Raw genomic sequence first — 72,089 nt, 5'->3', positions numbered from 1 at the left:
TGTTCTGGAAGTCATGTTACTTGACCATGATGAACCTACGAACTATGAGGAAGCGAGATGATCCCAGATTCGACAAAATGGCTTGAGTCCATGAAATCTGAGATGGGATTCATGTATGAGAACAAAGTATGTACTTTGGTTGACTTACCCGATGATCGACAAGCCATAGAGAATAAATGGATCTTCAAGAAGAAGACTGACGCTGACGGCAATGTTACTGTCTACAAAGCTCGACTTGTTGCAAAAGGTTTTCGACAAGTTCAAGGAATTGACTATGATGAGACATTCTCACCCGTAGTGATGCTTAAGTCGGTCCGAATCATGTTAGCAATTGCCGCATTTTATGATTATGAAATTTGGCAAATGGATGTCAAAACTGCATTCCTTAATGGATATCTTAAAAAAGAGTTGTATATGATGCAACCAGAAGGTTTTGTCGATCCAAAAAGGTGATAACAAAGTGTGTAAGCTCTAGCGATCTATCTATGGACTGGTGCAAGCATGTCGGAGTTGGAATATAGCTTTGATAGTGTGATCAAAGCATATGGTTTTATACAGACTTTTGGAGAAGCCTGTATTTTCAAGAAAGTGAGTGGGAGCTCTGTAGCATTTCTAATATTATATGTGGATGACATAATGTTAATCGGAAATGATACTGAATTTCTGAATAGCATAAAAGGATACTTGAATAAGAAGTTTTCAATGAAAGACCTCGGTGAAGCTGCTTATATATTGGGCGTCAAGATCTATAGAGATAGATTAATATGCTTAATTGGACTTTCATAAAGCACATACGTTGATAAAGTTTTCAAGAAGTTCAAAATGGATCAAGCAAAGAAAGGGTTCTTGCCTGTGTTACAAGGTGTTAAGTTGAGTCAGACGCAATGTCCGACTACTACAGAAGATAGAGAGAAAATGGAAGTCATTCCCTATGCTTCAACCATAGGTTCTATCATGTATGCAATGCGGTGTACCAGACCTGATGTGTGCCTTGCTATTAGTTTAGCAGGGAGGTACCAAAGTAATCCAGGAGTGGATCACTAGGCGGTGGTCAAGAACATCCTGAAATATCTGAAAATGACTAAGGATATGTTTCTCGTTTATGGAGGTGACAAAGAGCTCGTCGTAAACGGTTACGTCGATGCAAGCTTTAACACTGATCCGGATGACTCTAAGTCACAAACCGGATACATATTTTTATTGAATGGTGGAGCTGTCAGTGTGTGCAGTTCCAAGCAGAGCGTCATGGAGGGATCTACATGCGAAATGGAATACATAGCTGCTTCGGAAGCAGCAAATGAAGGAGTCTGGATGAAGGAGTTCATATCCGATCTAGGTGTCATACCTAGTGCATCGGGTCCAATGAAAATATTTTGTGACAATACTGGTGCAATTTCCTTGGCAAAAGAATCCATATTTCACAAGAGAACCAAGCACATTAAAAGACGCTTCAATTCCATCCGCGATCAAGTCAAGGAGGGAGACATAGAGATTTCCAAGATACATACGGATCTGAATGTTGCAGACCATTGACTAAGCCTCTCTCACGAGCAAAACATGATCAGCACCAAAACTCCATGGGTGTTAGTATCATTACTTTGTAATCTAGATTATTGACTATAGTGCAAGTGGGAGACTGAAGGAAATATGCCCTAGAGGCAATAATAGAGTTGTTATTTATATTTCCTTATATCATGATAAATGTTTATTATTCATGCTAGAATTGTATTAATTGGAAACTTAGTACATGTGTGAATACATACAGAAACAGAGTGTCACTAGTATGCCTCTACTTGACTAGCTCGTTAATCAAAGATGGTTAAGTTTCCAAACCATAGACATGAGTTGTCATTTGATGAACGGGATCACATCATTAGAGAATGATGTGATTGACTTGGCCCATCCGTTAGCTTAGCACTATGATCGTTTAGTTTATTTCTATTGCTTTCTTCATGACTTATACATGTTCCTATGACTATGAGATTATGCAACTCCCGAATACCGGAGGAACACTTAGTGTGCTATCAAACGTCACAACGTAACTGGGTTACTATATAGATGCTCTACAGGTGTCTCCAATGGTGTTTGTTGAGTTGGCATAGATCGAGATTAGGATTTGTCACTCCGTGTATCGGAGAGGTATCTCTAGGCCCTCTCGGTAATGCACATCACTATAAGCCTTGCAAGCAATGTGACTAATGAGTTAGTTGTGGGATGTTGCATTACGGAACGAGTAAAGAGACTTGCTGGTAACGAGATTGAACTAGGTATTGAGATACCGACGGTCGAATCTTAGGCAAGTAACATACCGATGACAAAGGGAACAATGTATGTTGTTGTGCGGTTTGACCGATAAAGATCTTCATAGAATATGTAGGAACCAATATGAGCATCCAGGTTCGGTTATTGGTTATTGACCGGAGATGAGTCTCCGTCATGTATACATAGTTCTTGAACCCGTAGGGTCCGCACGCTTAACGTTCGATGATGATCGGTATTATGAGTTTATGTGTTTTGATGTACCAAAGGTAGTTCGAAGTCCCAGATGTGATCACGGACATGAAGAGGAGTCTCGAAATGGCCGAGACATAAATATTGATATATTTGATGATGTTATCCGGACATCGGATGAGTTAAGGGGTCACCGGATAAATATCGGAGTGTCGGGGGTTATCGGAAACCCCGTGGGGAATTAATGGGCCAACATGAGCCTTGTGTGAGAGAGAGGAGAGGGCCCTAGGGCTGGCCGCACCCCCCTTGAGGAGTCCGAATTGGACTAGGAGGGGGGGGGCGCCCCCTCCCTTTCCTTCTCCCTCTCTCCCTCTCCTCCCCCCCTCTCTTCCCTTGCTGGAAACCTACTAGGAATAGGATTCCTATTCCTAGTAGGAATCCTACTTGGGGCGCGCCCTATAAGGGTCGGCCGGCCTCCCCCCGTCGGTGTCAAAACCGACGGATCTCGGGTAGGGGGTCCCGAACTGTGCGTCTAAGGTCGATGGTAACAGGAAACAAGGAACATGGTGTTTACCCAGGTTCGGGCCCTCTCTATGGAGGTAATACCCTACGTCCTGCTTGATTAATACTGATGAATATGAGTATTACAAGAGTTGATCTACCTCGAGATCGTAATGGCTAAACCCTAGAGGTCTAGCTTGTATGGCTATGATGATGAGGTCTCCCCTCTCCGGACTAAGTCCTCCGGTTTATATAGACACCGGGAGGATCTAGGGTTACACAAGGTCAGTTACAAAGAAAGGAATCTACATATCCGGTCGTCAAGCTTGCCTTCCACGCCAAGGAGCGTCCCATCCGGGCACGGGTGCCGTCTTCGGTCTTCATATCTTCACAACCCATCAGTCCGGCCCATGTCTAACAGGCCGGACGCCCGAGGACCCCTTAGTCCAGGACTCCCTCAGTAGCCCCTGAACCTGGCTTCAATGACAAGGTATCCGGCGCATAGTGCTGTCTTCGGCATTGCAAGGCGGCTTCCTCCTTCCGAACTTCAAAATAGTCTTCGGACGAATTGATCGTGTCCGTACCTGTAACATACAACCGTAGAGAGTATAGTATTCTACGAATCCAATCTGCTGACAATTTTTAGTAATGTGATGTCATGCTTCTCGGTCATTATTTCGAACCGTTTCCCATCCCGTCGTTCCATGTTTCGGGGCGTGGTAGTCATTGACACGTCTTGTCGAAGCAGAGATCATGTCCCCTAATTGCGGGATTTTCATCAATACGAGCGTGGGTAACCCAACCGTCCTACAGGAAAGATTCCTTAGGAATAGGCAGGTTCTTAGGCTTAGGAGGAGGCGTTCAATACCCGCTGCCTTTATAAAGGAACCAATGGCCGTCTTTTATGCCAATCCTCTCCTCAGCCTTCCCAACCTCGAGTTCTAGCACCCAAGGTTCGACTTCATCCTTTCAAGCCTCCCCATCATTTCCAGACCCAGCTCCCAAGGCCGATGGCTTCCTCCTTTACGGAGGAGGATATCGCAAAGCTTCGGGCGGCCAGATATTTGACTGCGGAGGTCCACCATAGGCTTCCTGCTCAAGGACAGGTTATTCCGACCCCCAGATCTGGCGAGAGGGTCGTATTCATCTCCCACTTCCTCTGGGGGCTAGGGTTCGCTCTTCACCCCTTCGTCCGGGGGCTAATGTTTTATTACGGACTAGATTTTCATGACCTAGCTCTAGACTCTATCCTTCACGTCTCGGTGTTTATCATTACATGCAAGGCCTTCCTCCGAATCCCCCCACACTTCGGCTTATGGATCAAGACCTTTGATGACCCACAAGTATAGGGGATCTATCATAGTCCTTTTGATAAGTAAGAGTGTCGAATCCAACGAGGAGCAGAAGGAAATGATAAGCGGTTTTCAGCAAGGTATTCTCTGCAAGTACTGAAATAAGTGGTAACAGATAGTTTTGTGATAAGGTAAATTGTAACGAGCAACAAGTAACAAAAGTAAATAAGGTGCAGCAAGGTGGCCCAATCCTTTTTGTAGCAAAGGACAAGCCGGACAAATTCTTATATAAGGAAAAGAGCTCCCGAGGACACATGGGAATATCGTCAAGCTAGTTTTCATCACGCTCATATGATTCACGTTCGATACTTTGATACTTTGATATGTGGGTGGACCGGTGCTTGGGTGCTGTTCTTACTTGAACAAGCATCCCACTTATGATTAACCTCTATTGCAAGCATCCGCAACTACAACAAAAGTATTAAGGTAAACCTAACCATAGCATGAAACATATGGATCCAAATCAGCCCCTTACGAAGCAATGCATAAACTAGGGTTTAAGCTTCTGTCACTCTAGCAACCCATCATCTACTTATTACTTCCCAATGCCTTCCTCTAGGCCCAAATAATGGTGAAGTGTTATGTAGTCGACGTTCACATAACACCACTAGAGGTTAGACAACATACATCTCATCAAAATATCGAACGAATACCAAATTCACATGACTACTAATAGCAAGACTTCTCCTGTGTCCTCAGGAACAAACGTAACTACTCACAAAGCATATTCATGTTCATAATCAGAGGGGTAATAGTATGCATAAAGGACCTGAACATATGATCTTCCACCAAGTAAACCAACTAGCATCAACTACAAGGAGCAATCAACACTACTAGCAACCTACTAGCACCAATCCCGGACTTAGAGACAAGAATTGGATACAAGAGATGAACTCGGGTTTGGAGATGAGATGGTGCTGGTGAAGATGTTGATGGAGATTGCCCTCTCCCGATGAGAGGAGCGTTGGTGATGACGATGGTGATGATTTCCCCCTCCCGGAGGGAAGTGTCCCCGGCAGAACAGCTCTGCCGGAGCCCTAGATTGGTTCCGCCAAGGTTCCGCCTCGTGGCGGCGGAGTCTCGTCCCGAAAGGTTGCTTATGATTTTTTTCTCATCGAAAGACTTCATATAGGAGAAGATGGGCATCGGAGAGCCACCAGGGGGCCCACGAGGTAGGGGGCGCGCCCAGGGGGGAGGGGCGCGCCCCCCACCCTCGTGAGCAGGGTGTGGGCCCCCTGGCCTTCATCTTTGGCGACGATTTTTCTTTATTTATTTTAAGATATTCCGTGGAGTTTCAGGACTTTTGGAGTTGCGCAGAATAGGTCTCCAATATTTGCTCCTTTTCCAGCCAGAATTCCAGCTGCCGGCATGCCCCCTCTTCATTGTAAACCTTGTAAAATAAGAGAGAATAGCCATAAGTATTGTGACATAACGTGAAATAACAGCCCATAATGCAATAAATATTAATATAAAAGCATGACGCAAAATGGATGTATCAACCTTCAGTGTGAAGCCGAAATTAGTCGACGGGGAACAACTGGAGTGCGGCGGTGCTACGATCAGCCAACTCACCAGCACTCCTTGGCCAGAATGTTCTTTTAGCGAAACTTCCAATCACTGGTAGCGGTAGTGGTTTTATGTTATGGAGCCCGCAACACCAAGTGGGTAGCGCACCCACATTCCGTCCTAGCCCACCGTTACAGCTTGCATCATGGGTCAACAAGGGGCTGGACTGGGGATCAGTTGATGAAGTGCAGACTATACAGAGCCGCATTCAAACCCTCCTCGAGAGAGACATCGATCTTGTCAACGTGATCCAAGTGATGTTAGTTCGCCGAATCCTGCCATGCCAGCGCAGGTCTCGCCGCATGTGGGAGCTTACAGAAGGACCACAAACCCTCCAACACTTCTTCGGCACCACACACAAAGGGATGTGTAAGTTATTTTTCGGGAAGCGGAAACATTGGCCAGACACTACCGAAGATGATGGCCTTAGCTGCAACTGTCCGGATACCTCGGTAAGCACTTGGCTCCCGAACACTTTGTAATTATGCATACCGTAATATGGTACTGAGCAGGCTATCTTCTTCCAGGGCTGGACAAAGAAGGCGGAACTAATTATGTGTTCGGCCCCTCTGCCCGAGGGCCCAGCGAATCCTGTTCTAACAAGGATGCTGGCCCCGGCACCATACCAGATGCTTGTGAAGGAGGGCGAGGCGGAGAATGAGCGGACCAAAGATGGTTCCTATTCCTAGGGTGCATTGGACATTGTGTCCGGAGGAATCAAAATCCCCTCATCCGAAGACAAAAGTGAAGGGGGGCCACTGTCTCCTTTCCTCCTAGGAAGAGAAGGTCCGCCTCTGAATATTGGGAGAAGCAGGCTCCTAAGCGAGGGAAGATGCCTTAGGTGGCTGGCTCGGGCTTGGAGGACGTCGAAGCGCAGTCTCATGACGAGGACAGGCCTCAGGCCAAATCGTAAGTGAATCAAGGCTGTTTTAAACATGTCCCGTTCTTTTCTTATAATGCCTGGAATATATATTTTTTGTTTTTGTAGCTCAGCATGCAGTCTTCCTCAACAATCCTCTTCCTCGGGGGACCTTCTCCTAGAGATGATGGAAAGCGAGACGCCCCCCACCAGCCTCTCCGTCCAATAGGGCGGACGACTTAGAGGTGTCGTCATGGAGGGTCTCCCCCGACCAACAAGTGGTGCAAGGGATGATGAAGACATTACCCGAAGGTGATACTTCGGTGGCCCAGGGTCCGGGGAGGAACAATGAGGGCCCCGGCAATCCGATATACAGCCGGATACGAATGAACGGATCCCTTCAAAGGGTGGCCGTACTCCTACGGCAGCCTCCAGAGACCCAGAGGCGTCGGATATCTTGACGAACATGTTGTGGCAGGCGTCCGTCTCATAGGAACATCGTGCCTTAATGGGCACGGTGGTTGAAAAGGTCCAGTCCACGAAGAGCGGATTGGATGAGGCCTTTGCGAGCCTACTAAGAGGCTTCGAGGTTTGTACTATAATATGTGCAATTGTGTTTTATTCGCAAAATACACATGTGTATAGATAGTAGCCCCTGTGTAGGATCGGAAGTATGTCTAGAGGGGGGTGATTAGACTACTTGACCAAATAAAAAATCTAGCCTTTTCCCAATTTTAGTTGTTGGCAGATTTTAGCTATTTTAGGACAAGTCAAGCAACCATCACGTAATTCAAGCAAGCATGCAAAGAGTATATTGGCAGCGGAAAGTAAAGCATGCAACTTGCAAGAATGTAAAGGGAAGGGTTTGGAGAATTCAAACGCAATTGGAGACATGGATGTTTTTCCCGTGGTTCGGATAGGTGGTGCTATCCTACATCCACGTTGATGGAGACTTCAACCCACAAAGGGTAACGGTTGCGCGAGTCCACACAGGGCTCCACCCAAGGGTAACGGTTGCGCGAGTCCACACAGGGCTCCACCCACGAAGGGTCCACGAAGAAGAAACCACCCACAAAGGGTCCACGAAGAAGCAACCTTGTCTATCCCACCATGGCCATCGCCCACACAGGACTTGCCTCACTAGCGGTAGATCTTCACGAAGTAGGCGATCTCCTTGCCCTTCCAAACTCCTTGGTTCAACTCCACAATCTTGTCGGAGGCTCCCAAGTGACACCTAGCCAATCTAGGAGACACCACTCTCCAAGAAGTAACAAATGGTGTGTAGGTAATGAACTCCTTGCTCTTGTGCTTCAAATGATAGTCTCCCCAACACTCAACTCTCTCTCATAGGATTTGGATTTGGTGGAAAGAAGATTTGAGTGGAAAGCAACTTGGGAAGGCTAGAGATCAAGATTCATATGGTAGGAATGGAATGTCTTGGTCTCAACACATGAGTAGGTGGTTCTCTCTCAGAACATATGAGTAGGAATGGTGTGTGCGTTCTGATAGCTCTCTCTTCAAATGAAGAGGAGGTGGAGGGGTATATATAGCCTCCACACAAAATCCAACCGTTACACAGTTTTCCAATCTCGGTGGGACCGAATCACAAACTCGGTCGGACCGAAAATGTAAAACTAGTGACCGTTAGAGATTTTCGGTGGGACTGACATGCAACTCGGTAGGACCGATATGGTTAGGGTTTGGGCATAACGTAATCTCGGTGAGACCGATTACTCAAACTCGGTGAGACCGAATTTGGTAATTAGCTAACCAGAGAGTTGGTCAGGCAAACTTGGTGGGACCGATTTGCTATTTCGGTGAGACCGAGTGGAACTCGGTGAGACCGAAAAGTTACAAAGGGGAAACACTGAGTTTACATTACAATCTCGGTGGGACCGATTCGCTCTTACGGTGAGACCGAAAAGTTACGAAAGGGAAACAGAGAGTTTGCAATCCCATCTCGGTGAGACCGAGATCCTTATCGATAGAACCGAATTGCTAGGGTTTGGCAGTGGATAATGACAAGTGAAACTCGATGGCGCCGGATAGGAAAAATCGGTAGGACCGAGTTTGGCTTAGGGTTTAGGTCATATGTGGATATGGGAAAGTAGTTGAGGGTTTTGGAGCATATCACTAAGCACAAGAAGAAAGAGGCTCATTAAGCAACACCTCATCCCTCCTTGATAGTATTGGCTTTTCCTAAAGACTCAATGTGATCTTGGATCACTAAAATATAAAATGAAGAGTCTTGAGCTTTTGAGCTTGAGCCAATCCTTTGTCCTTAGCATCTTGAGGGTTACACTTTCACATCCATGCCATGCCAATCATTGAGCTTTACTGAAATAATCATCTTGGAATAGCATTAGCTCAATGAGCTATATGTTGTTATGAATTACCAAAACCACCTAGGGATAGTTGCACTTTCAATCTCCCCCTTTTTGGTAATTGATGACAACATATAGATCAAAGCTTCGACAAATGATAATAAGCATGAAATATATCATCGCTTTGAGAAGTATGTGATAAGTAAGAGCTCCCCCTAAATTTGTGCATATTTAAAATTTGCTTTGGACTGCAAATGCACAAGGAGTTAGAGTCATGGGTTACTCTTCCATGTCACATACATCTTGGTGGAGCGCTTAAAATGATAAGAATGAAATACATGCACTCATTACCAAGAATAGTGAATGATCGCATAAGATAGATAAGATAATAGCATTAAGCAAGCATTAAGTGTAGCTTATGATCAAACACATGATCATCAATGTCTCACAAATAATGATGTAGCACTCAAAAGCAAACAAGTTTGAAAAACCACAAAATAAAGCAAGAGAGAAAAGCAACACTCTCTCTCTCTCGAAGCCTATGATCTATACATCTTCTCCCCCTTTGGCAACAAGTTACCAAAAAGTTCCTAGAAAATGCATAGTGCTAGATCGACGCTCAGGCTTGATCTTCTGGTGGTGGTGGAGTCCGGATCACTCCAAGGACGAAGGCTTCGGTAGATGCTGAAGTAGACGCTGGAGTTGGAACTGAAGTAGATGCTGGAGCTGGTGGAACTGAGGCTGTAGCTAGTGCTGAAGTGGTGGCTCTGGTGTCAGCAACTGGCACGGCAGATGACCTCGGGCCTCGTGGCACTCTGGCAAAGGCATGAGTGGTAGTCCTGCCTCTCCTCTCCTGCATGTCCTCCTGGAGCTGCTCCACTGCAGACTGAACTTCCGTTACTTTGACATCCAAGTCATAGAACTTCTGTTCCATGATTCTCTCTAGGCTCTGCTGATTCTGAGTGAGGGTGGCCAGACTTTGCTCAATCCTCAGCGTGGATGCAATCAAGTAACCAAGCTGCTCTTGTTTAGTCTTCAAGAAATACTCAGATGCCTCCTCTTGAGTTGGCATCTTGGCAGCTTTCTCCTTTCTTGCCTTCTCCTTCTTTTCTTGTGCTTGAACTGATGATGGCTCATTCTCAGTCATGACCACTTGGTTATCCTCAAAATCTGGATGGATGGGCAGGTGTTCCTTGTCCAATAGATATATGCCCATGCCCATCTTGGAGTTAATGAGCTCCTGGATCTGAGGGGCATATCCGCAACTCCTCTTCTGATCTGCTGGAGTCCGTTTAATAGTTTCCACTATGAGGCTCATCACCTTGAACTTCTGAGGCACATCAAATACATGTAGCAAGTTGATCGCATGGCCTCTGATCATCTTGTGATCACCTGACTTGGGCAACAAGGTGTGCCTCAAGATCCAATTGATGGTTGGCAGTCCTGACAGAAGATAGTGCACTGAGCCAAATTTGAAAGTGTCAAGTGCTTCATTCGGGATTTCCTTGTACATATTGGACATGGAATTGTGGTCCATTTTCTTCTTGGCATATATGTCCAAGTCATCATCATGCTCCTCTGGGGCATTAATGAGCTGTGCCCACTCAGCCACTGTAGATTGGTACCTTGTACCCTCAGACATCCATGTGATCTTTCCATCTGGGTAAAAGTGTGCCGTGGAGTAGAATTGCATGATCAGTTCCTCGTTCCACTTTGTGAGCTTCTGCCCAACAAAGTCAGCAACTCCACAAGCACTAAAGCTGTCATATACTCCCGGGTAGTGTTCCTCCTTCTCCCTCATGTAGGTCCAGTCGACCCATCTCATGTCACAGACAATGGGCTTCTTATCTAGCAGCACTGTCTCATAGAAGTCCTGCTATTCCTTGGTGTGAAATCTGTAATCCACAGCAGTCCTTCTCCTTGAAGCATATGGGTCTGCTTCTCTCCACTTCCTCAGCCCTGAATCTCTCCTGAGCTTCATGTCCTCAGCCACAGGATGAGCATCGTTGTGGTCTAGGATCTTGGGCTTTAGCTTTCTCAGAACATTCTCTTCCTCTTCTTCTGCAACTTCAGGCACTGGGGCCTTGTTCTTTTCAGCAGCTGGGATGCTCCTTGTATTTCTCTTAGGTGCTGTCTTGACCTTTGATGCAGCCTTGGGCTTAGATGCAGTAGCCCCTGATTTGATAGCATCACCCATCAGCTTGGGTGCCTTGGGTGCTGGTGCAGCTACCTCTTCTTCCTCTTCCTCTTCCATGATGGAAGCCTTTCCAAGCACTCTGGCTACGGTCTTCTTGACCCTTTCCTTCCTCTTCTTTCCCTCAGCAGCAACTGGCTCCTTAGGTGCAGCTGGCTCCTTGGGTGCAGGCTTCTCAGTTGAAGCTCTTGCCTTAGACATGGGCTGCCTGCCTGCTAGCCTTTTGATTTTCAGCCCTGGCTTTGTCCCTTGAGCTGGCTCAACTCTTTTGGAAGTGGCCTCTTCCTCTGCCACATAATCTTCATCTTCGGAGTCTGAAGTTCTCTTCTTCCTCTGTCTCGTGGCAGCTTTTGGCAAGTTTCTAGGGGTGCTCCTGCTGCCCTCATCTGAAGAGCTGGAGGGACTAGTGCCCTCACTCATCACCACTTGCTGTTCTGACACATTCTGGCTGTCACTCTGATCAGACATGCTGCAAGCTGACTGCTGACCCTGTGAACAGATTATAGATGAGGTAGAAAGGATGAGCATCACAAAATGCAGAGATTTTTGCAAAAGAATGATCCAAAAACTTAGTTTTAGTTTCCCACTGAAATCATCTCGGATCTACCGAGTTTCAAACTCGGTGATACCGAAGCAGTTTTGGAACCTAAACTAGTGAACTCGGTTGGACCGAGTCACAGTTCGGTGGCACCGAGACTGCTAGGGTTTCACAGAGTTCCAAAATTGGTCACACCGATAAGTAATTCTCGGTCAGACCGAGTCTCACTTGTGCAATGGCATAAGCCAAATCGGTGGGACCGAGTTTTTCAACTCGGTGGGTCCGAGATGGTTTCGGCGGAAACCTAACCCTAAAATTTTCGAATCAAAGCTAATCTACGGGCGTATTGACTGGATAGGAGTGTTTCAATCGTGGCAAGAATCATGATGATCACAATGTGCTAGGAATCAGATTGGAGAATAGCACAAAGATCAAGTCCATACCCTAGTTTGGCGGGGACTTGCTACGGCGGCAACGGCAGGGCAGAATTCCCATTGACGGCGACGGAGACCAGCGACTGGAGGCGGCTGGCAGCGAGAAGACGATCCGGAGACCAAGTTTGCAGAGCAGGCTATCGCGCGGGCGAAGGGGTTCGGAGAAATTTCCAAAATTTTGCCCGTGACTATATATAGCCCGACCCTGTCGGTGTGACCAAGTGGAACAACTCGGTGGCATCGAGATTCATAACTGCAGGCAGTTACTGAAACTCGATGGGACCGAAATGTTCAAATTGGTTGCACCGAGATCGAAAACCTAGATCAACTTAATGATCTCGGTAGGACCGAAAGTGGGGTATCGGTCAGACCGAGAATCATAAAGAGGTTTTGGAAGTTTAAGTCTATGACGAATCGGGGACTCCGAGCGCTCCTCACACAGAGTGGTTCGAATCTGACTCGATCAAATTTTGTGATGCAACATGAATAGAGTTTGAGACGAGAAAAGCATAGATAGCTAGAGAAGGTACTTAGGCATTCTTGTCCATCCACTTGGCAAAAGAAAATAAAACCAAACAATCAAAACAACAAGTGGATGTCCTCGAATGAGTAAAATATGCAACCAGCATGCTCACACAATATGATGGCAAATGAAATATATGACAAGGCATGCACAACCAATTCTAGCATCTATCAAGCAATTTGCGATGACTAGGTCATCTATATATGAGTATATTGACTTAGGAGTCAAGTGAGATCACTTGATCATAGGTCATACTCATCGTTTAAGCTCAAGTGGGGTTACCACTTTTACATAAAGCATTGTTGTGTTCACATCTTTAGAGTTGCTTTAGCTCAAGTCTTAGAGTAAAGCTCCCCCTAGATGTGATATCCCCCCTAAGAGGGATGAACTAACCTTGGGTTTTGTCGATGATGACTTCATGTAGATATTGAAGATGTGGACGCTCAATGTTGATGTAGATCACTTGGAGCTATCCATTTGAGTGAATTGCACTTTCAATACCTACATGGGTTAGTCCCACAAGGAACAAACAAGGATATCCATAGACATAGAGTGATGCACACAAAAGATGATGTCCATGAAAACTTTTAGGTTACCTTGTCCCTTGTCTTACCAACAAGAGGGTTTGTGACTCCTTGAACTAGTGCAAGATGTGGAAGTTGATTGCACTTGTTCTTGCCAAAATGATAAGAGTGAAGTATGTTGGCGGAGTCACCCTCAAGAACTCTTTAGTTCTTCTTCTTTTGGATCCACATCATCTTGATGGGAATCCTTGGAGTTGTAGTCGTACTTGATGAAGTGGAACTTGAAGTAGTCTTGGGAATCCACTTGACTAAAGTCTTAGGAGCTTCTTCAAATGCGTCAATTTCCTCTTGAAGCTTGTCCTTGCCTTTTTGCTTGTAGTCTTGTGGTGGAAGATCATCTTGAGCTTGTGTCCCCTTGAAAGAAGTATCATACTTCTCTTGTTGAGGAACAAACTTTGTCTTGGGGTATTGATCTTCTTCCCACTCAACTCCATTGGCATTGAACTTTCGTTCAAAACCAACACCTTGATTCTTCCGTGCATTCCTTGCTTGCGCACAATTTCCTCGAATTGCTTACTCCCGGCAAGGCTTTTGTACACTCCTTTCTCTATAATTCCCTTCAATAAACTATTTTCTTTCTCAAGTGTAACTTGGCTAAGAGAATCATTAGTGGAATCAAGAGAACTACTAGAAGCAACAATATTGGATTTAGCATGATCATTGTTACTGCTAGAGGAAGAATCTTTCTTGTTCTTGTTACTAGACTTGACTTGAGGCATGTAAGTGGATAAGAGTAAACGCTTGGCAATGTAAGAAGAGCTTTTCTTGCGGAGATCATCATTGATTGCTTTTAAGAACTCATGCTCTTGCTCAAGATTGAGCTTTTCAAAGCGTAATTTCTCATGAGCTCTTAAAAGTTCTCGATGATCTTCGAAGATAGTTTCATGAGCTAACTTAAGAGTGTTTAGTTCTTTAGTTAGAGCCTCAATCTTCTTCTTATCATTGTCATTCGTTTTATCTTGATTTGCATGTTTAATTGATGTTTCATCATAGTATTCATCACTAGAGTTGTCAACAAGCAAATCATCACCTAACAAGTCATCTTCATCACTATTGAAATCAACATACTCGGGGTGTGTTACCTTAGGACCTTTGGTCATTAAGCATCTTCCAATTCCTTCATTTGGTGAGTCAAATATGTCGTAGGAGTTGGTTGACACAAGTGCTAGACCGGCAACACCTTCATCTTGAGTATCTTCGGAGTCGGAGTGATAACTTCTCTCGGTGTGGCTGTCGGAGTCGGATCCGGATACCCATTCACCAACATGAGCTTGATGTCTTCGTCTTGTGTAGCTCCTTGATGATTTTTCCTTCCTTTTCGAATCCTTGCTTCTCCGTGAGTATCTTCATTCGTAACGATCATCTCTACTCCTCCTCTCTCTTGGTGGTGATTCTTTGCTTCTTCTTTTTGGAGAATCTTCTCTTCTCTTGTAGGGAGCCGTACACTCATTGGAATAGTGTCCGGGTCTTCCACAACTGTAGCAGTTTCGCTCTCGACTAGAAGATCTTTTGTCATTGTAGGACCTTGACTTGAAGCTTCTATCTTTGCTTCTACTCTTGTAGAACTTGTTGAAGTTCTTCACCATTAAGCTCAATTCTTCATTGAAGTCTTGTTTCTCACTTGATGATGTAGGGGCTTCACATGAGGCTTTATAGGCACCACTTGATTTGTTGTGAAGTTCCTCTTTATCCTTAAGTGACATCTCATGAGCAACAATTCTTCCAATCACCTCCGTTGGCTTGAGATCTTTGTAATTGGGCATCATTTGGATCAATGTGCACACGGTATCATATTTTCCATCCAAGGCTCTTAGAATCTTCTTGATGATGAATCTGTCGGTCATCTCTTCACTTCCAAAGCCGGCAATCTCATTTGTGATGAGAGCAAGCCTAGAGTACATTTCAGCGACACCTTCACCATCCTTCATCTTGAACTTGTCAAGTTGGCTTTGAAGCACATCCAACTTGGATTCCTTGACGGAGTCGGTACCTTCGTGCATATCAATCAAGGTGTCCCAAATTTCCTTCGCATTCTCAAGACGGCTGATTTTGTTGAATTCTTCGAGGCACAATCCGTTGAAGAGAATATCACAAGCCTGAGCATTGTATTGCAACATCTTCAACTCTTCCGCGGTAGCTTCACGGTTTGGTCCTCTCCCATCAAAGAAGTCACCTTGCAAACCAACACACACAATAGCCCAAACGGCGGGGTTATGTCCAAGAATATGCATTTTCATTTTATGCTTCCAACTAGCAAAATTAGTACCATCAAAGTAGGGACCTCTACGGTGGTAATTTCCCTTGCTAGACGCCATACTCTCCTAGGTTGTGAAACCAAGGCTATGATCACCAAAAGCTATGGCGATCAAAGCAAATGGAGACCAAAGCTCTGATACCACTTGTAGGATCGGAAGTATTCTAGAGGGGGCTGATTAGACTACTTGACCAAATAAAAAATCTAGCCTTTTCCCAATTTTAGTTGTTGGCAGATTTTAGCTATTTTAGGACAAGTCAAGCAATCATCATGTAATTCAAGCAAGCATGAAAAGAGTATATTGGCAGCGGAAAGTAAAGCATGCAACTTGCAAGAATGTAAAGGGAAGGGTTTGGAGAATTCAAACGCAATTGGAGACACGGATGTTTTTCCCGTGGTTCGGATAGGTGGTGCTATCCTACATTCACGTTGATGGAGACTTCAACCCACAAAGGGTAACGGTTGCGCGAGTCCACACAGGGCTCCACCCACGAAGGGTCCACGAAGAAGCAACCACCCACAAAGGGTCCACGAAGAAGCAACCTTGTCTATCCCACCATGGCCATCGCCCACACAGGACTTGCCTCACTAGCGGTAGATCTTCACGAAGTAGGCGATCTCCTTGCCCTTACAAACTCCTTGGTTCAACTCCACAATCTTGTCGGAGGCTCCCAAGTGACACCTAGCCAATCTAGGAGACACCACTCTCCAAGAAGTAACAAATGGTGTGTAGGTAATGAACTCCTTGCTCTTGTGCTTCAAATGATAGTCTCCCCAACACTCAACTCTCTCTCATAGGATTTGGATTTGGTGTAAAGAAGATTTGAGTGGAAAGCAACTTGGGAAGGCTAGAGATCAAGATTCATATGGTAGGAATGGAATGTCTTGGTCTCAACACATGAGTAGGTGGTTCTCTCTCAGAACATATGAGTAGGAATGGTGTGTGTGTTCTGATAGCTCTCTCTTCGAATGAAGAGGAGGTGGAGGGGTATATATAGCCTCCACACAAAATCCAACCGTCACACAGTTTTCCAATCTCGGTGGGACCGAATCACAAACTCGGTCGGACCGAAAATGTAAACCTAGTGACCGTTAGAGATTTTCGGTGGGACTGACATGCAACTCGGTAGGACCGATATGGTTAGGGTTTGGGCATAACGTAATCTCGGTGAGACCGATTACACAAACTCGGTGAGACCGAATTTGGTAATTAGCTAACTAGAGAGTTGGTCAGGCAAACTCGGTGGGACCGATTTGCTCTTTCGGTGAGACCGAGTGGAACTCGGTGAGACCGAAAAGTTACAAAGGGGAAACATTGAGTTTACATTGCAATCTCGGTGGGACCGATTCGCTCTTTCGGTGAGACCGAAAAGTTACGAAAGGGAAACAGAGAGTTTGCAATCCCATCTCGGTGAGATCGAGATCCTTATTGGTAGAACCGAATTACTAGGGTTTGGCAGTGGCTAATGACAAGTGAAACTCGGTGGCGCCGGATAGGAAGAATCGGTAGGACCGAGTTTGGCTTAGGGTTTAGGTCATATGTGGATATGGGAAAGTAGTTGAGGGTTTTGGAGCATATCACTAAGCACATGAAGCAAGAGGCTCATTAAGCAACACCTCATCCCTCCTTGATAGTATTGGCTTTTCCTAAAGACTCAATGTGATCTTGGATCACTAAAATATAAAATGAAGAGTCTTGAGCTTTTGAGCTTGAGCCAATCCTTTGTCCTTAGCATCTTGAGGGTTCCACTTTCACATCCATGCCATGCCAATCATTGAGCTTTCCTAAAATAATCATCTTGGAATAGCATTAGCTCAATGAGCTATATGTTGTTATGAATTACCAAAACCACCTAGGGATAGTTGCACTTTCACCCTGAGACTCGGGTTGGCTTCCCATGGGAGGCGAACGGAGGATCAAGAAGAAATATTCAAGGACTAATCTAATTAACTTGAACATAGGCTGCTTCCCCCCTGGCTACTTCCCAGACTACGGATATTGCCGAGCTGCAACGGAAGCTTGATATGGCCGGGATGACATTGCGTTAATCAATATGCGTCTTGACGAATCGCAAGGTATGTATTCGGGGTAGTCCCTTCACGGACATTGTTGTGATATAAGCATGATGCTGAAATTTATATACTGTAATATGCATGGCTGCAGATGGTGCTCCCGCCATTGAAATTCTTCGGGCGGAGCTAGCCCGGGGCAAGGAGCAGGCCCGGTGTAGTAATGCGGCTGCCGAAAAGGCATCGGCTGAGTTAAAAGCCGAACGAGCTGCTCGGCGTCAAGACGAGGAGAAGATGTCCATGATGGCACTCGAACTAAAAAATGCTGCTAGCTGCTGTGAACTCCTTGAGAAGGAGAATGAAGCCAAAACGGCTGAAATTGATAAGGCCTTACGAGAGGTGAGAGAATCACGGTCTGAATCCAGAGCCTCCCGTGAGGAGATCCGGCAAGCTAGGGAGATTGCGGCTAGTGAGCCATTTTTGCTACAAACGAAGTTCGGCGATCTGAACTATGCTCAGCTTAACCAATTGCGGAGTTCTCTGGACGAGTTTTTAGACTTGCCGAAGAGTTATTCCGATGCGGCGTAGTTTTACCAGGCGCGAGAGGGGTATGCAACGGAGAAGCTTTTCTGGTCACAATTCGGCGCGTCGAAGCGCCCCCTGTTGCTGAATCAGCAGATGTCCTAGTGGGCCGAGCTTCACAGGATATTCAGCGCTGCCATGAAGAACGTCATAATCCGGTTATGGCCAACTGAGCCTGTTCCAAATAGTTACTTCAGCTTGGTGCAACGACTTGTTGATGCAGTGCCACGTATCGATGCTGTGAAGCGGTCGGTGTGCATCGAGGGTGCACGGTTGGCCTTTGCCCAAGTCAAGACATTTTGGGGGAAGATGAAGGCCATCGATGTTGCGGTGAAGAGTCTGTTGGGTAACGTAGTAATTTCAAAAAAAATTCCTACGCACACGCAAGATCATGGTGATGCATAGCAACGAGAGGGGAGAGTGTGATCTACGTACCCTTGTAGACCGACAGCGGAAGCGTTAGCATAATGCGGTTGATGTAGTCGTACATCTTCACGACCCGACCGATCAAGCACCGAAACTACGACACCTCCGAGTTCTAGCACACGTTCAGCTCGATGACGATCCCCGGACTCCGATCCAGCAAAGTGTGGGGGAAGAGTTCCGTCAGCACGACGGCGTGGTGACGATCTTGATGTTCTATCGTCGCAGAGCTTCGCCTAAGCACCGCTACAATATTATCGAGGAGTATGGTGGAAGGGGGCACCACACACGGCTAAGAAAACGATCACGAGGATCAACTTGTGTGTCTATGGGGTGCCCCCTGCCCCCGTATATAAAGGAGTGGAGGAGGGGAGGGCCGGCCCTCTCTATGGCGCGCCCTAGGGGAGTCCTACTCCCATCGGGAGTAGGATTCCCCCTTTCCTAGTCCAACTAGAAGTCCTTCCATGTAGTAGGAGTAGGAGACAAGGAAGGGGAAGAGAGAAGAGAAGGAAGGAGGGGGCGCATCCCCTCCTCTTAGTCCAATTCGGACTAGGCCTTGGGGGGCGCGCGGCCTGCCTCTCCCTCTCCCCTAAAGCCCAATAAGGCCCATATACTTCTTCTCCCGTATTCCCGTAACTCCCCGGTACTCCGAAAAATACCCGAACCACTCGGAACCTTTCCGATGTCCGAATATAGTCGTCCAATATACCGATCTTTACGTCTCGACCATTTCGAGACTCCTCGTCATGTCCCTGATCTCATCCGGGACTCCGAACTCCTTCGGTACATCAAAACTCATAAACTCATAATATAACTATCATCGAAACCTTAAGCGTGCGGACCCTATGGGTTCGAGAACAATGTAGACATGACCGAGACATGTCTCTGGTCAATAACCAATAGCGGAACCTGGATGCTCATATTGGCTCCCACATATTCTACGAAGATCTTTATCGGTCAGACCGCATAACAACATACGTTGTTTCCTTTGTCATCGGTATGTTACTTGCCCGAGATTCGATCGTCGGTATCTTAATACCTAGTTCAATCTCGTTACCGGCAAGTCTCTTTACTCGTTTCGTAATACATCATATCGCAACTAACTCATTAGTTGCAATGCTTGCAAGGCTTATGTGATGTGCATTACCGAGAGGGCCCAGAGATACCTCTCCGACAATCGGAGTGACAAATCCTAATCTCGAAATACGCCAACCCAACATGTACCTTTGGAGACACCTGTAGAGCTCCTTTATAATCACCCAGTTACATTGTGACGTTTGGTAGCACACAAAGTGTTCCTCCGACAAACGGGAGTTGCATAATCTCATAGTCATAGGAACATGTATAAGTCATGAAGAAAGCAATATTAACATACTAAACGATCGGGTGCTAAGCTAATGGAATGGGTCATGTCAATCACATCATTCTTCTAATGATGTGATCCCGTTAATCAAATAACAACTCTTCTGTTTATGGTTAGGAAACATAACCATCTTCGATTAATGAGCTAGTCAAGTAGAGGCATACTAGTGACACTTTGTTTGTCTATGTATTCACACATGTATTATGTTTCCGGTTAATACAATTCTAGCATGAATAATAAACATTTATCATGAAATAAGGAAATAAATAATAACTTTATTATTGCCTCTAGGGCATATTTCCTTCAGGCTCCCACTTGCACTAGAGTCAATAATCTAGTTCACATTGCTATGTGATTTAACACCAATAGTTCACATCATCATGTGATTAACACTCAAAAGGGTTTACTAGAGTCAATAATCTAGTTCACATCGCTATGTGATTAACACCCAAAGAGTACTAAGGTGTGATCATGTTTTGCTTGTGAGAGAAGTTTAGTCAACGGGTCTGCCACATTCAAATCCGTATGTATTTTGCAAATTTCTATGTCAACAATGCTCTGCACAGAGCTACTCTGGCTAATTGCTCCCACTTTCAATATGTATCCAGATTAAGACTTAGAGTCATCTGGATCAGTGTCAAAACTTGCATCGACGTAACTTTTTACGACGAACCTTTTGTCACCTCCATAATTGAGAAATATTTCCTTATTCCACTAAGGATAATTTTGACCAATGTCCAGTGATCTACTCTTATATCACTATTGTACTCCCTTGCTTAACACAGTGTAGGGTATACAATAGATCTGGTACACAGCATGGCATACTTTATAGAACCTATGGCTGAGGCATAGGGAATGACTTTCATTCTCTTTCTATCTTCTGCCGTGGTCGGGCTTTGAGTCTTACTCAATTTCACACCTTGTAACACAGCCAAGAATTCTTTCTTTGACTGTTCCATTTTTGAACTACTTCAAAAAATTGTCAAGGTATGTACTCATTGAAAAAACTTATCAAGCGTCTTGATCTATCTCTATAGATCTTGATGCTTAATATGTAAGCAGCTTCACCGAGGTCTTTCTTTGAAAAACTTCTTTCAAAACACTCCTTTATGCTTTGCAGAATAATTCTACATTATTTCCGATCAACAATATGTCATTCACATATACTTATCAGAAATGTTGTAGTGCTCCCACTCACTTTCTTGTAAATACAGGCTTCACCGCAAGTATTTATAAAACTATATGCTTTGATCAACTTATCAAAGCGTATATTCCAACTCCGAGATCCTTGCACTAGTCCATAGATGGATCACTGGAGCTTGCATATTTAGTTAACACCTTTAGGATCGACAAAACCTTCTAGTTGCATCGTATACAACTCTTCTTTAATAAATCCATTAAGGAATGAAGTTTTGTTTATCCATTTGCCAGATTTCACAAAATGCGGCAATTGCTAACATGATTCGGACAGACTTAAGCATAGATACGAGTGAGAAACTCTCATCGTAGTCAACACCTTGAACTTGTCGAAAACCTTTTTCGACAATTCTAGCTTTGTAGATAGTAACAGTACTATCAGCGTCCGTCTTCCTCTTGAAGATCCATTTATTTTCTATGGCTTGCCGATCAACGGGCAAATCCATCAAAGTCCATACTTTGTTCTCATACATGGATCATATCTCAGATTTCATGGTCTCAAACCATTTCGCGGAATCTGGGCTCATCATCGCTTCCTCATAGTTCGTAGGTTCGTCATGGTCTAGTAACATGACTTCCAGAACAGGATTACCGTACCACTCTGGTGCGGATCTCACTCTGGTTTACCTACGAGATTCGGTAGTAACTTGATCTGAAGTTACATGATTATCATCATTAGCTTCCTCACTAATTGGTGTAGTAGTCACAAGAACAGATTTCTGTGATGAACTACTTTCCAATAAGGGAGCAGGTACAGTTACCTCATCAAGTTCTACTTTCCTCCCACTCACTTCTTTCGTGAGAAACTCCTCTAGAAAGGATCCATTCTCAGCAATGAATAACTTGCCTTCGGATCTGTGATAGAAGGTGTACCCAACATTTTCTTTTGGGTAACCTATGAAGATTTACTTCTCCGATTTGGGTTCGAGCTTATCATGTTGAAACTTTTTCACATAAGCATCGCAGTCCCAAACTTTAAGAAACGACATCTTAGGTTTCTTGCCAAACCATAGTTCATATGGTGTCGTCTCAACGGATTTAGATGGTGCCCTATTTAACTTGAATGTAGCTGTCTCTAATGCATAACCCCAAAACGATAGCGGTAAATCTATAAGAGACATCATAGATCGCACCATATCAAGTAAAGTATGATTATGACGTTCGGACACACCATTACACTGTGGTGTTCCAGGTGGCGTGAGTAGTGAAACTATTTCACATTGTTTTAACTGAAGGCCAAACTCGTAACTCAAATATTTTACTTCTGCGATCATATCGTAGAAACTTTTATTTTTGTTACGATGATTCTCCACTTCACTCTGAAATTCTTTGAACTTTTCAAATATTTCAGACTTGTGTTTCATCAAGTAGATATACCCATATCTACTTAAATCATCTGTGAAGGTCAGAAAATAACGATACCCGCCGCGAGCTTCAATATTCATCGGACCACATACATCTGTATGTATGATTTCCAACAAATCTGTTGCTCTCTCCATAGTACCGGAGAATGGTGTTTTTAGTCATCTTGCCCATAAGACATGGTTCGCAAGCACCAAGTGATTCATAATCAAGTGATTCCAAAATCCCATCAGCATGGAGTTTCTTCATGCGCTTTACACCAATATGACCTAAACGGTAGTGCCACAAATAAGTTGCACTATCATTATTAACTTTGCATCTTTTGGTTTCAATATTATGAATATGTGTATCACTATGATCAAGATCCAATGAACCATTTTCATTGGGTGTGTAACCATATAAGGTTTTATTCATGTAAACAGAACAATAATTTATTCTCTTACTTAAATGAATAACCGTATTACAATAAACATGATCAAATCATATTCATGCTCAATGCAAACACCAAATAACACTTATTTAGGTTCAACACTAATCCCGAAAGTATAGGGAGTGTGCGATGATGATCATATCAATCTTGGAACCACTTCCAACACACATCGTCACTTCACCCTTAACTAGTCTTTGTTTATTCTGCAACTCCCGTTTCGAGTTACTGATCTTAGCAACTGAACTAGTATCAAATACTGAGGGGTTGCTATAAACACTAGTAAAGTACACATCAATAACATGTATATCAAATATACCTATGTTCACTTTGCCATCCTTCTTATCCGCCAATCACTTGGGGTAGTTCCGCTTCCAGTGATCAGTCCCTTTGCAGTAGAAGCACTTAGTCTCAGGCTTAGGACCAGACTTGGGCTTCTTCACTTGAGCAGCAACTTGCTTGCCATTCTTCTTGAAGTTCCCCTTCTTCCTTTTGCCCTTTTCTTGAAACTAGTGGTCTTGTCTACCATCAACACTTGATGTTTTTCTTGATTTCTACCTTCGTCGATTTTAGCATCACGAAGAGCTTGGGAATCGTTTCCGTTATCCCTTGCATATTATAGTTCATCACGAAGTTCTACTAACTTGGTGATGGTGACTAGAGAATTCTGTCAATCACTATTTTATCTGGAAGATTAACTCCCACTTGATTCAAGCGATTGTAGTACCCAGACAATCTGAGCACATGCTCACTAGTTGAGCGATTCTCCTCCATCTTTTAGCTATAGAACTTTGTTGGAGACTTCATATCTCTCAACTCGGGTATTTGCTTGAAATATTAACTTCAACTCCTGGAACATCTCATATGGTCTATGACTTTCAAAACGTCTTTGAAGTCCCGATTCTAAGCCATTAAGTATGGTGCACTAAACTATCAAGTAGTCGTCATATTGAGCTAGCCAAACGTTCATAACATCTGCATGTGCTCCTGCAATAGGTCTGTCACCTAGCGGTGCATCAAGGACATAATTCTTCTGTGCAGCAATGAGGATAAACCTTAGATCACGGATCCAATCCGCATCATTGCTACTAACATCTTTCAACACAATTTTCTCTAGGAACATATCAAAATAAACATATGAAAACAACAACGCGAGCTATTGATCTACAACATAGATATGCTAATACTACCAGGACTAAGTTCATGATAAATTAAAGTTCAATTAATCATATTACTTAAGAACTCCCACTTAGATAGACATCCCTCTAATCCTCTAAGTGATCACGTGATCCAAATCAACAAAACCATGTCCGATCATCACGTGAGATGGAGTAATTTCAATGGTGAACATCACTATGTTGATCATATCTACTATATGATTCACGCTCGACCTTTCGGTCTCCGTGTTCCGAGGCCATATCTGTATATGCTTGGCTCGTCAAGTATAACCTGAGTATTCCGCGTGTGCAACTGTTTTGCACCCGTTGTATTTGAACGTAGAGCCTATCACACCCGATCATCACGTGGTGTCTCAGCACGAAGAACTTTCGCAACGGTGCATACTCAGGGAGAACACTTCTTGATAATTAGCGAGAGATCATCTTAAAAATGCTACCGTCAAACTAAGCAAAAATAAGATGTATAAAAGATAAACATCATACGCAATCAAAATATGTGACATGATATGGCCATCATAATCTTGCGCCTTTGATCTCCATCTCCAAAGTACTGTCATGATCTATATCGTCACCGGCATGACGCCATGATCTCCATCATCTTGATCTATATCAATGTGTCGTCACATGGTCGTCTCGCCAACAATTGCTCTTGCAACTATTGCTATCGCATAGCGATAAAGTAAAGCAATTATTGGGCACTTGCATCTTATGCAATAGAGAGACAACCATAAGGATTTTGCCAGTTGCCGATAACTTCAACAAAACATGATCATCTCATACAACAACTTATATCTCATCACGTCTTGACCATATCACACCACAACATGCCCTGCAAAAACAAGTTAGACGTCCTCTACTTTGTTGTTGCAAGTTTTACGTGGCTGCTACTGGGCTTAGCAAGAACCGTTCTTACCTACACATCAAAACAACAACGATAGTTTGTCAAGTTGGTGCTATTTTAACCTTCGCAAGGACCGGGCGTAGCCACACTTGGTTCAACTAAAGTTGGAGAAACTGACACCCGCCAGCCACCAGTGTGCAAAGCACGTCGGTAGAACCAGTCTCGCGTAAGCGTACGCGTAATGTCGGTCCGGGCCGCTTCATCCAACAATACCGCCGAACCAAAGTATGACATGCTGGTAAGCAGTATGACTTATATCGCCCACAACTCACTTGTGTTCTACTCGTGCATATAACATCAACACATAAAACCAGGCTCTGATACCACTGTTGGGTAACGTAGTAATTTCAAAAAAAATCCTACGCACACGCAAGATCATGGTGATGCATAGCAACAAGAGGGGAGAGTGTGATCTACGTACCCTTGTAGACCGACAGCGGAAGCGTTAGCACAACGCGGTTGATGTAGTCGTACGTCTTCACGACCCGACCGATCAAGCACCGAAACTACGGCACCTCCGAGTTCTAGCACACGTTCAACTCGATGACGATCCCCGGACTCCGATCCAGCAAAGTGTCAGGGAAGAGTTCCGTCAGCACGACGGCGTGGTGACGATCTTGATGTTCTACCGTCGCAGAGCTTCGCCTAAGCACCGCTACAATATTATCGAGGAGTATGGTGGAAGGGGGCACCGCACACGGCTAAGAAAACGATCACGAGGATCAACTTGTGTGTTTATGGGGTGCCCCCTGCCCCCGTATATAAAGGAGTGGAGGAGGGGAGGGCCGGCCCTCTCTATGGCGCGCCCTAGGGGAGTCCTACTCCCACCGGGAGTAGTATTCCCCCTTTCCTAGTCCAACTAGAAGTCCTTCCATGTAGTAGGAGTAGGAGACAAGGAAGGGGAAGAGGGAAGAGAAGGAAGGAGGGGGCGCAGCCCCTCCCCTTAGTCCAATTCGGACTAGGCCTTGGGGGTGGGGGGGCGAGCGGCCTGCCTCTCCCTCTCCCCTAAATCCCAATAAGGCCCATATACTTCTTCTCCCGTATTCCCGTAACTCCCTGGTACTCCGAAAAATACCCGAACCAGTCGGAACCTTTCCGATGTCCGAATATAGTCGTCCAATATATCGATCTTTACGTCTCGACCATTTCGAGACTCCTAGTCATGTCCCCGATCTCATCCGGGACTCCGAACTCCTTCGGTACATCAAAACTCATAAACTCATAATATAACTGTCGTCGAAACCTTAAGCGTGCGGACCCTACGGGTTCGAGAACAATGTAGACATGACCGAGACATGTCTCCGGTCAATAACCAATAGCGGAACCTGGATACTCATATTGGCTCCCACATATTCTACGAAGATCTTTATCGGTCAGACCGCATAACAACATACGTTGTTCCCTTTGTCATCGGTATGTTACTTGCCCGAGATTCGATCATCGGTATCTTAATACCTAGTTCAATCTCGTTACCGGCAAGTCTCTTTACTCGTTTCGTAATACATCATCTCGCAACTAACTCATTAGTTGCAATGCTTGCAAGGCTTATGTGATGTGCATTACCGAGAGGGCCCAGAGATACCTCTCCGACAATCGGAGTGACAAATCCGAATCTCAAAATACGCCAACCCAACATGTACCTTTGGAGACACCTGTAGAGCTCCTTTATAATCACCCAGTTACGTTGTGACGTTTGGTATCACACAAAGTGTTCCTCCGGCAAACGGAAGTTGCATAATCTCATAGTCATAGGAACATGTATAAGTCATGAAGAAAGCAATAGCAACATACTAAACGATCGGGTGCTAAGCTAATGGAATGGGTCATGTCAATCACAACATTCTTCTAATGACGTGATCCCGTTAATCAAATAACAACTCTTTTGTTTATGGTTAGGAAACATAACCATATTCGATTAACGAGCTAGTCAAGTAGAGGCATACTAGTGACACTTTGTCTATGTATTCACACATGTATTATGTTTTCGGTTAATACAATTCTAGCATGAATAATACACATTTATCATGAAATAAGGAAATAGATAATAACTTTATTATTGCCTCTAGGGCATATTTCCTTCAGAGTCCACCCAAGGGCAAGGACCGTCACGAACCGGAGCATTATTTTGAAGACGTCCTAGTGGCCGCCCGCTTGATAGAGGGTCAGTGCTCAAAAGACATAATGTTCGAGTGAGGTGTATGGGAATTGTACGAGACAATTTTATAGTTAATCTGTTTTTATATATTGCTCGAAAGTTTGTGTTCCCCCTGTGTGGCCGTTTGAATATAATCTAAAAGTTTTCCAGTCATCGGCTTCAGCCCCCTCGTAGGAAGTACGGGGGTGTTTGGAAAAGCATTTGATCACTCTTGACCCAACGTCTTGGTCCGTGAAGGAGGTGTCAATGCGGCGAACCAGGCAACCAGACTATAGGGCGTTAACACTTTCACTTAGCCATAGGAGTTTTATGGTGGGTCTACGACATAGCCCCTGGTATGTATGCGACTTATTCATACGATGCGTGTACATATTTGACCGAAAAGAGGTCCTTCGTGTGACACGGAGGAATCGCTAGAGATTCCAATAAGTCATCGAGTGGTTGACCAGCTCTCACCGCATCATGACATTTAGTTTTTGGCTTTCTCTACTGAGGTGCTGAGCCAGGTGAACCGGAAGCACAATGGCAGTAGTTCTCCCTTTACTACCCTAGCCGATAGAGCGGAACGTAGGATAGCAAGCACAGGAGTCGGACGACCAACTATTGACCCAAGACATGATTTAGAGCTGATGCATATAAGGCCAAACTTGTGATGCCGAAGTATGCTGTAGAAGCTATTCGGATTTTGTTGGCAACTCAATTGTTCCCGTACCGAGCCCCTGGCAAGTTTAAGCCGGGGTATATCTGTGAAACAACCATAGAAGGCGTATTCATTTGCGGAAATACGCTGATGATTAATTCGGGTGAACTAGGACCTGAGCGATATGCCAAAGATTACTTGATATATATAAAGGCCACGACCCCGGCTATTTGATATGCCCTGGGTCGAAGGCAGAGGAAAAAGGCATGTCCCGAAAGGCGTCCTCCAAATCTTCCCAGCTGCCAATAGAATTTTCCAGCAGACTGTTTAACCAGTACCGAGCTGTCCTTTGAGTTTTAGTGGTAGATATTTGATGGCATGAAGGTCGTCCCCACGGGCCATGTGGATATGGAGGAGGAAGTCCTCGATCCATACCGTGGGATCCGTTGTTCCATCGTATGATTCGATATTCATAGGTTTGAACCCGTCTGGGAATTCATGCTCCATTACTTCGTCTGTGAAGCAAAAAGGGTGTGCGACACCTTTATGTTGGGCCACACTGCGACGTACCTCCGATGGAGTCTGTTTGCGGTTTTTGGCCTGGGCGTGGCTAGGTTTGTCACGTCCGAATAGGTGGCCGTCGTCGCGTGTCGAGGTATGTCCTCGCGATTCGTAGGTCGCTCTCGAGTGTCCTGCTATGCTACCCAGGTCCTGCTGACGGTCATGTGCACAATCCCGAGCTATTTTGTTCTTGCCTTTACGGCGAGGTGGGGCGGTCTGGTGTTCGGCTTGAGTTGCCGCTTTACGCGGACCAAGTTGTGGTCGACCTGACGCTCTGTGCGGTAATGGCACGGGCTTGAGCGCCCTGTCGTCACCCTGGGGTAGCAATCTACTCTTCAGGTAGCTTTTGGCTGGGCCACTAAGGCCGTATTCTTCGGCGGCTAGGACTTCGGTCCATCTATCATTGAGAAGATCTTGGTCAGCTTGAAGCTGCTGCTGCTTCTTTTTCAGGCTCCTTGCAGTGGCTATTAGTTGGCTCTTGAAGCGCTCCTGCTCAAGAGGTTCCTCAGGCACGATGAAATCCTCGGTGCCGAGGCTCACCTCATCCTCAGAGAGTGGAAGGTAATTGTCGTCCTTCGAATCTTCGTATGTGGCCTGTTTACCAGGGCTAACCTGCCCATCTTCCCGTCCATCTTGGTCATTAGCTATATCAACGGGGTCTTCGCTGTCTTCGGCATCATCGTCCATACCGTCAATGTTCTCGGAGTCGTAATCAAGTGTATCGATCGAATCCTCGACCGTGGCTATGAAGTGGGTGGTGGGTGGGAAGCAAAATTCTCCGCCGCCAGCCCCTGGTTCAAGCCGGATATAGTTCGGCTATGAGTCCTTCGCCAAGGACAGGTTCTTTAAGGAATTTAGCACATCGCCCAAGGGCGAGTGCTGGAAGATGTCTGCGGTGCTGAATTCGAAGATCGATAAACGATCAAGCTCGGCGTCCGCGGGCTCACGTAGTTCGGAACTTATGTTCGGAGATGAGTCTGGAGTTCTGGTGATAAATACATCGTGAGAGGTTAAGTCTATGTGCGTCTCCAACGCCATGGGATCTGTGGCCTCCGTGGTGGGGTTGATCCTCCCGTCCTCGGATGGCGCAGTCTGCTCCGGCTCTAAGGCCAGAGCGGTTATAGGAGCGATCTCTTGGATGTGATCCGATGACAGATTTAGGTCATGGTCATCGAGGTGACCGGGAGCGGCTACCGCGGTCTCGAATCCGGCGAAGATCAAGTCTCCATGGATGTCTGCAACGTACTTCAAGCTCCCAAATCTGACCTGATGGCCAGGGGCGTGGCTTTCGATCTGCTCCAGATGGCCAAATGAGTCGGCCCGCAGTGCGAAGCCGCCGAACACGAAGATTTGTCCAGGGAGGAAAGCTTCTCCTTGGACAACGTCACTTTTGATGATTGAAGGGGCCATCAAACCTTTTAGCGACAGCACGGAGGAACTCTCAATGAAAGCACCAATGTCAGTGTCAAAACCGACGGATCTCGGGCAGGGGGTCCTAAACTGTGCGTCTAAGGTCGATGGTAACATGAGACAAGGGACACAGTGTTTACCCAGGTTCGGGCCCTCTCTATGGAGGTAATACCCTACGTCCCGCTTGATTGATATTGATGAATATGAGTATTACAAGAGTTGATCTACCTCGAGATCGTAATGGCTAAACCATAGAGTCTAGCTTGTATGGCTATGATGATGAGGTCTCCCCTCTCCGAACTAAGTTCTCCGGTTTATATAGACACCGGGAGGATCTAGGGTTACACAAGGTCGATTACAAAGAAAGGAATCTACATATCCGGTCGTGAAGCTTGCCTTCCACGCTGAGGAGAGTCCCATCCGGACACGGGTGCCATCTTTGGTGTTCGTATCTTCACAGCCCAATAGTCTAGCCCATGGCTAACAGGCCGGATGCCCGAGGACCCCTTAGTCCAGGACTCCCACACCCCCATGTTCCTTTATATACGGGGCAGGGGGCACCCTAGGAAACACAAGTTGAAAGTTGTCTGAGCCATGTGCGGTGCCCCTTGATGAACCACAAGTGTAGGGATCTATCGTAGCCTTTTCGGTAAGTAAGAGTGTCGAACCCAACGAGGAGCAGAAGGAAATGATAAGCAGATTTTAGTAAGGTATTCTCTGCAAGCACGGAAATTATCGGTAACAGATAGTTTTGTGATAAGGTATTTTGTAACGAGTAACAAGTAATGCAAGTAAATAAGGTGCAGCAAGATGGCCCAATCCTTTTTGTAGCAAAGGACAAGCCTGGACAAACTCTTATATAAAGGAAAACGCTCCCGAGGACACATGGGAATTATTGTCAAGCTAGTTTTCATCACGTTCATATGATTCGCGTTCGGTACTTTGATAATTTGATATGTGGGTGGACCGGTGCTTGGGTACTGCCCTTACTTGGACAAGCATCCCACTTATGATTAACCCCTATTTCAAGCATCCACAACTACAACAGAAGTATTAAGGTAAACCTAACCATAGCATGAAACATATGGATCCAAATCAGCCCCTTACGAAGCAATGCATAAACTAGGGTTTAAGCTTTTGTCACTCTAGCAACCCATCATCCACTTATTACTTCCCAATGCCTCCCTCTAGGCCCAAACAATGGTGAAGTGTCATGTAGTCGACGTTCACATGACACCACTAGAGGGATGACAACATACATCTCATCAAAATACCAAACGAATACCAAATTCACATGACTACTTATAGCAAGACTTCTCCCATGTCCTCAGGAATAAACGTAACTACTCACAAAGAATATTCATGTTCATAATCAGAGGAGTATTAATATGCATAATGGATTTGAACATATGATCTTCCACCAAGTAAACCAACTAGCATAAACTACAAGGAGTAAACAACACTACTAGCAACCCACAGGTACCAATCTGAGGTTTGGATACAAAGATTGGATACAAGAGATGAACTAGGGTTTGAGATGAGATGGTGCTAGTGAAGATGTTGATGGAGATTGACCCCCTCCCGATGAGAGGATCATTGGTGATGACGATGGTGATGATTTCCCCCTCTCGGAGGGAAGTTTCCCCGGTAGAACAGCTCTGCAGGAGCCCTAGATTGGTTCTGCCAAGGTTTCGCCTCGTGGCGGCGGAGTTTCGTCCCGTGAGCTTGCTTATGATTTTTCCTCAACGAGAGACTCCATATAGCCAAAGATGGGCATCAGAAGGCCACCAGGGGGCCCACGAGGCAGGGGGCGCGCCCAGGGGGGTAGGGCGCGCCCCCACCCTCGTGGACGGTGGGTGGCCCCCCTTTGGTACTTCTTTCGCCCAATATTTTTTATATATTCTGAAAATAATTCCCGTGGAGTTTCAGAACTTTTGGAGATGTGTAGAATAGGTCTCTAATATTTTCTCCTTTTCCAGCCCAGAATTCCAGCTGCCGGCATTCCTCCTCTTCATGTAACCCTTGTAAAATAAGAGAGAATAGGCATAAGTATTGTGGCATAATGTGTAATAACAGCCCATAATGCAATAAATATCGATATAAAAGCATGATGCAAAATGGACGTATCAACTCCCCCAAGCTTAGGCCTCGCTTGTCCTCAAGAGAAAGCCGAAATAAAAAAATATGTCCACATGTTTAGAGATAGAGGTGTCGATAAAATAAAATACGGACATGAGGGCATCATGATCATTCTTAGAACAATAACATATATATATATATATATATATATATATATATATATATATATAGTCATATGATCTCTTATGCTAAAGTAACAATTCATTCACATACTCAAGTATTAATCAGAAACTTCATTGAAAACTAATAAACTATAATCTCAGTCACTGAAGCAATTGCAATTTATCATAACATAGGAAAGAGTCAATATAAGAGCTTCTCAGCAAGTCCACATACTCAACCATCTTTTAGTTTTCCACAATTGCTAACACTCACGCGACATTTATGGTTATGATGTTTTAGTTAGACACAGAGAAAGATAGGGGCTTATAGTTTTGCCTCCCAACCTTTTACCTCAAGGGTAATGTCAACAATAATAGTTCATGCAAACCCACATCCAATTAGCCATATATATCAGGATCTTTCCAACACATTGTGCTTGCTAAAGGATAAAATGTAAAAAGGAAAGGTGAAGATCATCGTGACTCTTATATGAAGTAATAGACAAGAATAAAAGATAGGCCCTTCGTAGAGGGAAGCAGAGGTTGTCATGTGCTTTTATGGTTGGATGCACGAAATCTTAATGCAAAAGAACGTCACTTTATATTGCCACTTGTGATATGGACCTTTGTTATGCAGTCCGTCGCTTTTATTTCTTCCTCATCACAAGATCGTATAAAGCTTATTTTCTCCACACTAATAAGTCATACATATTTAGGGAGCAATTCTTATTTCTTGCAACGATGACAACTTACTTGAAGGATCTTACTCAATCCATAGGTAGATATGGTGGACTCTCATGGCAAGACTGGTTTTAGGGATATTTGGAAGCACAAGTAGTATCTCTACTTGGTGCAAAGAAATTGACTAGCAAGAGAGGGAAAGGCAAGCTCAACATGTTGGATGATCCATAACAATATAATTTATCTCAAATGTAAGAAAACATAACCCATTACGTTGTCTTCCTTCTCCAACGTCAACTCTTTAGCAAGTCATATTTTAATGAGTGCTCACAATCATAAAAGATGTCCAAGATAGTATATTTATATGTGAAAACCTCTCTTTCTTTATTACTTACTATTAATTGCAACCATGACCAAAACTATGTTTGTCAACTCTCAACAATTTTTATTCATCATACTCTTTATATGTGAGCTCATTACTCTCCATAAGATCCACATGATCTCTTTATTTCTTTTTATTTATTCTCTTCTCTTTTATTCTATTCCCTCAAGATCATAGCAAAATAATCAATCCCTTGACTCAACACTAATCTTTGTTATATATAGCTCACAGACTCGATTACATAGAAGGATCATAAATCAAAACTCACAACTACATCATACTAAAACTTTATTCTACTAGGTCAAGATATTATCAAAAGGATCGAACTAAGAAAAATGGTAAAGATAAAAGTGTGATGGTGATACGATACCAGGGCACTCCCCCAAGCTTGGTAGTTGCCAAGGGGAGTGCCCATACCCATGTGTTTATGTTTCCTTCCTCGGAGGTGGTGATGATGGAGTTGTTGAGGATGTGGGCTTCTTCTTAAATTTGCGCTTGAGGATATAATTTTGCTCCCTTAGGTCCTCGATCTCCCGCTCAAGGCTTAATACCTTTTTGCATACTTCTTGTTTGTTCTCCTGCAAGAGACGAAAAGGGATAAACTTGATCTTAGGTTTCTTTGCTCTATTGGGGAGGCTTGACTTTTTTAATTCCACATGCATGTCCCCAGGTTGAGGTAATGGGACTTCATCTTCATCTGAGCTCGTCTCCTCCTTTCTCCTAGGCTCATAGTCTTCTTCTTCCTCCGTGGTCCAACCACAATGCTCCAAGTCCCCGTAGACCTTATGATCTGCAAGGTAATCAACCACATAGCTTTCTCCCTCCGAATCTTGGGATGACATATTGCTCTAATCTGCAGCAGAAATAGCTCGAAACAAAGACAAAGGATGTTTGTGTGATACGATGGTCAAAACCTTTGGGAGATTATATAGTGATTTTTTACCGACCAAAAGAAGTATCGTGCAAGAAAAGGGAGTCCGGAGAGCACACGAGGTGCCCACGAGGCAGGGGCACACCCAGGGGGGTAGGGCGCGCCCTCCACCCTCGTGGAAGCCTCGTGCTCTTTTCGGTCTGCTTCTTATTTTCCAATTTTCTTAAATATTCCAAAACGGAGAAAAATTTCCATTTTAACTGTTTTGGAATCGGTTTACTTACCGTACCACATACCTATTCCTTTTCGGAGTCTGAAACGTTCTGGAAAGTGTCCCTTATGTATTCCTCTAGGGTTACGGTTTCAATAACATTAGTTTCAACATTTATAGGATTACCTGAGATATAATGTTTGATTCTTTGACCGTTCACCACCCTCGGATTTGTGCCTTTGAAGTTGTTGATTTTTATGGCACCGGAACAATATACCTCCTCGATGATGTAAGGACCTTCCCATTTAGAGAGGTGTTTGCCTGCAAAAAATCTTAAACGAGAGTTGTATAACAATACATAATCACCTACATTAAACTGACGTTTTTGTCTCCTTTTGTCATGCCATCTTTTAACTTCTTCTTTAAACAGTTTGGCATTCTCATTGGCCTCAGTTCTCCATTCATCAAGTGAGCTAATGTCAAAAAGCCTCGTCTCACCGGCAAGTTTAAAGTCATAGTTGAGCTCTTTAATAACCCAATATGCCTTATGTTCTAGTTTAAGAGGTAAGTGACATGCTTTACCATAAACCATTTTATATGGAGACATACCCATAGGATTTTTATATGCAGTTCTATAAGCCCATAATGCATCATCAAGTTTCTTGGACCAATTCTTTCTAGATCTATTAACAGTCTTTTGCCAAATTAATTTAAGCTCTCTATTGCTAAGTTCTACTTGACCACTAGACTGTGGATGATATGGAGATGCAATTCTATGATTGAGATCATACTTAGCAAGCATTTTACGAAAGACACCATGAATAAAATGTGAACCACCATCAGTCATTAAGCATCTAGGGACTCCAAACCTCGGAAAAATAACTTCTTTAAGCATCTTAATAGAAGTGTTATGATCAGCACTACTAGTTGGAATAGCTTCTACCCACTCAGTAACGTAATCAACAGCAACTAAAATATGTGTATACCCATTAGAGGAAGGAAACGGTCCCATATAATCAAAGCCCCAAACATCAAATGGTTCAATAACAAGTGAATAGTTCATAGGCATTTCTTGACGTCTACTAATATTACCAATTCTTTGACATTCATCACAAGACAAGACAAACTTATGGGCATCCTTGAAGAGATTAGGCCAATAAAAACCGGATTGCAATACCTTATGTGCAGTTCTGTCTCCAACATGGTGTCCTCCATAAGCCTCGGAGTGACACTTGCGTAGGATCTATTCCTGTTCATGCTCAGGTACACAACGCCTAATAACACCATCTACTCCTTCTTTATAAAGATGTGGGTCATCCCAGAAGTAATGTCTTAAATCATAGAAGAACTTTTTCTTTTGCTGGAATGTGAAACTAGGTGGTATAAATTTAGCAACAATATATTTAGCATAATCAACATACCATGGAGCAGTACGAGAAGCATTTATGATAGCTAGTTGTTCATCAGGAAAGCTATCATCAATAGGTAGTGGGTCATCAAGAACATTCTCTAACCTAGACAAGTTGTCTGCAACGGGGTTCTCAGCTCCCTTTCTATCAATAATATGAAATCAAATTCTTGTAGCAAGAGGACCTATCTAATAAGTCTAGGTTTAGCATCTTTCTTTTCCATAGGATATTTAATAGCAGCATGATCAGTGTGAACAGTTACTTTAGAATCAACAATATAAGGTCTGAACTTATCACAAGCAAATACAACTGCTAAACATTCTTTTTCAGTAGTAGCATAATTTCTTTGGGCACTGTCTAGAGTTTTAATAGCATATTGAATAACATTTAATTTCTTATCAACTATTTGTCATAGAACAGCCCCCATAGCATAATCACTAGCATCACACATAATTTCAAAGGGTAAATTCCAACCAGAAGGTTGAACAATAGGTGTAGAAACCAAAGCTTTCTTAAGTATTTCAAATGCTTCTACGCAATCATCATCAAAGACAAAAGGAACATCTTTTTGTAAGAGATTAGTCAGAGGCCGAGAAATTTTAGAAAAGTCCTTAATGAACCTCCTATAAAAACCGGCGTGACCAAGGAAACTTCTTATACCTTTATTGTCCTTGGGACACGACATCTTTTCAATAACATCAACCTTAGCTTTATCAACTTCAATACCTCTTTAAGAAATTTTATGCCCCAAGACAATACCTTCATTAACCATAAAGTGGCACTTCTCCCAATTCAAGACAAGATTAGTTTTTTCACATCTCTGCAAAACTCGATCAAGGTTGCTTAAGCAATCATCAAAAGAAGTCTCATAAACAGAGAAATCATCCATGAATACCTCAAAAATATTTTCACAGAAGTCAGAGAATATAGCAGTCATACATCTTTGAAAGGTAGCAGGTGCATTACATAAACCAAAAGGCATACGTCTATAAGCAAAGGTACCGAAAGGGCAAGTAAAAGTTGTCTTTTCTTGATCCTATTTTGACACAGGTATTTGAGAGAAACCAGAATAACCATCTAGAAAGAAAAAATGTGTATACTTGGATAATCTTTCTAGCATTTGATCAATAAAAGTTAAAGGGTAATGATCCTTTTTAGTAGCTTTATTTAATTTGCGGAAATCAATTACCATTCTATAACCTGTAACAATTCTTTGTGGGATCAATTCATCTTTATCATTAGGAACAACAGTAATACCTCCCTTCTTAGGGACACAATGGACAGGACTTACCCACTGACTATCAGCAACGAGATAAATTATACCTTCCTCCAGAAGCTTTAGTATTTCTTTTCCTACCACCTCTTTCATCTTAGGATTTAACTATCGTTGGTGATCAACAACCGGTTTAGCATCTTTCTCCAATTTTATTTTGTGCTGGCATAAAGTGGGACTAGTGCCCTTAAGATCATCAAGAGTATATCCAATAGTAGCACAGTGCTTCTTCAAAGTTTTCAATAATTTCTTTTCTTCATGCACTTAAAGGTTAGCACTAATAATAACATGATATATCTCTTTCTCATCAAGATAAGCATATTTAAGAGTATCAGGTAAAGGTTTAAACTCAAACACAGGATCACCCTTAGGTGGAGGGGGATCCCCTAGGATTTCAATAGGCAGGTTGTGTTTCAAAATAGGTCCCTGTTTAAAGAATACTTCATCTATTTCCCTTCTTTCATTCATAAACATATCATTTTCATGGTCTAGCAAATATTGTTCTAAAGGATCAGTAGGAGGCACGACAATAGAAGCAAGACCAATAATTTCATCTTTACTAGGCAATTCTTTATCATGGGGTTGTCTACGAAATTTAGCAAAATTAAACTCATGAGACATATCCCCTAAACCAACAGAAACAATATCCTTATTGCAGTCTATCTTAGCATTAACAGTATTCAAGAAGGGTCTACTAAATATAATGGGACAAAAGTAATCTTGTGGGGAACCGAGAACAAGAAAATCAGCAGGATATTTGACTTTACCACACAAGACTTCAACATCTCTAACAATCCCAACTGGTGAAATAGTATCTCTATTAGCAAGCTTAATTGTAACATCAATTTCCTCTATCTCAGCAGGTGCAATATCATGCATAATTTCTTTGTATAAGGAATGAGGTATTGCACTTGCACTAGCACCCATATCACATAAGCCATGATAGCAATGATCTCCTATTTTAAGAGAAATAACAGACATGCCTACAACAGGTCTATGTTTATTTTTAGTATCAGGTCTAGCAATTCTAGCAGATTCATTGCAAAAGTAAATAACATGCCCATCAATGTTATCGGCCAAGAGATCTTTAACCATAGCAACACTAGGTTCAACTTTAATTTGCTCAGGGGTTTATGTGTCTTAATATTACTTTTGTTAACCACGGTTGAAGCTTTAGCATGATCCTTTATTCTAACAAGGAAAGGTGGTTTCTCAATATAAGCAGTAGGAACAACAAGATCATTATAAGTGATAGTCTTTTCTTCAACTTTAATAGGTGCAACTACTTTTACTTCAATGGGAGGATTATATTTAAACCACTTCTTCTTAGGGAGATCAACATGAGTAGCAAAGGATTCACAGAAAGAGGCTACTATCTCAGAGTCAAGTCCATATTTAGTGCTAAATTCACGGAAAGCATCGGTATCCATAAAAGATTTAACACAATCAAACTTAGGTGTTATACCTGACTCCTTACCTTCGTGGAGGTACCAATCTACAGAGTTGCGTTTAATTCTTTCCAATAAATCCCATTTGAATTCAATAGTCTTTATCATAAAAGATCTAGTACAAGAAGTATCGAGCATGGAGCGATTACTGAGAGAAAGCCGAGCATAATTTTTGAATAATCATTTCTTTTGAGAGCTCATGATTGGGGCATGAATATAACATTGACTCAAGCCTCCCCCAAGCTTGAGCGATGCTTTATCCTTCGCGAGGCCAAAAATTATATATATATATAATTACGATCACGATGAACAAGATGCATAGGATAAAACTTCTGATGAAATTCCAATTTCAATCGTTGGTAGTTCCATGATCCAATATCATCACATAGCCTCAACCATGTCAATGCATCTCCCTTCAAAGATAAAGGGAAGACCTTCTTATTGATAACATCCTCAGGCATACCTGCAAGCTTAAGTAATCCACAAACTTCATCCACATAGATTAGGTGCAAATCAGGATGTAATGTTCCATCACCTGTGAAAGGATTAGCTAGTAGTTTCTCTATCATACCCGAAGGAATTTCAAAGTAAAATTTTTCAGTAGATTCAGTAGGTTGAGGAGCAACTCTTTGCTCAAGTCATCGGGGTGAAGATACCCCGAACAAGCCCCTCAAAGGATTATGTTCCATAGTAACAAGTGATAGTAAATTTCCGCAAACTATATAAATTTTCCTTACCAAATTCCACCTACCAAAGGCACTCCACTCCCCGGCAACGGCGCCAGAAAAGAGTCTTGATGACCCACAAGTGTAGGGGATCTATCGTAGCCTTTTTGATAAGTAAGAGTGTCGAACCCAACGAGGAGCAGAAGGAAATGATAAGCAGTTTTTAGTAAGGTATTCTCTGCAAGCACTAAAATTATCGGTAACAGATAGTTTTGTGATAAGGTATTTTTTAACGAGTAACAAGTAATGCAAGTAAATAAGGTGCATAAAGATGGACCAATCCTTTTTGTAGCAAAGGACAAGCCTGGACAAACTTTTATATAAAGGAAAACGCTCCCGAGGACACATGAGAATTATTGTCAAGCTAGTTTTCATCATGTTCATATGATTCACGTTTGACACTTTGATAATTTGATATGTGGGTGGACCGGTGCTTGGGTACTGCCCTTACTTGGACAAGCATCCCACTTATGATTAACACCTATTGCAAGCATCCACAACTACAACCGAAGTATTAAGGCAAACCTAACCATAGCATGAAACATATGGATCCAAATCAGCCCCTTGCGAAGCAACACATAAACTAGGGTTTAAGCTTTTGTCACTCTAGCAACCCATCATCTACTTATTACTTCCCAATGCCTCCCTCTAGGCCCAAACAATAGTGAAGTGTCATGTAGTCGACGTTCACGTGACACCACTAGAGGGTTGACAACATACATCTCATCAAAATATCGAACGAATACCAAATTCACATGACTACTTATAGCAAGACTTCTCCCATGTCCTCAGGAACAAATGTAACTACTCACAAAGCATATTCATGTTCATAGTCAGAGGAGTATTAATATGCATGGTGGATCTAAACATATGATCGTCCACCAAGTAAACCAACTAGCATCAACTACAAGGAGTAATCAACACTACTAGCAACCCACAGGTACCAATCTGAGGTTTGGATACAAAGATTGGATACAAGAGATGAACTAGGGTTTGAGATGAGATGGTGCTGGTGAAGATGTTGATGGAGATTGACCCCCTCCTGATGAGAGGATCGTTGGTGATGACGATGGTGATGATTTCCCCCTCCCGGAGGGAAGCTTCCCCGGCAGAACAGCTCCGTTAGAGCCCTAGATTGGTTCCGCCAAGGTTCCGCCTCGTGGCGGCGTAGTTTCGTCCTGTGAGCTTGCTTATGATTTTTTCCTCGATGAGAGACTCCATATAGCCAAAGATGGGCATCAAAGGGCCGCCAAGGGGCCCATGAGGCATGGGGGCGCGCCTAGGGGGGTAGGGCGCGCCCCCACCCTCATGGACGGTGGGTGGCCCACCTCTAGTACTTCTTTCGCCCAATATTTTTTATATATTCTGAAAATAATTCCTGTGGAGTTTCAGGACTTTTGGAGATGTGTATAATAGGTCTCTAATATTTTCTCCTTTTCTAGCCTAGAATTCCAGCTGCCGGCATTCCGCCTCTTCATGTAACCCTTGTAAAATAAGAGAGAATAGGCATAAGTATTGTGACATAATGTGTAATAACAGCCCAGAATGCAATAAATATTGATATAAAAGCATGATGCAAAATGGACGTATCACCCCCCTCCACAGATTTCCACCTCGGCCATATCGTTGTAGTGCTTAGGCGAAGCCCTGCGTCGGTAACTTCATCATCACCGTCATCACGTCGTTGTGCTGAGGAAAGTCTCCCTCGGCCTCAACTGGATCAAGAGTACAAGGGACGTCACCGAGCTGAACGTGTGCAGATCACGGAGGTGCCGTGCATTTGGTACTTGATCGGTTGATCACGAAGACGCTCGACTACATTATCCGTGTTACTTAACGCTTCCGCTTTTGGTCTACGAGGGTACATGGACACACTCTCCCCTCTCGTTGCTATGCATCTCCTAGATAGATCTTGTGTGGTCAGGATTTTTTTTGAAATACTGTGTTCCCCAACAGAGAGGTTGCTTGGTCTTGTTCTTCTTCTTCTTCTTCTTCTTTTTTGACTTGGGTACAAACCCAAGTCCTTCCTTTCTCACAACTTCCTTCTGATTACTCAAAAGGTTATTTAGGTTCTTCTCGCCTTGTATCATGTCACAAGGACCTTCTCAAGTTACTCTTTCAACTTGGCATTCTCCTCCACAAGATGCACATGCTCACAACAAGGGTTAGTAGCATGGGCATTATCAATTAGAACAAAAGGAGGACACGTGGATATCTCCTTGGTTAGCTTCACTTGGAGTTGATCATGAGACTCCTTGAGAGAGGCATGAACACCCTTCAAGACCTTGTGATCCTCGTCAAGTGTGTCAAACTCTTCCTTGAGTCTATCATGGCCAACCCCAAGTGCAACTTTCTCGGATTTAAGCACACGAGTAAGAACAAGAGCATGATCAAGATCTTTTTGCAATTTAGCGTGATCAATGTTATATGACTCCTCAAGAGTCAAACAAAGACCTCGCTCTTCCTCAAGAGCAATGGAAAGATCCGCAATATCATCGACATAGTCACGACTATGCCCCTTCAACTTGGAGATAGTATCCTCGTGAGACTCAATGATATCATTGGCCTCACCAAGTTGTTCCAAGAGAGAAACAAAGTGCTTCTTGGGTTCACCCTTGAGCTTACTCAAGAATTTGTTAAACTCATTCTCATCAACATTCACCACCTCACTATCATAAACACAATCTAACAAGGAAGGAGTAGTAGTGATGGTGGTTTTGATGTTTGAGGTTACCTTGTTTATACCTTTGGACATGAGACAATTGGCAATGAGGTTCTCGTTGGGGGTGCCGAAGAGAGACACCTTGGAGGGGGACAAGGTGGCAATGGACACGGTTGCCGTTGCCATTCCTTCACCACTTGTATCTTCATCATCATCATCGGAGGTGTACTCTTCATGTGCTACCAAGCCCTTTGGAGGTATATTCTTGGTAAAGTTGTTCTTGTTTGGGAAGGACTTGGCTTTGTCTTTGCGAATGAGTTTCCACCGTTGTCTTCCCTCTTCTCATAAGGCAATCCACCACAAAGTGACTCATGTTGCCACAATTGTAGCAAGTCCTCGCTCGTTGCTTGTACTTTGAACCATTTGAGTTGTTGTTGGTGAAGTTGGGCCTTGAGTTCCTCTTGTTGCCCCAAAATTTCCTTGACGCAAGAGCCATGTGCTCGTGGTAAGCATATATGGTGTCTTTGGGGCAACTCTCCTCTTCTTCTTCTGGAATGGTCTTGGCCTTCAAGGCAAGGGTGGGTGAGCTTTTATTTGACCGACCATGGGCTACAACATTGTCAGCGGTCTTATTCATGATGTTCATGGAAATACACTCATCCAACACTTCACTTGAGGACAAGGTGTGGAAGTTCGGTCTTTGACGAATCACGGAGGACATGGCCTTGTTGAATGGCATGATGGCCTTGAGAAACTTGTGCTTGATCCGATTGTCATCCTTATCCTTGCTTCCATGGTCTTGTAGAGCAACCGCAAGAGTTGTCACCCTCCAGTAGAGATCACGACACTACAAAAAAAATACACTTCCGTGATGATACGTGTTTGTCACGGTAGGTCACGTTTTCTGTCATGCATGTACATCCATGACGACTTTATGATAGAATGAAGATAGTCATACCTGTGTTGTCGTAGAAGTGTTCCATGACATTACCAAAATTATCATCATGGAAGTGTCCACTTCCATGACGATAAATGGCGCGTCATGGAAGTGATTTCGTCAAGGGTAACCGACACGTGGCATCCACTGGAACGGGTCCCCATTAAGCTATCGGGTCCGGTTTTGGATCCGATAACCCGTTAACAGCCCGGACCAATGGGGATTTTCCACGTGTAAAATTCTCATTGGTCGGAGGAAACACGTGTTGGCTCAATGTTGAGACATATGTCATCCACTCATTGGACAGGAGGCGCCTATGATACGTTGACACGTGGCACGACACAATAGAGGCCCATTTCGGTGAAAAGGTCGGCCCGTTTGACTTGGTCAAAAGGTAACGGACCGGCCCACGGAAAGCCTGTTAACGGCCTGTTCGTATATAGCCCATTTACGGCACGCTAACTCACGGCCCGTTATGGCCTATCAGAATTAAGCCCAGTAGCTTCATCTGGGCCGTCCAATATGATTCCAGCCCATTGTAACTTCCGGCCCATGTATGGCCCATGATGTCTTTCGGCCCATATGAGGCCCTTTGTAACTATTGGCCCATTAACGGTCCGTGGTGAAACTGGCCCGTAATGAACAGTGTAGCGCTTTATACCCATTAATGGCCTATTATTCCATTGGGCCGTTTCCAACCCGTGTTATCTTTCGGCCTTCTTAGGGCCCATTTATTCTTGGGCTCATTTCCAGCATTCGGTTACTTACGACCCATTACTGGCCTTTTCTGCTTGTGGGCCAAATTCAGCCCGTGGTTACAATCGGCCCGTTAATCCGTTGGGTCGTTTTCATAGCGTCATCAAATACGGCCGATTAACGACGGCATGTTATGGTTGGCCCATGAATGGACGATTCCAACTCTAGCCCGTTTACGGCCCATAATGCGGTCTGTAATTTGCCCATGTTTGGCCGATCGATCATACGACCCATAGAAGGCCCATTGATGCTACGACCCATAGAAGGCCCATTGTTTCTACGGCCCGCAGGAGGCCCAGGGTCACTATAGTAAATATGTAGCCCATGATTATTGTGGCCTAGTTTTTAAAAATAGGTTATTGCGGCCACTAGCAAACCACGGAAAAAGAACTACACTAACTACAAGCAAACAAATAAACAAGACAACAAGGAAATAAATAAGCAAGCAACTTACGGTAGGCTATCACGACTATTACACATATTACATCCACTGGTCATCAAAGTTCACCACCAGTGCAAATATAGGGAACAAAGCAGCATATCACATACACTGGTTGTCCAAGTTGACGACTAGTGCAAATAAACGCCATAGCAAAACAAGTCCTAAACTGAAACCACTTCAGAAGAGCTCAAGAAACAATATCCTAGGTACCCATAATGCTGGCAAGATGCTTAGCAAGCTTATTAACATTCTCTTGTTTGGCACTTAAATCCTCCAGCACTTTCTATTGCACCAAAAAGTATGCATCTGAATTCTCAGGGACTTCCTCAGTCCTTTGGCTTCCCATCGCATAACATCTGATTGATGTCTTTCAACTTGAATTTGAGACTCAAGAAGACGAACTGATTCACGTAGCGAGTTCGAAGAGCTGGTGCCAGCAGTAGTGGCCAGTAACTCGAACACTACATCAAGACAGGACTTTGGGGTTGTCTTAGTGTCTTCAATATATTTTTTATCAGCTTTCTTGGAGACCAGCAGGGATGTCTCACTATCTTGAACCTTATCTGCATTACTTCCTTTACCATTGCATAATGGGGTACTCTTCTCCAATATTTTATCCGCATTCTAAAAGAGAAACAAGCAGACACATCACAAGTTTACCATGTTGTATATGAAACTCATTTTGGTAAACCAGTTCAGTAGTAAGGTGGACCGATAACAGCATGAAACAAACATATATCTATGTATTATGGTCACTGTATGGTCTATATCATTCTAGTTTATTTTGCCGAATCAAGATAGAGATAGTTCAAATCATATCTATTTAAGACAAAGCATCATAGACGGAATATAAGTGTGGGAAACTACACAGCAATAACAACACTTGTAATGTGCATGGCATGAGAACATAATTGTTTATTCAGTTGAAACTAAAATCAACATAGAGCAAGTCACAACAGCAAACACGTTAAAGAAACAGGTTTAAAACATACCTGTTGCGCCATTGGAGTTTCAATTGCATCCTTAAAATTTGAAATTAGTTGGTATGAGTAAATACAGTGATGCAAGCGCAAAGGAGTATGAATCATAGCAACTGAACCTGACCTGAAAACAATTCTTCTTATGCTTTAAGCGTTGACTTGGGGTTCGGTGTGGTGGTCCTCGTGCTTTTGGCACTGCAGTTGCCTTACTAACTGTTCGTGTTTGGGTGCTCTGTGGTGGATACGGTGATGTGTCAACTGGAACTGGGTTACTATCAGCTGGGGTTGGGGTTAGAAGGGGTGTAGCTGGTTCTCTGTCCAACTGGGTAGGGGTACAATCTGCATGTGTCTGGGTTATGTGTGGTGGGGCTGGTTCTCGGGCAAGTACAGCCGTGGTTCTATCTGCATCGAGAAGTAGCACGATCTTTTCTAAAGACCGTGTTTTTACTCCCACAGATATTGCCATCACCCCCTCCAATTCAAATGGTTGATAAACAAGAAAAGTAATTGAATCTACATACATTGTAAGATAGACAGGTGCAATGGATAGTAGGGAAGAAAACAGGGCATGGAATAATTCACATTAATGTTGTCTAACCAAACAGAATAACATGACATAATTTCACATATATGATGGCTAATTAAACAGGATAGCATGACACAATTTTACATATATGATGGCTAACTAAACATGATAGAATGACACATTTCAAAATATGATGACTATGTAAACATGATGACATGATATAACTATACGATGTGTCCATTAAAGTGGTTTGCATGCCATAATTCACAAACATGCCGTCGATGGAAACATGATGGCATGATATAATTCATGGATAGAATGACATAATTCAAAATATGATGACTATGTAAACATGATGAGATGATATAACTATAGTATGTCTTTAGAAAATAGGTTGGCATGCCATAATTCAGATACATGATGTCTATGTAAACATCATGACATGCTATAATTCAAATATATGATTTATATACTAAGCAAGTGGCAGAGGGCAATCACATATATGATGTGTCAACTAAGGAGATGGCATTCAATATTGTGTATATGATGTAAAAACTAAGCATTGCAATACAACATATGCATGATATGAGTAATATAACCCTGTCAAGTTTGAGCATACACCTCAGGGGGATAATAGGACTGGTCATCTGCCTCTGAATCCTCCTCTGAGGAGCTATCTGTAACCAGCAAGATATCTGCTTCAGCAGGTAGCATTGTTTGCTCTGAAGACCTTGTTTTCACTCCAGATTTCTCCATCACCAATTCAAATGGCTGATGCAGAGGAAGAGCACTTGAATATACAAACATTGTCAACAAATGCAATGAGAAATACAAAAAAGGACGTCATGATATAATTCACATATATGACGCTGGGCTAAACAACATGGCATTGCATAATTCACATATATAATGCCTTGCAACAATATAGCATTGCATAATTCACATATATAATGTCTTGCAACAAGATGGCATTGCATAATTCACATATATGGTAATCAGACACTAAACAGGTGGCATTCACACAAAGCATGTCTAAACTAAGCAAATGACATATCAATGCAAGACACCATACGCACGATATGAGCAACATAACCCTGCCAAGTTAGAGCATGCACCTTGAGGGGGGGAATAGGACTGGTCATCTGTCTCCGAATCCTCCTCTGAGGAGCTATCAGTAACCAGCAAGACATGCGCTTTGTCTGATGTAGACCGAAACCTCGTGGCGAGATCTGATCCGTTGTTGTGGCCCGACCTTTCATGACACTCCACCTTCAGCAGTAGTATCCTCTCGCCCGCGCACGCGATGTACGCGAAGTAGAGGGATTGAACCTTATGGTCCAACACGAGAAAACCAATCTCGACGATGGTACTCACGCACAAAACAATTTCCACAAAGAGAAATCGCAACACAGAGGTTTTCTAAAGCTTCCTCCAAAACTTAGGGATTTTTAGACAGCTTCCCCCAAAACTCGACACAGGTATTTACCCTAAAAACACATCGTGTCTATTCGTAAAACATAACCTGCCTTTACATTGAACCTACTATGGCTACTTATACTAGTATAGCCGACCCTTTTAACTTGACCGACAAACCATAAAACTAGCGTACGTAAACAAGTCAAACTCTTATATCTAATTAAAATGCCTTTTACATCTCGGCAAATATGATAATCTAACAACCAGATTAATGTTGGAGGTGGACCCCAACCCGTATCCTTCAAGCAAAGCAATTTCCACCATTGAAACCTGTTGACGTACGGTCGCTCCGGCGGTCTTGGCCATGAGAAGTAGTACTGTATCAGGATTGTTTGATTAGTCTCAATAAAACATATATCCCGTACATGAACAACTAGGTCTTGTCTTGCACGTGACAACAAAAAGAAACTATCAAGCCGCTGCACACCTTCAAACGTGGATATGTTGGAGTTCTCCTCTTCCAACGTACCATGCATCTCATAATTTGGTGCAAAAGCAACTAGTGACTTTGCTTCACCCTTAATCATCTCCTGATTAGGCTGCATGGTGTTATCACTGATGGTAACGAGCGGAGCTTCCATAACATGACCCGGGCTAGTGTCTTGTACATCATGGTGGTCGTCGATAGAAATAAATTTAGTGTTGGTCATATCATCGTCAGATAGCATTGTCTGCTCTGAAGACCTTGTTTCCACTCTAGATTTTTCCATGACTTCTACCTCTTGAGCACTGCGTTGGTTTTCCCTTGAAGAGGAAAGGGTGATGCAGCAAAGTAGCGTAAGTATATCCCTCAGTTTTGGAGAACCAAGGTATCAATCCAGTAGGAGGCTACGCACGAGTCCCTCGCACCTACACAAAACAAATAAATCCTTGCAACCAACGCGATAAGGGGTTGTCAATCCCTATACAGTCACTTACGAGAGTGAGATCTGATAGATATGATAAGATAATATTTTTGGTATTTTTATGATAAAGATGCAAAGTAAAATAAAAGGCAATGAAAATAACTAAGTGTTGGAAGATTAATATGATGAAAGATAGACCCGGGGGCCATAGGTTTCACTAGTGGCTTCTCTCAAGAGCATAAATATTTTATGGTGGGTGAACAAATTACTGTTGATCAATTGACAGAATTGAGCATCGTTATGAGAATATCTAGGTATGATCATGTATATAGGCATCACCTACAAGACAAGTAGACCGATTCCTGCCTGCATCTACTACTATTACACCACACATCGACCGCTATCCAGCATGCATCTAGAGTATTAAGTTCATAAGAACAGAGTAATGCTTTAAGCAAGATGACATGATGTAGAGGGATAAATTCATGAAATATGATAAAAAACCATATTTTTATCCTCGATGGCAACAATACAATACGTGCCTTGCTGCCCCTACTGTCACTGGGAAAGGACACCGCAAGATTGAACCCAAAGATAAGCACTTCTCCCGTTCCAAGAAAGATCAATCTAGTAGGCCAAACCAAACTGATAATTCGAAGAGACTTGCAAAGATAATCAATCATACATAAAAGAATTAAGAGAAGATTCAAATATTGCTCATAGATAAACTTGATCATAAACCCACAATTCATCGGTCTCAACAAACACACCACAAAAGAAGATTACATCGAATAGATCTCCACAAGAGAGGGGGAGAACATTGTATTGAGATCCAAAAAGAGAGAAGAAGCCATCTAGCTAATAACTATGGACCCGAAGGTTTGAGGTAAACTACTCACACTTCGTCAGAGAGGCTATGGTGTTGATGTAGAAGCCCTCCGTGATCGATGCCCCCTTCGGCGAAGCTCCGGAACAGGCCCCAAGATGGGATCTCGTGGATACAGAAAGTTACGGCGGTGGAATTAGGGTTTTGGCTCCATCTCTGATCGTTTGGGGGTACGTAGGTATATATAGGAGGAAGGAGTACGTCGGTGGAGCAACAGGGGGCCCACGAGGGTGGAGGGCGCGCCTGGGGGGGGGGGGGTTAGGCGCGCCCCTACCTCGTGGCTTCCCTGTTGGTTGCTTGACGTAGGGTCCAAGTCTCCTGGATCATGTTCGTTCCGAAAATCACGTTCCCGAAGGTTTCATTCCGTTTGGACTCCGTTTGATATTCTTTTTCTGCGAAACTCTGAAATAGGCAAAAAACAGCAATTCTGGGCTGGGCCTCTGGTTAATAGGTTAGTCCCAAAAATAATATAAAAGTGAATAATAAAGCCCAATAATGTCCAAAACAGAAGATAATATAGCATGGAGCAATCAAAAATTATAGATACGTTGGAGACGTATCAAGCATCCCCAAGCTTAGTTCCTGCTCGTCCTCGAGTAGGTAAATGATAAAAACAGAATTTTTGATGTGGAATGCTACTAGGCATAATTTCAATGTAATTCTTCTTAATTGTGGCATGAATATTAAGATCCGAAATATTCAAGATAAAAGTTTAATATTGACATAGAAATAATAATACTTCAAGCATACTAACTAAGCAATTATGTCTTCTCAAAATAACATGGCCAAAGAAAGTTCATCCCTACAAAATCATATAGTTTAGTCATGCTCCATTTTCGTCACACAAGAATGCTCTCATCATGCACAACCCCGATGACAAGCCAAGCAATTGTTTCATACTTTAGTAATCTCAAACTTTATAAACCTTCACGCAATACATGAGCGTGAGCCATGGATATAGCACTATGGGTGGAATAGAGTATAATGATGGGGGTTATGTGGAGAAGACAAAAAAGGAGAAAGTCTCGCATCAACGAGGCTAATCAATGAGCTATGGAGATGCCCATCAATTGATGTTAATGCAAGGAGTAGGGATTGCCATGCAACGGATGCACTAGAGCTATAAATGTATGAAAGCTCAAGAAAAGAAACTAGTGAGTGTGCATCCAACTTGCTTGCTCACGAAGACCTAGGCACTTGAGGAGGCCCATTGTTGGAATATACAAGCCAAGTTCTATAATGAAAAATTCCCACTAGTATATGAAAGTGACAAAACAAGAGACTCTCTATCATGAAGATCATGGTGCTACTTTGAAGCACAAGTGTGGAAAAAATATAGTAGCATTGCCCCTTTTCATTTCTTTTTTTGGGCCTTTTTTATTTGGCCTTTCTCTTTTTTTATTGGGACAATGCTCTATTAAATGATGATCATCACACTTCTATTTATTTACAACTGAATGATTACAACTCGATACTAGAACAAGGTATGACTCTATATGAATGCCTCCGGCGGTGTATCGGGATATGCAATGAACCAAGAGTGACATGTATGAAAGAATTATGAACGGTGGCTTTGCCACAAATACTATGTCAACTACATGATCATGCTAAACAATATGACAATGATGAACGTGTCATGATAAACGGGATGCTGGAAAGTTGCATGGCAATATATCTCGGAATGGCTATGGAAATGCCATAATAGGTAGGTACGATGGCTGTTTTGAGGAAGATATAAGGAGGTTTATGTGTGAAAGAGTGTATCATATCACGGGGTTTGGATGCACCGACGAAGTTTGCACCAACTCTCAATGTGAGAAAGGGCAATGCACGGTACCGAAGAGGCTAGCAATGATGGAAAGGTGAGAGTGCGTATAATCCATGGACTCAACATTAATCATAAATAACTCACATACTTATTGCAAAAATCTACAAGTCATCAAAAACCAAGCACTATGCGCATGCTCCTAAGGGGATAGATTGGTAGGAAAAGACCATCGCTTGTCCCCGACCGCCACTCATAAGGAGGACAATCAAAGAACACCTCATGTTTCAAATTTGTTACATAACGTTTACCATACGTGCATGCTACGGGACTTGCAAACTTCAACACAAGTATTTCTCAATTTCACAACTACTCAACTAGCACAACTTTAATATCACTACCTCCATATCTCAAAACAATCATCAAGCATCAAACTTCTCTTAGTATTCAAAACACTCATAAGAAAGTTTTTACTAATCTTGAATACCTAACATATTAGGATTATTTAAGAAAATTACCATACTATTTAAGACTCTCAAAATAATCTAAGTAAAGCATGAGAGATCAATAGTTTCTATAAAACAAATCCACCACCGTGCTCTAAAAGATATAAGTGAAGTACTAGAGCAAAACTATATAACTCAAAAGATATAAGTGAAGCACATAGAGTATTTTAATAATTTTTGAATCATGCATGTCTCTCTCAAAAGGTGTGTACAGCAAAGATGATTGTGGTAAACTAAAAATCAAAGACTCAAATCATACAATATGCTCCAAGCAAAACACATATCATGTGGTGATTAAAAATATAGCTCCAAGTAAAGTTACCAATGGAAGTAGACGAAAGAGGGGATGCCTTCCGGGGAATCCCCAAGCTTTGGCTTTTTGGTGTCCTTAGATTATCTTGGGGGTGCCATGGGCATACCCAAGCTTAGTCTCTTGCCACTCCTTGTTCCATAATCCATCAAATCCTTACCCAAAACTTTAAAACTTCACAACACAAAACTTAAAGTAGAAAATCTTGTGAGCTCCGTTAGCGAAATAAAACAAAACACCACTTCAAGTTACTGTAATGAACTCATTATTTATTTATATTGGTGTTAAACCTACTGTATTCCAACTTCTCTATGGTTTATAAACTATTTTACTAGCCATAGATTCATCAAAATAAGCAAACACCACACGAAAAACAGAATCTGTCAAAAACAGAATAGTCTATAGTAATCTGTAGCTAGCGCAAGATCTGTAACCCTAAAAATTCTAAAATAAATTGCTGGACGTGAGGAATTTATCTATTAATAATAGGAAAAAATAATTAACTAAATATCACTTTCCAAATAAAAATGGCAGCAGTTCTCGTGAGCGCTAAAGTTTCTGTTTTTTACAGCAAGATTAACAAGACTTTCCCTAAGTCTTCTCAACGGTTCTACTTGGCACAAACTCTAATTAAACACAAAAAACACAACAAAAACATAGGATAGATAAATTTTTTATTACTAAACAGGAGCAAAAATCAAGGAATAAAAATAAAATTGGGTTGCCTCCCAACAAGCGCTATCGTTTAACGCCCCTAGCTAGGCATAAAAAGCAAGGATAGATCTAGGTATTGCCATCTTTGGTAGGCAATCCATAAGTGGATCTCATAATAGATTCATAAGGTAATTTAATTTTATTTCTAGGAAAGTGTTCCATGCCTTTCCTTAACGGAAATTGGAATCTAATATTTCCTTCCTTCATATCAATAATTGCACCAATCGTTCTAAGGAAAGGTCTATGAAGGACTGCAATCTATGTAAAGAACAATAAAATCTACGGGCACATAGTTCCTGTCGGGGGACTAATCCACGAGCACCTATGGGACCGGCGGACCGAGTCCCTTTCGGTTCGGCGGGGGCGAGGGTCGCACGAAGAGCGGATCGAGGCGAAGCACACGAGCAGTTTACCCAGGTTCGGGCCGCACGGATGCGTAAAACCCTACTCCTGCTTTGTGGTTTGTATTGAGTTCTTGCTCGGGAGCGCGGAGTGCTACAGTACACCCCAGCAGCTAACGAGACCGAGCGTGAGTGTTCTCTTCCTCCCCCCTTCCTCCTCTATGTTGCGCATGGGCCTCCTTTTATATGCTCAAGGGGTCACCGACAGGTGGCAACGTAGACAAGGGTAAAAATGGAAAGGTGTTGCGGTTGGTACAGCTACCTGCTACAGTGTATCATACCTAACCCTGACGGCAGGGGACCAGGGCATTAAATGCCCGTCTACGTCGCCTAAATAGTGCAAAAGGGACCGCCAGGGACGCCACCGCTCGCCACGATGGCAATCTTGTCAGTGCCGCTTGCCACCGCGCACCGCTGGCTGCACAGCCTCCCGCCACGTACGCCTGGAAGGGTCCCAGAGCGACATGTTGGTGGATGTGCTGGAGCGCGGGTACAGAGTGGTGGCTTGCCGCGGCAAGCGCCTTGCCGCGGTCGTTGTCTTGTCGCGTCCGGGAGCTTGTCGCTCACCGGGCCTTGCCGGGACGCGTGGCGCGTCGCGGCAAGTTCCTTGAGATGCCTTGGTTGGCCTTCCCGGCAAGCTCCTCTTGCCGGGGTCTTGTCTCCTTGGCTTGGATACTTTGTCCTTGAATGGCTCCAAAGGAACCACAGAGGACCTTGGCGGTCACCCGGCAAGACTTGCCGCGGGATGCTGCGACTGCCCGTGCACAAGTTCGGGATACTAGGGTACCCCTACTCTAGTACACCGACAGGAGCCCCTGGGCCTGGGCCATACACGGCACCGAGCGCTGTTGGGCCAGGCCCAAAACAGGGCACGGGCACGCGCGTCCTGGGTTACGCCGTATCTCTCCCCGTATCCACCGCGCCCTCCCCGAACGGCACGCGTTGAATGCGGCGTCGTGGGAGAGATCGTGGGTGGTTTCTTTATTCGGAAAGGCGGAACGTCCGCCCCCTCCCTCTGATGAGAACCTCCAACCCAGCGCCAAGCTCACCTTGTCCTTCAAAGGCGTGGCGACGGCCCTCCAGCGGCTCCGGGAGAAGATCCCAAAGCAGCTGGCCGACGAGTCGCGCAAGATCTGCGGGGGAGCTCTTCAAAAGGTGTTGGTGAAGGTGGCCTTCCGCAACCCAGGCCTCAACCTCACCAACGTCCTCAAGACCCTGCCGCCAGATGCTGATCTGGAGGCGCTCAAGACCCTTGTCGCACCCATTGTGGACAAGGTGAGCGGGATCAAGAGGATTGAGGGCGATCGCGTAGACTAGGCCGCCTGTTTTCTTCTTTTCTTGTCGCTGCTGGTCATGTTATGAGAACAATCTGTTAGAGCCGCGACAAGCTACCTTGTAATATAACTCTATTCCGGGTAATGATTGCAATGTTATTCCCTTTACTTGATTCCTCCCTTTGTATGTTTTTTCCCTACGCTTTTAGGGAACTTGCCGGTGCAGGCACCTTAGCCGCGAGCGCTGAGTGCGGGACGTCAGCAGCCTGCTGGCGGTGCCGCTATCGACAAGAAACCTTGTCGCAACTAGTCGCAGCTCACTTAAGTTGTTGAGCGGACTCGAAACAAAGTAAGGGCGCAACTAGCTACGAGTTGGTTCCTCCGCGCACAGGTTTTCCATACAAAGTGCGGTCGTTCAAGGGAGATAACTTAAAAATTTAAAAAATCTGATTGCTCAAACTTTGGCAACTTAGCTTTTCTGTTGTTTGCTTCCCGGTAAGGCGAAACTTTCTTGAACGACGCCTGGTCCATACCATTATCTTCTCCTTTCCCCCCGGCAAACTTGTGGGCGAGGGAACCTTCCTTTCCTTGAGAAAAAAGAAAGAGGAGAAAATAAAGATATGGAGCCTTACGGCTCGTTATTGCTTACCGGGGAGTAGGTGCTGCACAAAGTGTCAGATCACATATGCAAAAAATAGAAAGCATGAAATTGACAAGATGTGTGGAGCATATGAGCTTTACTTATGCACGGGGTCTGCGCCCGGCTTTGTACAAAGGATTACATGCAACAGCGGCAAGACTTGTACAAAAGGTGGTTGCCGGAACAGGTTCCGGCAACCGCGCCTTACGGGTAAAACTTACGAAGATGCTCAATGTTCCAGGAATTGCTCACCGGAATGCTATCTTCGATCTCAAGGCGGACAACGCCAGGCCTAGTGACTCGTTTCACCCGGTAAGGGCCTTCCCACTTCGGCGTCAACTTGTTGGAATTCTTGGCGGACTGAACATGCCGAAGAACAAGGTCGCCTTCCTCGAGACTTCTGGCGTTAACTTTGCGGCTATGGTAGAGGCGCAAAGCTTGCTGGTAGCGAGCAACTCGTACAGCAGCCTGAAGACGGTCTTCCTCAAGGAGTAGCGCGTCATCTTGTCGCAGCTGCTCTTGCTCAAGCTCATCATAAGCGAGCACTCGAGGTGACCCGTATACGAGTTCCGTGGGGAGAACTGCCTCTGCTCCATAGACTAGAGCGAAAGGTGTCTGGCCAGTGGCTCGATTTGGCGTCGTCCTGATCGACCAAAGAACCACCGGCAGCTCCTCGATCCAGTTTCTTCCGCACTTGTGCAGCCTGTCGAAAGTCCTGGTCTTGAGCCCACGCAGCACTTCAGCATTTTCCCTCTCCGCTTGACCATTGCTTCTCGGGTGAGCAACAGAAGCGAAGCAGACCTTGGCGCCAAGATCTTGGACGTACTGCATGAAGGTGCGGCTCATGAATTGCGTACCGTTGTCGGTGATTATCCTGTTAGGGATCCCGAAGCGGCAAACAATCGACTTGAAGAACTTGACTGCTGACTGTGCTGTCACCTTCCTCACTGCTTCCACTTCCGGCCACTTTGTGAACTTGTCGATTGCAACGTACAAGTACTCAAAGCCCCCGACTACTCGGGGAAAGGGGCCGAGGATGTCGAGCCCCCAGACCGAAAATGGCCAGGATAAAGGGATCGTCTGGAGAGCTTGAGCTGGTTGGTGTATCTGCTTGGAATGGAACTGGCACGCTTCACACTTGGTTACTTGTGCAGTTGCATCCTGGAGGGCTGTTGGCCAAAAGAAACCTTGCCAGAATGCTTTGCCGGCAAGTGCTCTTGCGCCAATGTGGTGACCACATATGCCTCCATGTATCTCTGCCAACAGCTTTTGTCCGTCTTCCCGGTGAATACACTTCAATTTCACACCGTTGAGTCTTCTTCTGTACAGTGTGTTGTCGACAAACTGGTACATACTTGACTGTCGGGCTACTCTTTCCGCTTCTTCTTGCTCTTCGGGAAGTTCTCCTGTCTGAAGGAAACGGACAATCTGCTGTGTCCATGCTGGAGCTTGTGGCTCGACAACAAGGACTAAAGGCAAATCTGCTGCTGCGGGAACATCCACTTCTACGGCGAGAACCTGCGGCTCTGCCGGAGCTTGACGTTCTCCGGCAAGCTTGCCGGAGCAAAACTTGTCGGGAGCTTCTGCTTCAACGGAACAAACCCTAGGGCTTGCCGGAGCAGACTGCTCCTCAGCGCTCTTGGCGTTGATCTTGGGGACCTTCTTGCAGCTCTGGAGATCATGGCCCTTGGTGTGGTGGATCTTGCAGTACTGCTTGTCGGTGCCGTCCTGCTTGTCAGCGACCGCCACAGTCTGGCAGTTGGTGCATGCGGCAATCTCCTTGCCGGAGCTACCATCTTTGGCTTTCTTGGCGCCACCTTCATTGCCGGACTGCTCAATGACTAGCACATCTTTGCCTTTCTTCTTCATGTTGTTCCGCCGCCGGTTTTTCTTTGGCGGGGCAGCATCCTCGCTGTCAGATCCTCCTGCTCCTGTATTCTCTCCGGGGAGTTTCCTCCCTTCCTCAGCACGTGCACACTTGTCGGCCAGGGCATACAGCTCACTGACGTCTCTAATCTTGCACATCGCCATCTCCTCCCGCATCCTGCGGTTACGCACGTTCTGATGGAACGCGCTGATGACGGCGACAGGGTGGACATCTGGGATGTTGTGCTGTACATGGCTGAATCTCTGAATGTACTTGCGCAGGGGCTCTCCTTCCTTCTGGGCGAGCAGATGAAGGTCACTCTCTTGGCCATGAGGTTTGTGGCCGCCTGTAAAGGCGCCGACAAACTGATGGCATAGGTCTGCCCAGGAGGATATGGAGTTGTCCGGCAAGTGCATGAGCCAGGACCTGACGTTGGGCTTGAGCACCAGCGGGAAGTAGTTGGCAAGGATCTTGTCGTCCCGCCCCCCGGCAGCCTGCACCGCGATGGTGTAGATGCTGAGGAACTCCGACGGATGCGACTTGCCGTCGTACTTCTCTGGTACGTCTGGCTTGAAATTCTTCGTGCTGGGCCACTGGACTTGCCGCAGCTCACGAGTAAACGCAGGGTAACCTACCGCGTACGGCAAGTCGCCTGGTTCCCCTGGAGCATGCATGTCGACAGAGGGCCCAGCGCACTGGTCCGATTGACGTCGCGCTTCTCTTCGGCGCTCGATGCGAGTACGAGCGTCTTCTTGCTGTCGTTCGTGAAGAACTTGGCGCTGATCGCGACGAGCTCGTGGATCTGATGACGCGGTGGAGTCGCTGTCGAGGTGGATCCGGCGAGTCGGCGATCTTGGCCTTCGGGGCGGAGAGTGCACAGTGGTTGCACCCCCACCGATTTTGTCGCCACCGGCTCGTGCCTGGCTGACTTGCCGCGGCTGCGACGTGCTCGGCTGCCGTTGAGTGTCGCCGTTGGCGAAGCTGATGAGACTCTGAATGGTGGCCCTCTAGTCGTCGACCTTGTCTGCCGTTGGAGGGTAGTCCAGGAGCAGTTGAGCTCGCGCCAAAGCTTCTGCTGTAGTGGTGGGTGGCGGTGGCGAACGGTGCGAGGAGCGGGATATGCTCGGACTTCTAACTATGTTAGAAGGAGCAGTATCCCGTCCAGGCGACCGTGCCTCGCTCGTGCCAGCATGTTGGCGTGCATGCTGGTCTTGAGCACTCCGAGATCCACCAGCTCGATCTTGGTCCAGCAAACGCATGGTACCGTGAGTACCATGACGCTGCCGGTCCCGCGCCTCCTGAGATGGGCGCGGTGCATGTACAGACGCCGAGGTCTTGGAGTGCGCCCGTTGTGGGAGCCGGCTACGCCGCCGATGGGCAGCGCAGCCTTGTCCTTGGACCTGGCAGCACCGTGAGCTCCCTCGTCGACGCCCGTTCTTCCGCCGGCGTCTGCCCCATCAGCCGTTTGCTCCGGCGGTGGTGGGTTCGGCGCGGACGGAGCAGCCGCCTCCGAAGCCTTCTTCTTCGGCGGCATGTCGATGAAGATGATGAAGATCTAGCTCGTGTGAACGCCGGATCTGGTTCACACAACCTCGACTCCCCTACCTGGCGCGCCAAAGATGTCGGGGGACTAATCCACGGGCTCCTATGGGACCGGCGGACCGAGTCCCTTTCGGTTCGGCGGGGGCGAGGGTCACACGAAGAGCGGATCGAGGCGAAGCACACGAGCAGTTTACCCAGGTTCGGGCCGCACGGATGCGTAAAACCCTACTCCTGCTTTGTGGTTTGTATTGAGTTCTTGCTCAGGAGCGCGGAGTGCTACAGTACACCCCAACAGCTAACGAGACCGAGCGTGAGTGTTTTCTTCCTCCCCCCTTCCTCCTCTACGTTGCGCATGGGCCTCCTTTTATATGCTCAAGGGGTCACCGACAGGTGGCAATGTAGACAAGGGTAAAAATGGAAAGGTGTTGCGGTTGGTACAGCTACCTGCTACAGTGTATCATACCTAACCCTGACGGCAGGGGACCAGGGCATTAAATGCCCGTCTGCGTCGCCTAAATAGTGCAAAAGGGATCGCCAGGGACGCCACCATTCGCCACGATGGCAATCTTGTCAGCGCCGCTTGCCACCGTGCACCGCTGGCTGCACAGCCTCCCGCCACGTACGCCTGGAAGGGTCCCAGAGCGACACGTTGGTGGATGTGCTGGAGCGCGGGCACAGAGTGGTGGCTTGCCGCGGCAAGCGCCTTGCCGCGGTCGTTGTCTTGTCGCGTCCGGGAGCTTGTCGCTCACCGGGCCTTGCCGGGACGCGTGGCGCGTCGCGGCAAGTTCCTTGAGATGCCTTGGTTGGCCTTCCCGGCAAGCTCCTCTTGCCGGGGTCTTGTCTCCTTGGCTTGGATACTTTGTCCTTGAATGGCTCCAAAGGAACCACGGAGGACCTTGGCGGTCACCCGGCAAGCCTTGCCGCGGGATGCTGCGACTGCCCGTGCACAAGTTCGGGATACTAGGGTACCCCTACTCTAGTACACCGACAGTTCCTATTTGCAACAATAAGAACATCATTAATTCTTCCCATAGGTTTCTTAATAGTGGAATCCGCAAGGTGCAAGTTTAAAGAACAATCATCAAAATCACGGAAACCTAACAAATCACACGAAGTCTTTGGAATCGTGGAAACACTAGCACCCAAATCACACAAATCATAGCATTCATGATCTTTAATTTTAATTTTAATAGTTGGTTCCCACTCATCATAAAGTTTTCTAGGGATAGAAACTTCCAACTCAAGTTTTTCTTCATAAGATTGCATCAAAGCATCAACGATATGTTCGGTAATAGCTTTATTTTGACTATAAGCATGAGGAGAATTTAGCACGGATTGCAACAAGGAAATACAATCTATCAAAGAGCAATTGTCATAATTAAATTCCTTGAAATCCAAAATAGTGGGTTCATCAATATTTAAAGTTTTGACTTCTTCAATCCCACTTTTAACAATTTTAGCATCAAGATCTAAAGACACCGAATTTTTGGAGCGCCGTCTAGGTAAAGGTGGATCATATTCAGTCCCATCATTATCAAGATTCATATGGAAAAACAAAGATTTAATAGGGGACACATCAATAACTTTTAGTTCTTCATCTTTATTATCATGGAAACTAGAAGAACACGCTCTTATAAAGGAATCTTTCCTAGCACGCATCCTAGCGGTTCTTTCTTTGCACTCATCAATGGAAATTCTCATGGCTTTGAGAGACTCATTGATATCATGCTTAGGAGGAATAGATCTAAGTTTTAAAGAATCAACATCAAGAGAAATTCTATCAACGTTCCTAGCCAAATCATCAACTTTAAGCAATTTCTCTTCAAGCAAAGCATTGAAACTCTTTTGCGAAGTAATAAATTCTTTAATATTAGATTCAAAATCAGAGGGCATCTTATTATAATTTCCATAAGAATTGTTGTAGGAATTACCATAATTATTAGAGGAATTACTAGGATAAGGCCTAGGATTAAAGTTTCATCTACACGCGTTGTTACCAAAATTATTACTACCAACAAAATTCACATCCATAGATTCATTATTATTCTCAATCAAAGTAGACAAAGGCATATCATTAGGATCATAAGAAACACTCTTAGTAGCAAATAATTTCATAAGTTCATCCAACTTTCCACTCAAAACATTAATTTCTTCTATCGCATGCACTTTTTATTAGTAGATCTTTCAGTGTGCCATTGAGAATAATTAACCATAATATTATCTAGGAGTTTAGTAGCTTCTCCTAAGGTGATTTCCATAAAAGTGCCTCCCGCGGCCGAATCCAAAAGATTTCTAGAAGCAAAATTTAATCCGGCATAATTTTTTGTATAATCATCCACAAATTCAAACCATGTGTTGGGCAATTACGTATCATTAATTTCATCTTCTCCCAAGATTGTGCAACATGTTCATTATCAAGTTGATTAAAATTCATAATGTCGTTTCTAAGAGAGATTATCTTAGCGGGAGTAAAATACTTAGAGATAAAAGCATCTTTGCACTTATTCCAAGAATCAATATTATTTTTAGGCAAAGATGAAAACGAAGCTTTAGCACGATCTCTAAGCGAAAAGGGAATAGCTTCAATTTAACAATATCATTGTCCACATCTTTCTTCTTTTGCATATCACACAAATCAACGAAGCTATTTAGATGGGTAGCGGCATCTTCACTGGGAAGACCGGAAAACGGATCTTTCATGACAAGATTCAGCAAGGCAACATTAATTTCACAAGATTCAACATCGGTAAGAGGAGCAATCGGAGTGCTAATAAAATCATTGTTGTTGGTATTGGTAAAGTCACACAATTTAGTGTTATCTTGAGCCATCGTGACAAGCAAGCAATCCAACACACAAGCAAACGAGGAACCGGCAAATAGAGAAAGAGAGGGAAGATAGCGAGGGAGAGGGCGAATAAAACGGAAGGGTGAAGTGGGGAAGAGGAAAACGAGAGGCAAATGGCAAATAATGTAATGCGAGAGATAAGGGTTTGTGATGGGTATTTGGTATGTTGACTTTTGCATAGACCTCCCCGGCAACGGTGGCAGAAATCCTTCTTGCTGCCTCTTGAGCACTGCGTTGGTTTTCCCTTGAAGAGGAAAGGGTGATGCAGCAAAGTAGCGTAAGTATTTCCCTCTGTTCTTGACAACCAAGGTATCAATCGAGTAGGAGGCTACGCGCGAGTCCCTCGCACCTACACAAAACAAATAAATCCTCGCAACCAACACGATAAGGGGTTGTCAATCCCTACACGGTCACTTACGAGAGTGAGATCTGATAGATATGATAAGATAATATTTTTGGTATTTTTATCATAAAGATGCAAAGTAAAATAAAAGGCAATGAAAATAAATAAGTGTTGGAAGATTAATATGATGAAAGATAGACTCGGGGGCCATAGGTTTCACTACTGGCTTCTCTCAAGAGCATAAGTATTTTACGGTGGGTGAACAAATTACTGTTGAGCAATTAACAGAATTGAGCATCGTTATGAGAATATCTAGGTATGATCATGTATATAGGCATCACGTCCGAGACTAGTAGACCGACACCTGCCTGCATCTACTACTATTACTCCACACATCGACCGCTATCCAGCATGCATCTAGAGTATTAAGTTCATAAGAACAGAGTAATGCTTTAAGCAAGATGACATGATGTAGAGGGATAAATTAATGCAATATGATAAAAACCCCATCTTGTTATCCTCGATGGCAACAATACAATACGTGCCTTGCTACCCCTACTATCACTGGGAAAGGACACCGCAAGATTGAACCCAAAGCTAAGCACTTCTCCCATTGCAAGAAAGATCAATCTAGTAGGCCAAACCAAACTGATAATTCGAAGAGACTTGCAAAGATAACCAATCATACATAAAGAATTAAGAGAAGGTTCAAATATTTTTCATAGATAAACTTGATCATAAACCCACAATTCACCGGTCTCAACAAACACACCGCAAAAGAAGATTACATCGAATAGATCTCCACAAGAGAGGGGGAGAACATTGTATTGAGATCCAAAAAGAGAGAAGAAGCCATCTAGCTAATAACTATGGACCTGAAGGTCTGAGGTAAACTACTCACACTTCATCGGAGAGGCTATGGTGTTGATGTAGAAGCCCTCCGTGATCGATGCCCCCTCCGGCGGAGCTCCGGAACAGGCCCCAAGATGGGATCTCGTGGATACAGAAAGTTACGATGGTGGAATTAGGGTTTTGGCTCCGTCTCTGATCATTTGGGGGTACGTAGGTATATATAGGAGGAAGGAGTATGTCGGTGGAGCAACAGGGGCCCCATGAGGGTGGAGGGCGCGCCTGGGGGGGTGGGGGTAGGCGCGCCCCCTACCTTGTGGCTTCCCTGTTGGTTGCTTGACGTAGGGTCCAAGTCTCCTGGATCATGTTCATTCCAAAAATCACGTTCCCGAAGGTTTCATTCCGTTTGGACTCCGTTTGATATTCTTTTTCTACGAAAATCTGAAATAGGCAAAAACAGCAATTCTGCAAAACTCTGAAATAGGCAAAAAATGATGGCATGATATAATTCGCATATAAGATGACCGACCAACCAGGGTGGCATTGCAAAATTCACATATAGGATGCCTGACTAAACAAGATGGCATTGCATGATTCACATATATGATAAAGAAATTAAACAGATGGCATTCACACAAAGCATGTCTAAACTAAGCAGATGACATATTTGATGTATAAAGTAAGCAATGCAAGGCACCATATGGATGATATTACCAACATCAGCATGCCAAGTTAGAGCGAAGACCTCAGGGGGTAAATAGGAGTGGTCTTCTGCTTCTGAATCCCGCTCAGAACAGTTATCTTCCTCTTGATTACAATCCGAAATGGGTGGAGGGGGGGCTGCCTTTGTGCCCACCATGGAGCGACGTCTGCATGAAATTTTATTGCCATGCAAGGCTCGTCTCTTTTGCTCTACTTGTTCAGTTCCATTGTGTACAATAACTAACATGCATAGGAATAAAACATAGTGAGATTATGAAAGGAGTGCATGCACAAATCCAGAGTGATGGTAGCAAATTGTGGATAAACCCAAAACCAATGATAGCAGGCAGATAATAGCTTTAGTTAAAAAATACAAATAATGGATCCTTTAATGTTTGTTTGCACCCAACATGAAACTCATAGTAGACACCTGAGATTAACCAGATAGTAGACAGATAGTACTGATTGCTGCCCCAATATGTACCCCACAACCATTTCAAAACTCAAGTTTCAGCATTAGTTTGGACCTGACTTGGAGTCTAATATGTGAACATGACGATAAAGTAGCATGTCATCATATTAAGCGAGGCATAACGTAAGCAAACATGGAAGAGTGTGACCTCTCTTGCGGACTCGTGTAGCCCTCAAGGTCATCTGCTCAGTTGATGATGGTAATGCAGTTATCATGGCTGCCGGTGGCGGGGAAGAAGATCTGAGGCTGTGAAAGAAAGTCTAGAGAGCGGATCCCTGCTATGGTGAACCCTTCCGTCATTGGAGCAACTGAGCTGGGGTGGAACACAGCGCAGCAGGAGCGGGACAAACCACAGAAGGTTTTCTTTGACACATATCTGTAATAGAAGTAATTGTGTAGGGGCTTGTTTGAATTTGAGGATTCTAACAATGCAGGGATAGGGAATACACAGGAATAGGATAGGAATGCATGTGCAAAACAGAGAATTTAAAAACACAGGATTTCTGCCAATCTGGGTGTTTCGTTCACAAGAATTGGAAGATCACAGGATGCAAAGAAGCATGGTGAGATTAAGTCAAACCACAAGAAAAATGTACGGTTATAATGCTATTATGCTACTATGTCTTAGTCTTGTGCTTCATGAATAGGAATTTGAAAAGGAGGACAAGTGGATATTAAGATTCCTATGGTTTTTCTTTCAAGGAGACACTAAAGGAACAAATCCTATAGTTTTCCTTTGCTCCATTCCTTTGAACCAAATGCATGAATAGTAGTACCATAGGAAACTTTCCAATCCCTATGGTTTTCCTTCACTTTTCCTTTCAAGCACTAGCGATTCTGGTAGGCAGGCTTGAGAAGGGAAAAACCTACACTCAAAAAATGTTTTTGTGCTACTTCTACTACTTTGGACCTAGGCCACTGCCCTACTAGCTAAACTGCCAGGCCCATCTACAAATGCACAGCTCAAACGCGCAGAGATAAATAATGATGACATTCAAGAGAGTCCATCACAGATAGCTAAGTTGCATGGTACCTCACTGTTTTTCATATAGTAGGAGAAACTAATCGTATTTCACGTTACTACGTGTGCTCAGTGGACAATATATATAACATGTAGAGTAAAAAATAGATGCAACAAGTGTACAACCTCTTTGGCGAAGCCATTTCAATCTCAACATGATTGGGTTGGTCGGTGAGGATGCTCCGGCTGATTTCGCTGTCGGAGGAGGGGAAGAAGATCTTAGGCGTCTGGAGATGGAGCCCAGGGTATTGCTCTGCTGTGATGGAGGGTTTCGTCGTTGGAGCAGCTCCGGTGAGTTGTACAATGGTGAGGCTGAAGCAGGACAAGAGAGACAATGTTAACTGAGTGGAATTCTAATAGCATCTCCAATAAATGACGTAAAATACATAACCACAAAGTGCTAGATGTAAAATACATCAGCTACTCATCTCTGAACTTAACTGTCAAAACTGAATTTAACTGTTAAAACTGAATTTAACTGTCGAAACTGAATTTAACTGTCGAAACTGAATTTTGCTGTCAAAACTAAATGCACTAGTAGCAGAAAAGCAGTAGCAGCAGCACCCAGAGCAGCAGCGCGTGCAAGAGCTAGGGCAGCTGGTCATGTAGCAGCATCAGGGTGAGACTACACGCCAGTCGACTGACTTTTTCATCTTTGGTTAGTCGATTTTCCACCCATTGGATATGAAATCAAGGGCCTGCAGTTCATCTTCAACATCCACCCCCCTGAGCCACCAGCCACCACCGGCCCCCGCCGCCTGCAGCTGGCGGCGCGCCGCCCCTCCCGCCCCGAAACCACTCCCCATCGCCGGTCCGCCGCCGCCCCAGCCGTCCCTCTAGCCCCCCCCCCCCCCCCCGTGTCGAGCTTTTTCTTCGGCGATCCCCACGTCACCGCCCCACCACCGCCGGCGACACCGCCCCCACCCTGATAGATAGTGGGGTACCTCTCCGGTGAGCCCCCCTCCCCGCTGCAGCTGGTTCTTCCTTAACTCCGGCGAGCCCCCCACCTCCCTGAAAACCGACTGACCCAAAAGTCAATTCAGTCGACTAAAGTGTAGCTAAATTGGAGCAGCAGGAGCAAGAGCGAGAGAAGCAGCGCAAGCAAGAGAAAGAGCGAGAGCAGCAGCGTGAGCAAGAGCAAGAAAAAACCAGGAAAGGGGCCGAGAGCAAGAGCAGAGCAGCAGCGCGAGCGAGAGCCAAAGCACCAGCAGGTCCTACTGATGTGGACGTCACCGCCGAGGGAGCGACCCCATGGAGGAAGTGGCCGGCGATGCCGCTGTGGATGGAGTCGCGCCATGTCGGCTCGGAACCGAGCACCGGCAGCACCATGAGATCGAATCAAGAAGAAAATGAGGCGATTAGTGTAGAACCTCTTTGGTGGCGTTGATTAGGCCTCAACTTCGTCCGAGGAAATGGTGATGATTCTGCTCTTCCGGTGGTGCAGGTGAAGACGGCGGTGTGGGAATGGAGGTGGCGCAAAAGACGAGGGGGACGTCGGGGCAGCTCCTTGGAGGTGGAGGACGGGGTGGCTAAACCGGAGGGATGACGAGATCGACGACCGATCCTCATCTGGTGCGGTGGATGAGGGACGTCGAGGTGAAGCTGTGGACAACGTCGTCGGGGAAGAGGCTCCGGCTGGGTGGCGGATGGAGGAGGGTGTGGGGCATAGGTTTTCATGGCCTCGGTGTATGAATGGGCGTGCGGATGGGATGGGAGGAGGGAACCATGGCTTAGGGACGTGCTTGTCCGAAATATCGACTAAGTTACGAAAGTACCCCCACTGATTTGAGCTATGCGGTTCTTTCGTTTCAGGGGTATCATGGGCATTTCGTGTGTTGGGATTTTGCAAGAGCCGGGAGTTTTTGCGCGCGTTGTAATTTTGGGTTAGCAAGGAGCGGGTTGAGATGGAGGGAGTTTTCGGAGCACAATGAGACAAAGATATATCTTAAATATTTCGGGGTAACAAGGCGCGGGTTCAAGAGGAGGGAGTTTCCCAGCACGATAGACAAAGATGCTAGCTTGGAATTTTGGCATAACAAGGCGCGGCTTGAAATTTCGGGAGAACAAGCGTAACGTGTACAAAAAAAGACAATTCACACCTCATCACTAGAGAAAGCCATGTCCCATTTTACTATATTACTAGAAATGCATTCAAATACAACAACAACAAAACTAAAAAAATCGGGACAACAAACATAACGTGTACAGTACCAAATCAATTTGGAATTCCCTCAACAATAAAAAAACAATTTGTGTTGTCTAGCATATGGACTAAATTTGAGTACATTTCCCCTGTTTGAATGGGATTGTACTCGGGTTAGTTATAGAATCATCTAAATATTATCTTCACAACACATGGCATGAATATAGGAGTAGTAAATTCCTATATAAATAAGAACTACATGTACATACGATCTCAAATTCAAACATATGTATCCATTTTATGTTGAATTCAAATCATAGTACATGAATGCTCTAGCTAGATGTTCGGAATCTAAACCATGTATGATACTACGTACAATGTGTTTAACACGCACAACACACACACAAACACCATTTAGAATAGTAAGGTACACGTGCATTACACGTATGAGATTTGGCAACCAAATTATGAATAAATACCACATTATAGCATGTCAGCTTTGAGTCATATATGCATGATGTAGATGTTCGTTTAATTCTTATAGTTCATTTCATTCAAAATCATCTAGTTTTTATAAGAAAGCTAATCTATTTTAAGATTCATAGAATTGTGCGTTGTAAAGCATAAAGTAAAAACAAATAATGGCAAATCATCTAGAAAAACATTTGGGCAATTGTGATACGAAAGATTCTAGAACAAAGAAGAAGTGCTTGTGTCTTGAGGTTTGTGCATTATGCTTAAGTTCAAGCATGGAGCCTTCTAGATTGTACATGTGGCAAAATCTGGTGGAATGTAGATGATATCCAACGACCAGTAGTGCTCGAATTTGCCATCCCCGCACCATCGGATTAGCTTCATCCAATGACCATCTTTCATAGTTAAAGTTATTCGCACACTATATAAAAAATATAAAATATAATATATAGGGGTATATATATATATATGTGTGTGTGTGTGATGCGAAAGCCGCCCATCATCTCCAATTAGAATAGTGTGTCCATGCACGGATGCAATATGGCCAAACGATGTCTGCCATCGGTATCTCAAAAATTCAAATAAGTCTGACCTTGTTCAATGTGTATATAGTATATCATGCTCGTCTGCAAACCACAATGCGCATATCTCAGTTATATTCATGCATGCATGGGTTTCAAACATCATGATCTCTTATTCAAATATTTGAATTCAACTTTACATTGATTATGACCTCACCTAGTCTTTTACACCCACACAGTCGTCTTCTCTTTATAATTGTACCACTAACTTTCTCTCATGCATGCATGCACACACACTACCACTCGGCATTATCCATCGCACACATGCAATCTTTTTCTTCAGGTCGGTCTCCCATGCATGCATCCACACACACACACACACACCTCCCCCTCTTCATCATATTGGGCATTATTTACCTCTCAGGTGCATGCGCAAAGATCGATGTTCCTCTATGTGTGTGTGACTCATCTTCTGTACTCCTGGGAGTATGTACTCCCACCCTCAATACATCTCATATACACATTAATTATACCTCTTTATTGTTCTCAATATACTTCATTTAATATTCTAAGATACCCCAATACGAGTTTTGCTGAAAAAATATCATCTGTGACGTACTTTTTGTAATATACCTTTTCACGCACAAATACATCAGTATATACGTAAACATTTAAAAATATGTAGACTCACATGAATTTTTTCATAAAACTCATTTTGGGGTATCTAATAATTACTAGTGAAATATTTTAAAAATAATAAAGAGGTATAAAAGATTTATCTATGTGGTATATGAGGAGCGGGAGTACGTACTCCCAGGAATACACAACCATTTTCCTATATATATATATATAGCTAGGTCTTTCCCGGTTTTCCACACAAATCGATCAATCTATATATCTAGTGAGGTCTCACCCTCTTTCCCACATACACATCGATCAATCTATACCTCTATATATAGGATTACATAGGTAATACACCCACACTAGTTATATATCCAACGTCCCCCTCTCATCATCCATGCCTTCTGCTTCTTCCCTCAGACGTGCGCATAGTGGCGAAGACAGGGGGCAGCAAGGGCCCTGCCGCCCTAACATCACTATATATTGAGGCTAATATGAATGTGATCATTAGATCAATTGCTGGTAAAATGGTTTAAGTTGATGAATTAGCCCTCCTGATAAAGGATTAGCAATGCTTGGCCTCCTAGCTCATTTATTTTTCATGGCTCCGCCACTGCGCGCAACAACGCACGTTCTCACCCCCTCTCTTTAAGTATCGATCTCACACTTGTGCACTCCTTCATAGTCTCCCTCCACTTGGCCCCTCGCACCATCTTCTAGCCCCCCGCCGGATTTTGCCACATGTACAATCTAGCAAACTCCATGGTTGAACTTAAGCATAATGCACAAACCTCAAAACACAAGTTCTTCTCCTTTGTTCTAGAATCTTCCATATCATAACTGCCCAAACTTTTTTTAGTTGAATTGCCATTATTTGTTTTTACTTTATGCTTTACAACGCACAATTCCATGAATCATAAAATAGATTAAGGGCTTCTTTGATTCAAAGGATTCTCAAAGGAATTTTGGAGGATTGTAATCCTTAGGATTTTTTCCTATCTTGGTTGTTTGATTGGTAGGATTGTAAACCATAAGAATTTTTTCATAGGATTCATTTGCACTAGATTCAGTAGGAAACTTTCCATCCACTCAAACCTCTTTGAAAGAATCCTACGTTTTTTCTATGCACAATCAAACACTCGTACAACCATGTAGGATTCAAGACGACATTCCACTCTAATCCCATGTTTTCCTATTCCCGCAATTTGGAAATCCTACAAATCAAAGAGGCCCTAATTTTTTTTATAAAAACTAATTAATTTGGAATGAGATAAACTATAACAATTAAACGAATGTCTACATGATGCATATATGACTCAAAGCTTACATGCTATATTTGGTATTTATTCATAATTTGGTTGCCAAATCTGATGCGTGCAATGCATGTGTACCTTACTAGTACTTCGAGTATGTGCAAAACACGTAAATTAGAATTCCAATGGCACACTACATAGTGTCTCTCTTTCAGTTCATGAAGCCACGTGGCACATGTGGAGGCGTTGTCGTGACCTCCTTGTGTGGATTGATCACAGTGACGTGCTGCTGGTTCTAGAAGAATGTACTCATCCTCTCTCAGGAACATTGGTAGTACATGCATGAAGCGAAGATGTGCACGCACACACTCATTCGCTCGCACGCACACGCGGGTACACGGTGGGACGCATTTTTGTACGAAGATCCACCCCATGTGATAATTTGACGTCTGTAAAGTCCTTCACTTCATTGATGGTCAATTAGTACAACGCATGCAAATTGAGTGGACGTGAGGGAGGAAGTAGTTTAGAAAGACATTACTACTCCACTGCGTGCATGCGAGTAGTTAAATCATGGGTTGCTACTTCCATTGGTCTCCTTCGTATTTTGTGCCAATTTTTGACCATATTATTAAGTAACATAATATTTATGCATGTCATAAAAAGTGGCAAAAAGGGGGACAATAATCCAGGACGCAGGCAGCATGATCAATTTTTGCCAGTGCTATTGCTGGTGGACTTTGTATTTAAATATGGACGGAGCGGAGTAGTTCTATCTTTATCTTAGCTTTGTAGGGCTCTCCCAGCGCCTAGGCTTGCCTCCCCACCTCGCCCATCGTATCCCGCCATGGATAATCCCTTAGATCCCAGGATCCCGTGGGCTGCCCTCTCGCTGCGGCTCGCAACACTGCTGCCTTTGAGCGAAACCCACATGTGTTTTAGAGGGGATCCATTGCTCTGGAATCATAGATCGGTGGTGTCGGAAGACATGGCAGGGCTACGTTGTCAGGACCCCGATTCCAAGTCACACTGATCTAGCCTGTAACACATCACGCACGGTATTCCCACGGGTGTCGCCTTACCCTGGCCCGGGACCGTCTGCGCATTTTGGCTCACGTATATGATAGTGTTGCTAGCATCCATATGACTGAGAACCCGGGCCGACATGACTAGTCGTGAACCCAAAGTGGCACTAACTTACAGGGACATGCATACATGAATCAACCTCGAGCATGTCGGTCAACAATGTATGAATCCGGGCTGTAGCAACTGGGCTAATAGGACTCCTGGAACCCGGGCTGTAGCAGGCTAACAGGACTCCGAATGTATCCGCATGACATTTCCCTGAAGGGACAGACACAGGAACAAAGTGAATCACAAGCCGGCCAGTCAAGTGTTCCGGAGCAGTAGTGCTGGGCTAGTAGGACTGTGGTGAACCGGGCTATAGTGGACTACTATGGCTCATGGAAGCACAAGACTACATTTCCCCATAAGAGAGGCTACCAAGGATAAACAACTAGATTGTCGGATGCCACACATACCAAGCATTTCAAACATACACACAATATGCTCGATATGTGTAAATACAACATGGCATCACAAGAAAACTCTACAACTCAAAGTACTTTATTCAGAAGGCTCCAAAGAGCCATACATAATATGTTCATACAGGTAGGGGTCACGCGACCCGACACTCAAGTCATACAAACATACAAGCACATGTGGAAGCAAACTTGTCTGAGTACAGACAACTAGAAAGCAAGAAGGCTTGACGAAGCCTGTCTATCTACAAGGCCCTCCACGGCTCGGGATCACCACCTGGGTGGCAAGTCACTCATCAACGTCGAGATCTACATAAAACCCGTCGGAGGGGGCGGTGTTCTCTTCAGCAACAGTAATTAAGCAAACATGAGTAAAAAGGTACTCAGCAAGTCTTACAACAGATCCTACTATACATGCAACATTCTTAAGAAGGATAGTGGGGTTATTGCAGCAAGCCAGCTTTGACTCTTGGCTAAGTTATCCTACAAGACAACAACTTGTAAATGTTTTGCGCACACGAGTCCACTACTCACCACAACAATACACTACCATGGAACCTCCTCCGTCATCCTACGGAAGGGCCATCCACGACACTCACACTTGTCTTGAGGCTTTTAGGAGTATCCATTTACTTGCCTATGAACTGCATAGGCAACCAAGAAGTCCTTTACCGTGGATGCGGCTATTCGAATAGATGATGTTAACCCTGCAGGGGTGTACTTCTTCATACACGGTCTCACCACTTATCGTCGTTTAGACGACATGTACTCGACAACCTTCAAGTGGAAGCCCAACGAGGGTGTCGGCCACGGCCTACCTAAACACTCAAGTCTCTAGTCCAGGTTCATCGGCTATCCAGGTTCCATCCACAGGGAGTCCGGCCGAGGTTTCCACATACGGCCCCGAACGATGTGTATAGGGTTCCCGAGTCACCAAATGGGTGACTCGGTACACCGTGCCATGGTGTATCTACCGCATCATAGCCCACCCATAGGGTCAGCGCTACGCATGGCCGCCAACACATATCCTATAAACACCAGAAACTAGTTGCAACTCCTGGACAGAGGACTAGGGTGGTTAAGAAGTCGAGAGGGTCAATTAAGGATCCCAATGCATGGTAGTAACTGGTTCTTGAATCACACATACAGATCTCGGTGCTTAAGGGCGGTTCCAATGAAACAACCCACCATGTACTCCTACATGACCTCTCATCGATACCTTTACCAAATCATGTTCAACACATCACTCACATTATCGACATGAACATTTCACTCTAGCCCATCACCCAGATGAACCAGACCTGACACAACTCTAAGCATAGCAGGCATAGCAAGGTAGAAAACACATACATGGCTCAATCAACTCCTACACATGCTAGTGGGTTTCATCTAGTTACTGTGGCAATGACAGGTCATGAAGAGGAAAAGGGTTCAACTACCGCAGCACACAGCAGTTTGAAACGTTGTCGTCTTGAATGCAGTAAATGAGAGCAGGAGCGAGAACATGGGATTGTATCGATATGATCAATGGGGCTGCTTGCCTGATGGAGTAGTAGTAGGGTACTGCCCTTCAGTCGGATATTCAAAGGTATCCTCGGAGGCAGAACCTACCACGAAGAACACAACGGGACACAATCATCACATGGGGAATATGCAACAATATGATGCATGCTATGACATGGCAATATGGTTGTGTTTTGGCTAATGCATTCTAAAATAGGTGGGTATGAGTCCATTTAAACCAAA

This window comes from Triticum urartu, chromosome 2A, assembly GCF_056163025.1.
Source record: "Triticum urartu cultivar PI428250 chromosome 2A, HENAU_Tu73, whole genome shotgun sequence".
Lineage (NCBI taxonomy): Eukaryota > Viridiplantae > Streptophyta > Magnoliopsida > Poales > Poaceae > Triticum > Triticum urartu.
Note: the sequence above shows the minus strand (reverse complement) of the source record.